The 62,666-nt window shown below is 40.1% G+C and overlaps 1 protein-coding gene and 1 pseudogene across 8 annotated transcripts; one reads left to right on the forward strand and one right to left on the reverse strand.

Annotated features, from left to right (window-relative positions):
• Positions 1-8,846: 8,846 nt before the first annotated feature.
• Positions 8,847-50,636, reverse strand: PTTG1IP2 (PTTG1IP family member 2). 7 transcript variants are annotated; one of them, XM_084785787.1, is made up of 8 exons: positions 50,393-50,636; positions 44,199-44,245; positions 33,062-33,155; positions 31,709-31,802; positions 27,197-27,258; positions 26,025-26,089; positions 10,514-10,581; positions 8,850-9,165 (listed from the first exon to the last, which is right to left on the reverse strand). In XM_084785787.1, the coding sequence occupies exons 1-6, from the start codon at positions 50,541-50,543 to the stop codon at positions 26,076-26,078; spliced, it is 462 nt and encodes a 153-aa protein (XP_084641913.1). In that variant the 5' UTR covers positions 50,544-50,636; the 3' UTR covers positions 8,850-9,165; positions 10,514-10,581; positions 26,025-26,075. The 7 variants fall into 7 exon arrangements, with proteins under 7 accessions (XP_084641917.1, XP_084641916.1, XP_084641913.1 ...); XM_084785790.1 differs by lacking the exon at positions 31,709-31,802 and having other exon boundaries at positions 8,849-9,165; XM_084785793.1 differs by lacking the exons at positions 8,850-9,165; positions 10,514-10,581; positions 31,709-31,802 and adding exons at positions 22,656-22,860; positions 23,532-23,552.
• A 2,096-nt stretch (positions 50,637-52,732) lies between these two features.
• On the forward strand, positions 52,733-53,142 carry LOC311599032 (uncharacterized protein C10orf143 homolog; annotated as a pseudogene). The gene has a single exon. The product of its transcript is annotated as an uncharacterized protein C10orf143 homolog (transcript).
• Positions 53,143-62,666: the final 9,524 nt, after the last annotated feature.

Below are 62,666 nucleotides of genomic sequence, written 5' to 3' on the forward strand. Positions count from 1 at the left end.
AAGAGAATCCAGGTCACCCAGGGCTACATAGAGAAAACCTGTCTCGAAAAACAAAACAACTCTAAGAAACAAGCAATAACCTAAAATAAATAAATAAATAACAGCTTTGTGAAAATAGAAAAAATATTTTGCTGGGATTTTTTTTAACTTCTCAGAGACACTCAGGAGTAAAATAAGGCCTTTTATAAGTATGTGATCTTATATGCTAGAGGAATCCCTTCCTTTTTCTTTTAGGTTTTAGAAGTAATGTCAGTAAACTATTAAAAAGTCCATCAGTTCTAAAACTGTTATGGACCCAGACCAAGAGAAAATGTCTTTAGAACAATAGATGCTGACAAACAGTAGTAACATAATGGGGCATGAGAGGACAGGTCCCTGTTACCCTCTAGCAAAAAACAGTTCCATTTAATTGCCTTTAGTCAAAAAATTCAAAATTGTGGGTTAAGAGTACTGTGAATTTTCCCAACTTATAAAATATCTCCCCATGAGTAGACAATGGCTCCCAGAAAACTGGGTGGGGTGAGTCTATCTACACCAACCTGTCTCTCCCTTCCTTTGGTTTGATTTGTGATTGTTTGTTGTTTCTTCCTTCTTTTGTTTTTGTTTTTTGTTTGGCTGGTTTTGGTTTTTCGAGACAGGGTTTCTCTGTGTAGCCTTGGCTGTCCTGGACTTGCTTTGGAGACAGGCTGGCCTCGAACTTACAGAAACCCTCCTGCCTCTGCCTCCCAAGTGCTGGGACTATAGGCACAAGTCATTAAGCACACCCTTGTTTGTTTTTCAAGACAGGGCTTCTCTGTGTAGCTGTGGATACATAGTTGGAAACACTGAGGACTCCCCCATCTCTTCCTTTCTGCTTTGATCAATGTAAGACTAGGAACCTTGGGTCTGAGCTAAATATTGCCCATTGCAATTTATTATTATTCCTTACCCATCATTTCTCACCTTGTATCAAAACTAGACACATACCAGTTTGTGATGTTTGGAATGTTTCAGAATCTTTTAAAAGTTTGGTCCTAGGCAAGCCTAAAAACACTTGTTCTTGGAGGACACACTGAACTGTAGTATGTATTTCACGATCAGGAAGAACCCAGGAACATAAAAAAAAAATGGCCTGTAATTCTTAAAAACCACAGAAAAATGGCAGGCAGAGCACAAGGATCCTAGAGATATCAAGTGAAAACTGGCCTTCATTTCACAACTGAGGAAACTGAAGCTCAAACCAAGCCTTCAAAGCTGTATGGCTCAGTTAGGAGCAACTTTGGAGCTGGGTAAAGGCTACATTCTAATATTAATTCTGTCCCTTTTGCACACAGACTTTGCCCATAAACACAGTAGGAGAGTACCGATATTTGCTTTGGGAATCACTGGTAGGTTATTTCCTGCAGAGAAAGGCATTTTCCATGTGTCTTATTTAAGATAGGGAGAACCTTCCTGTGAGGTTTCTAGAAGATATCCCATTCCTCGATGGCCAAAAGAAGATTACGTGTGCTTTCTAAAACAATTACGGGCAGGTAAAGTGAGGTAAACCAATTATAATTGACTGGGAGTCAGGCCAGCCTCCTCCCTCCTATCCAATGGGATGTTTTGTGAACAGAATAGGATCTTTAGCATTTTGTAAAGGGCAAAAGCCCTGAGCAACAGCCAAAGATCACTGGGGGTGACATTTGAGAAGCCTACTGGGAATTTTCAGTTGTCTACTGCTCTGCTATAGCTGTGTTTTTCTTTTTCTTCCTGGTATGCCTTATCATGTCTCCCTTCCTCACTCCAAGCTGGTTGTGAAACTGTATCACTTTGAGCGTCTCCTATGTTCAAAGCCTCATACTAATGATGTTTGACTTTTGAAGAGTATCAATTTTAATTTTATAGAATTATTACTTAAATCAGCTTCTAAAGAAAACTGTAGCTCAATATCATGTACTTCTTTCTTTTTTGCCTTGATAGTTAAATTCTAAAGAAAAAAAAGGTTTTTCCACTGAGCTGTTGACCCTGAAATTCATTATATAGTCAGGATATGAATTTTTCTTGATTGTTTTTTGTTGCTCAAAATGTTATTGCATTTATTATTACTATTATTTTATTCTGATCATTTCACTCTGTGATAATTAAATGTATTTTCTCTACTAGTGGGAGGTCTTCTATCTTTTTTTTTTCCTTTGGTCTTTTCCCAAAGACCACTCTATTGTGATAATTAAAACCTTGGTTGTATTGTCACTCATAAACTGTAATTATTGATGTTACTATTATCCTTAGCTTTGAAGGACTCTAATGGTAATCACTGTGGATTATGCTCTGCATAAGGAAGGCATGTCCCTAAGGAATCAGGATGATTGTTTCTTTAACACAACTTTCATGGGCCAGTCCTTTCATTGACCTGAAAAGTCAAAGAATGCAGAGACTGGGCAGAGGGAGGCCTGAACTGAAATAGCCACTGTTGTTTCTAATCTCTCCATTGGGGGGGGGGGGAGAGGAGAGAGAGAGAGAGAGAGAGAGAGAGAGAGAGAGAGAGAGAGAGAGAGAGAGAGAGAGAGAGAGAAGAGAGAGAGAGAGAGAGAGAGAGAAAGAGACAGAGAGAGAATCTCTCAATTTATGGTGAGACTGGCCTGCTTTCTGCATGCCTTGGAAAGTAAACTTTGCCAGGTTTTATTTTGTTCTATGTTTTATTTTTGGTAGGGGTGTTCCATATTTACAGAAAAGTACATATGGGCAGGTATTTTTTTCACACTGTGTAAAACTCTGGTAACCACACCCAGGTTAAAAATCTATTAAAGCAGCATCCAAATCAAGACATAGAAGAGTTACCAACACTCAGATGTGGATACTTTGGGGGTTTTGACAGGCTGTTATTTTTTTTAATAGTCTAATTTGAATGCAGGTGACATACAATAGATTCTAAGTGTCTGAATTCTACAACTGATGCTTTGACAAATGCCCATAAAACCTCTGGCTCATTTGGATGACAAGCACGTCCTCCTGTGTCTTTGCAGGCCCACCTCCTTCCTGTTCCCAGGAAAGCACCCACCTGGCTTTATCTTTATAGACTTTTAGATAAATAGAGTCATATATGATATTTTTTTTCATTTAGCTTCACTCACATAGTTAGAGAATCTTAAATGTTTTATGTAAAAGAAAGGGTTTTTTGTTGTTGTTGTTTTGCTGTGTTTTTCCAGGACAGGGTTTTCCTCTGTGTTTCTGTGGCTGTCCTGGACTCACTATGTAGACCAAGACAGCCTCAAATTCCAAGTGATTCACCTGCCTCTGCCTCCTGAGTGCTGGGATTAAAGGTATCCACCACCATGTATAAAAGAAGTTTGTATTTCTAATTGATATTCCATTGTATGGCCATAACAGAATTTATTTGTCATTTTTTCTTATTAATACACATATGGATTTCTAGTTTATAGTTATATAGACCTAGCTGGTCTTCAACTCACAGAGATTCACCTGCCTCTTATCCCAAGTACTGGGATTAAAGGCGTGGAGTCACTATGCCTGGCTCCACCTCTTATTCTTTATGGCAATGTGAAGAGTTATAGTCATTACCAACAATTGATAGGGTTGGTGTTTTTAATGACAGCTTTTCTAGGGAATACAGTAGTAACTGGCTATGGGTTCCATTTTCCTAATGACTAGTGTATGGTGAATGTGCCTTCGTGCATTTACTTACAGTTGTAATTTCACCAAGTCAACAGGCATAAACTGAGATGTTCTGGGGGCAAAGTAGAACAAAAGAGAATGGAGGAATAAAGATATGCAGACAGGAAAAAGCCTGTTTCCCTGGGGTATAATGCTGTGACTTTTTGTTAGCAAGAGGTTACATAATATCTTATTATTGTTACTATGTAAATTAAAAACTCTAATGCAAGTTGACTTGTTTTATCCTGAGAGGAAAAATATAGCAAGAGGATGTGAGGGTTAACATTTTTATGAAAGGTAGCCAAATACATTTGAAATTAATCTATGCAAAATACATTTATCATTTAAGTGGTATATAATATAAAACTTCAAAAAGTATATGTGAAATAGTGCAACATAGCAACTGTTTGATAACATATTCAATATGACTCAGATTTAGAAAAATTAAAAGATTCCACTATCTAAGCAATTCCAGCCTCCTTTTTCTTCCCACTGCAACAAAGGAGAATGTGTGAGGTCGCAGACTGCTACCGGCTTTTTCAGAGATGCTCTGCCAGGCATGTGAGGACGTCCGGGCAATGAGACACCTGGTTGAACATTGGGAAGCACAGATGTTTTGTCCTTCTGCTCTGTTTTCATAAAAGGAAACACTGACAATTGAAGATGTTTAGTAAGAATCCATTGATTCTTTTCTATTGTAACTGTCTTTTAAAGTAAAATTGGATCAGTCTGTCTCCTGCCAGCTAGAGCAGCAAATTTAAGAAGGTATGGAAATATGCCTGTGAATTAGCCTCTGTATCCAACAACGTCCAGGTCAACACATTGTGTGCGATATAGTCATTGCAATTGATCTCAATAGCACAGCATTATATACATAGCACAGTCATTTTTAAGGATTAAACATCAGACAGAAATGTACTACCAGTGAGCCTAGAGTCTCTAGGGCTTTAATGTCTGACTTCCTGATGGCTAGGAGATAATCTTTAACATAATCAATTATGTTTGCCAGGATTTTCTATGATGAACGACAGAAACATTTGGAGACCACTGGAAGGACTTGAGTTCAAGAAAAGGCTAATAAGAAGTTAAAGCTTCCTTAACTTTAAAACCAAGCATAGATTTATCTAGTTGACCAGGCACAGCTGTGAAAGTATTTGCCTCTAGAACTGTTCCATTTCACTGACATGGGAGTGTTTTCTGTCAGGATAACCTTTTAAAAGAATGATTTTCTTTTCTTTCTTTTACTTTTTTCTTTTCTTGGTTTTTCAAGACAGCGTTTCTTTGTATAGCCTTGGCTGTCATGAATTCACTTTGCAGACCAGGCTGGCCTCAAACTCACAGTGATCCACCTGCCTCTCTGCCTTCCTGAGTGCTGGGACTACTCAGCTAGAGAATGATTCTTTTTCAAATTTAAAAAAAAAAAGGTAGTTATCTCACAAAGTAACAGAAAAAGAACTAATGTGCTTCATATCCTAGCTCATGTCTTAACTATATGACCTTGGGCAAGTAATTTTGTCTCCACTGATTTGTGTCTTTAAAATTCTGCACAAAACAGTGCTCTGTCAGTTTCTACCTCAAATGATTCATTTAGAAAATGAGAAAACCACCATTTTCTCAATGTCATTTGTCAGGCTCACCAATAAATGAGTGTCATTGCTGAGCCTGGGTGTCTCATATATGTCAGCCACTTGATCTTCTATCCCACGAACAGCACTGCATCTTTTGAGATGAGCCACTTGTGGAGTTAGTGTGCAGCTTCAGCTAGTGGCCTGAATCAAATGGTTGCTTTTGATCCCTTCCTAGCATGAAAACTGCCCAACATTGAAGTCTGTCCAAAGCTGACCGCCATCTTGGCTGAACATTATCTATGTAGCACAGAAATGCTAAGCAGGTCAACACTGCTTTGCTGTCTTCCCACCAAGAATCAGCAGAGTAGGGGTGGGGGTGACCATTCAGGAGAAACGGATTCGAGGTGGATGCCAGGGCCTTAAGAAAAAATAGTCAGACTCAGTTTTAATTTTTTCGAAGTCCCAATGTGGATTTACTTACTGGGCTTGGAAACAGAAGTGAAAGTCTATAAAATCTCAGTGTTTCCTGGGCTGCCAAGGAGTTCCCCATAAGTGCCCTTCTTTAGCCGCTGTGGAAATCCTCTACATTTTCCCAACAATCTTTGAGGCCATTTCACATTTTTCACTGCAAGTCGAGATCATAGAGCTTTCTCCCATTTCCTCCTTACCTTTTCACTTTTCCTCTCACAAACATGTGATTTAGGCTCAGTTTGACCAAAAAATGGATGATCTGAAACAAGCAATTTACCTGTTCATCTTTTATGGTGCTGAATGCCTTTTCACGTACTTGAGAAAGAAACACTCTGCCCTTGTTTCTCAACCATCCTTGAAGATTGATGGTCCACACTGCTGAATATTTATAGACTTTAAATGTTCTTCAGGTTGCTAAGGACATTTCAAAAGGCGAGATCCAAAGACATTTTAAATATCAGGAGCAATAAAATAAGTGGATAATTCCCAATAGTGAGCGCTCTCGGGGAAGAAAAGCGCTTCGGTGTTTCCTTTAAAAACCTTTGTTAAATGCTGAGTCGGGCTAAGCTGTAGCCATACTTCGTGTGTGCAGATGCTCACTGCGTGTGTTTGGGTGTTTACAATCTTAAGGTCTCTTGCACATTCTAAAAGAAAAGTTAAAGTTAAAAGACAGAGGCAGAGAAAATTAGCACATAAAATGCTATGGGACAAAAAGTTTGTTAGGAAAACAGAGAGATTTGACAGGTTTCTTATCTCAGAAAACATGTACTCAGTTAAGAAAATATTGTAAAAAGGCAGATGTATTTCAATATTTCTAACATACTTAAAGGTGTAACCAAAAGCCAAAATGTCAGGAATCTGAACATGTTCAAAAGCCTTTTTGCCTTTTAGTTTCACTCTATTATTTTAATTTACAGAAATTTTAGAATGCAGTTTCGACTTGATCAACTTTAAATTTTACCTCTTATCCAAATCCTCCTAAGACTGTATTTATGTTTCATCTGGATGATATTTTGCTATAAGCCACTGAAAAGCCAGGAATCATAAGTGCGCCAACCTTTTGCTCCTGCAGCGAGAGAGCAGGCACTCTTTAATAATTCAGTGGCTTTCGGTAATGATGAACTCATACTGATGAGCTCAACAGAAGCATTCATAATACCAAGCGAAACTCAGAGACTAGTAGGCACAATAGAGCAATGAAAAATACATTCTAACTGCTTGAAATGTTTTGCCTTTTCTTATGCTTGTGCACATTTCTTCAATTACAGTGACAGCTTTTCCTCTCTTTTGTTGGAATACATGACAGCCAGTCATATTCTGGAGCAGGTGCAAGACATAAATGCTTTCCTATTCAAGTTAAGAACGTCGGCACTACGTGTGCAGTGATGGGCAGGCCTCCATCACTTTGCATAAGCTATCTCCTGGGACGGCTACCACCGTACCCTGCAACCACGCTATCAATTTATTCTCACCTCAAACAGCTATTCTTCAAAGGCTGTCAGCTGAATGGCACTTTACCCTTTTAGGTTCACTGATAAGGAGTGAAAGAAAAAGTCAAACACTGCAGAGAATAAAGTCATTAGCAATTTTAACATAAGAAAATAAAATCCAACACTTTTAATATAGTATTTCACATTTTGAATAATGATATAGTATTATTAAATCTATATAAAACAATTTAAAAACCCCCTACTATAATCAGAATAAAATAAATGTCCCCACCAGGGTTTCATATCTTTTGTTTCTTTTGGTGTCTTCTTTCTCATATGATAATGAATGAAAAGTCAGTTTCGAGGTGGCATGGCTTACAGCAGGTAGCACAGTCATTTTAAACGAGGATCCTTACTTGGGATTTTTTAATGATGAAAGGACAATTTCCTCTAAAGACATAAATTAGTGAGATTTTGAAAGGTATGTGAAAATGATCAGATGCAGAAAATTAATTTTAAAAGGATTTACTTTTAACATCCTAAAAGTTAACAAACACATTTTGTGATATAAATTCTTTTTTGTTTTGTTTTGTTTTGTTTCTTGAGACAGGGTTTCTCTGTGTAACAACTCTGGATGTCCTGGAACTCACTTTGTAGACCAGGCTGGCCTCAAACTCACAGAGATCCACCTGCCTTTGCCTCCCTAGTGCTAGGATTAAAGGGTGCACTACCACCGCCCAGCACATGATATGAATTCTTTAAAAAATTATATACATATATCTGGTCATTAAAATCTTATAAATGGTCAAAGAAAATATGCTTTCAGTTATTCTTCATTGTCTACATTTTAATAGCCTTGCCTGTGCCTAGGACTTAGAATAAAGTACTCATTTGTGGCAAACTGAATGAAGCCAGACTAATCTGGATTCCACTTACACTTCCAAGTGTGGAGTGAGGCCAGTCAGTTTATACAGCTGACACCAACCCCAAGGAAGCAACTAGAAGAATCCTCAACACCCCCTCCCCCGCCACCCCTTCCCCGCACTGCCCCCCAAGGAAACTAAGACTAACCAAGAGCCCTGTAATATTCTTCCCTGACAGCAGGGGTCAGGATACATCCTGTGACGTCAGACACCAGCACTAAAGAGCAAAGGAAAGAAGGCAGTGGGGAGGCTGCATCGGCTGACTGGATGGCTTCCTACTCAATGGGACAGAGAAAGTCCGAGGATTCTGGCTGAACAAACAAGTTTACTTATGTCCACGTTGCTGTTTCAGTCCAGCAACCAGTGCCAACGTTTCTGCCTGTGCCTGCTATAATCTGGATCTTGAATACGTAAAGTGGGGTCACCAGTGCATACAGCTACTGGGAAGTGGTGGGATCTACAGGCAGGGGGTCCTCACTCAAGGTCTTTGTAGAAGTCTCTTCTTAGATATTGGGACATCACACCTTATCCAATAGGGAGCAGCTTTCCTCCAACACATACTTCCCACTGTGATGTCCCAAAGTAATGAAGTGACATAACCATTGGCTAATGGTTCTAAAACCATGAGCTAAAATAAACCTTTTCTCCGGTTCAGTCCATTTCTTTTTAGATAACTAGAAAGTGGATGCACAAGAAAGCTAGTAAAGCAAGGCTCGTGGTGCACACATTTAATCCCAGCCCTCAGAAGGCAGAGGCAGGTGGGATCTCTGTGAGTTCGAGGCCAGCCTGGTCTAGACAGTGAGTTCCAGGACAGCCAGGGCGACATAGAGAAACCCCATCTCAAAAGAAAAACAAATAAACAAACAAGAAAGAAAAGAAATTACTAAAAGAATTATGCACGATAAGGAAATCAGCCCTTGATCCAGTGTAAGACACATCTTGTTTCAGATGCTCACATTTATTTATTCCTAGCTTAAGAAGGCTAGCTATGTCATGTTGGGTAACAATTTTAGTTATACACAGACTGAAGCTTCATTCGCCCTTTTATTACAGTGGATGATCTTCTTTTCAGTTTTTGATGCTCCATTCTCTCCATCGTGAAGCTCAGCTGAATCCTTTGAGTTTTATATCGAGGTAATACTGCAAGTAGAAAGAATTTCAAATCTTTGAACATTCTGCCTAACAAGTGAACATTTTAAAAAACAAAACCAACCAACCAACCAACCAAAAACAAAACAAAACACATTTGTTGCTTTCAGTCACAGATTTGCTCTTCTTTTGTCACAGGCATCCAGGACCCAAAGAATAATACGCCACGAGGGACATGGAAATTTTGGCACCATAATGTTGACTCCCAAGGCATGAGAATATGAGGTGTTGTGATGACGGGCCACGACACTCTCCCCAATTATGTCTGTGGCATGGCCACCTTGCTCAATAGGGCCTGAGTCAAGCATCTCTCAGCCAACGGGAAGGCTCTAGAGGAAAAAGAGAGGGCCTCCAAAGCAGCTTATCAAGGCATGAGAGTGGGGCTCAGTGCAAGGGTCATGTGGATAACATGGCATCCTGGACTAGCAGTAGATTGTCAGCACAGCCATGCTCTTTGAGGGGCTCACTTCCCAGATGTGATCTGGAAGAAGCTCCGCCCACACATATTAACAAAGGGTAGGTGTCCGGGAAGAGGAAGATGATATGTGATGAGGTCAGCTATTATCTCAGGTTCTCTGTCCAGTGCGACTAAGGGAAGAAGGAGAAGCAGGAGAAAGAGGTGCTGCTCATTCAGCTGTCACTTCAGAGAACTCAGTGCATTTACTGGAAACCATCATGTCCAATACTACACAAGCTAATAAGTAACCAGCTGTGTGGGAAAAGTTCATGAAGCAATTGTTATCGGATAAACTGAGCATTATCAAATGTTAATGAAGAAACTAGTTAGTATTGACATTAACCTGGCATGCTTTTATTCTACTAAAAATGCTCTAATACACTAAACTATAAAGAATCTTCACATCTTGTATTTTGGGAAAAAAATGTGTATGTTTTAAAAATCTATCATTAATTTAATCAAAATTTCATCAAATTCTAATAATATTAATGATTTCAAATTTACTATTGGAGGGAATTGTTGAATAGTGGAGCCCTTTTATAAAAGTGAATGTGAACAAAATTAGAAATAGAGTATTGTCACTATAATGATAAAAATAGTATCTGACATGATCATGAAGTAAGCTGACAAAGATGAAGCTATATGGAAATTGATGTGTCAAATGTATGAATATATAATATCTACAACACTTTTTGTCCAAAAGCTTATCAAACTATTTAGGATGAAGATTATTCAAAAATTAAAAATGAAAAAGAAAACCCAAAATTTAAAATAATAACAAAATCTCATTCACCACATACAATCTGAAATTAATAGACAAGTCATAATGTCTAATTAATAAAATACTCTACAAAAATGTTCAAGAGAATTAAAAATTTTAACTTATAGAAATGTTGATGTTCAATCATTCTCAAAGAGTTTGTAGACATCCTTAAAATCCCAGTGGAATCCTGAAAGGAGAAGGACACAGTAATTACTGAGCACATAAAACAATGATAAGCTGCATGTTCTGACCAGAAGACTTAAACGTTCACAGCAACACATCAAGTTTTGTAGAAATGTATTATTTTCCAAGCCAGAGTTTATCACTGGAGAAGCTTGTACATGGTCACAATAATTAGGCATGCACACTGGAGTAAGTTGAGAATGAAAAGACTCTTCATCTACCCAAGTGAACATTTCTTTTTGTTGTGCCGGCATGAAAGACAGCAACTTAAATGATTGTGAACAATGGCATTTACCCAGCCCATTCTGAAGTCTGCGTGCACACTCAGCATAAAGATTCCAGGAAAAAGTTCAACATGGCAGAGGAGAAGCCATCTATTTCAAGTGAGTGCAATGAGAATTCAGGAATAGGGAGTGGTGGTGCACATCTTTAATCTCCGGAGGCAGAGGCAGGTGATCAGGTGATCGCTGTGAGTTCGAGGCCAGCCTGGTCTATAAAGCAAGTCCAGGACAGCCAAGGCTACATGGAGAAACCCTGTCTCGAAAAACCAAACCAAACCAAAACAAAACAAACCAAAACAAACAAACAACAAAAAAAAACTCAACAGCAACAAAAGTAAGCTTTATAAGGGCTGGAGCGATGCCTCAGCCATGAAAGGCTAGGCTCACAATCAAACACATAAGAGAATTCAGGAATGGGCCCACATCAGGAAAGCAGCACAATTCTCCCTTTCCCAGTACAGCTCCTCAGTTTAACTTTCTTCTCATCTCTCCACAACTGTTCTAAACCACAATCCTGTGGCCTTGCTTTTCCACCTGAAGTGTCTGCTTCCAAAAAATCCTCAGTGTAAGTCCGGCTGAAAAACCACTCCCCTGTTGTACCTAGGGTAATGACCTGTAAACTCCAACACAGGCAGCCTGCTTGTCTAGGGTGCCTCACCTTGCCAGCTTTTCAGAACCACACCACCTGCTGGGCCCTTCCCCCCTCCCTCTTCTCCTGTCTGACCCCCCATATCATACTTTGGAGTGTTTTCATTTTTGTATGTTGTTGACACATAACAATGTGTTTGATTATGAGATTTTTTTCATACACATATACAGCAATCTTTGATCACATTTACCCCTTTCACTGTACCCTCTTTTCTTCCACTGTTGCCCAAATAGTCCCATTTCTCTACACACACACACACACACACACACACACACACACACACACACACACACAGACTCTGTACATGCAAGAAAACACACTAGCATGTGTTTCTGAATCCCTGGTTTCTGTCCCATTTTATAATCCAGTGGTGTCACAGTTTACATGCATTTTTCTTTGCACCTTACTCTCCGTATCCCCACTAGAACACACTAGAACTGAGGTGAGCTGTGCCTGCCTTGTCAAAGATGTATTCCCAATGCTTGACACACAGCATAAAAATCAATAGTTATTCAATCAATTCCATTCCACTCTGATCCAGCCCATTCCATCTCCCTTTATTCTTATCAATTCCAAAGCAAAAAGAAACTCACTATCTAGTCAGTTTTATCACTGATACACAGAGATACAGGCCAGGGCCTTTGAGGTGCAGCTCTCACAGCTATTGTGTGCTTAGAGCCGCTGGTGTGCGAGGCAGTTATCGGTGCCTTATATGTTACCAGATTCTCACCTCAACCGTGTGGATGTGCAATTATTTTAATCCCTATTTCACAAGCAAGGAAGTGGAGATACAGAAAGGTTAAAAAATGAGGCCAAGACAGCAGAAGCAGTGAGAATTCTACACCCCTTGGGCTAAAATGCAGGTCTACTCTCCTGTGAGTACAAGGAGAGAGGAGAATAACGTGAGTTGGGCATTCAAGAGAGAAGAAAGGAAGCATGCACCAGTGAGGCCAGGGCCATCTATATGAAGATGAAAGTTGAGCTGAGCTTTGAGGGAAAAGAGAGTTAACTAATGAACACCAGGGACTGGTAAAAGGGCCCGTCAGAAAGTAAATAGTGAGAACAAACCTGCACAGGAAGAGATAATAGAAGAGCACAAGAAAAATTTAAAAATAAGCCAGGCGGTGGTGATGCAAGCCTTTAATCCCAGCACTTGGGAGGCGGAGGCTGGCAGATCGCTGGGAGTTCAAGGCCAGCCTGGTCTACAAAGTGAGTCCAGGACAACCCTGTCTCAAAAAAAAAAAAAAAAAAAAGAGAGAGAGAGAGAGAGAGAGAGATTGTTTGAAGTTTATTGTTATAATTACTGTTGATCCATTTCCTAGTAATACTTCTTGGTTCCTCTGAGCTTCTGGTGACTGCCCTCAGCTATTTTAAGTTTTCTGATGACAGGCACCATCAAAATCTTACACTGCCATAAGTAGGGCTGTGAAAGAAAACTCCAACAATGTCAACAGGCAAAAGAAAAGAAAAAAGAGAAGCCAAGAAACTCAAGAGAGGCCAAGACCAGGACCACTCAATGCCAATGGTACAGAGATAGACTAGAGCCCTTGCCTTTAGGGGCCTTATATGCTGACACAAGGTTGAGAGCCGTATCAGAATAAATACAAAAGGTCGCTGCTCCCAAATTCTGAAAAAACACAAGTGTTTAAAAATTAATTCTGGGGAGCTGGATGTGGTGGTGCATGCTTTTAATCCCAGCAATCAAGGAGGCAGAGGCAGGCGGATATGCTGTGAGTTTGAGGCCAGTCTAGTCTACAAAGCAAGTCCAGGACAGCCAAGGCTACACAGAGAAACCCTGTCTCTAAAAATAAAAAACAAAACAAAACAAAAAAATTAATACTGGGGCTACAGAGATGGCTTGGCTCAGTGTGCTGCTTCTTGTGCAAGTATGAGGAGTGGGTTTAGAGTTCACAGCACCCACAGAAACAGTGGCACTGCCACTTAACCCCAGTTCTGGTGGTTGGGAGGGACAGGGAGATAGCAAATTCCTTGAGATTCCAAAAGGCGGGGCCACTCTAACTGAACAGTGAACTCCAGGTTCAGTGGGCAGGTGGCAACCAATAGAGGAAGACACAAAGACACCCAACATTGACCTCTGGCCTCCACATGTGCACACATGCTCATACACGACATAAACTCTCTCCTCTCTCCTCTCTCCTCTCCTCTCCTCTCCTCTTCCCTCCCCTCCCCTCCCCTCCCCTCCTCTCCTCTTCTCTCTCTCTCTCTCTCTCTCTCTCTCTCTCTCTCATTTGGAATGTATGAAAGTGCTAATAATAATCATACAACTGTGGAGTGCTAACAAGACCTTAGGAAGCATCAGAGGGTGGAGGGGGTGGGATTTGGTGGTGTGCCCCCCATTCTACCACCCCTGGGCACATATTGACAAATGGCAACCTAGGCGTTGCTTAGATTCCTTTACTGTCCGATGCTTCAGGCAGCCAATAGATCTTAAGATAAAACATTTATTGTGTATGGCTGACCATTCCCTTAGCACACAGGATGGATCCTGTAACTCGAGGCACTCTAGGAAGCTGCGGTCTATTTTCAGCTGTCATAGAACCTATTATTTGGCAAAGGACTTCATATTAGCTTGAAACACTAATATTTTAAAAAGCATTGCTGCAGTTTGTAGAACACTGTATGAGCAGCAGCATTTGCCTGTGCCATGTGCTCTTCAGCACTGTGGCTCACTCCCTCTAGGAGTCCCCCACCATCCCCCGACTTCTGGTTCCCCATCCCACAGCTTTGGACTCTACAACCTTTATCTAAACTTATAGGTCAGGGGCCTTAAAGGACCCACTGCCATCCCCTGCTCCCTCTGCACAGTCCACAGACATTCCCACATATATCGAGGCCTTTACACACTATTTCTTCACTTAAGTCCACAGCCTAAACATCTCCAGCTCCAAACCCACCACCCCAACTCTCAATTTGCACATCTTTCTGTTACTACAATTTCAATGTAAGAATATCCTCCTTTTGTCTTTTTTTTTTTAAACCAGGACCCTCCAGCATGGGCCATGGGAATGTGAAGGCGACTGCCCAGATCACTATTGTGAAGTACTATGCATGCCTGCATCATGACTTCCACACAGACAAGCATGTATGTGAGGAGATCATGTTATGCCCAGCAAGAAGCTCCCTAACAGGATTGGTGAAGCCGAGTTAGGGAGGTCCTATGAGTGGTTCTCTATTAAGCTGCAGGAAGAGGTAATTATGTTCCTGGAGTTTCAGCCCTTGATCAGATCACTGAGGCAGACGCGGAAACCACGGAAGTGCTGAAGCCCCTGGACTTTGGCAAGCTCTCCAGTCTGCATGCCACTCGGTCTATACCTGGAATGAATTTCAAAACACCACAAGAAGCTGTTTGGATCTGTTCTGTAATACTTTTAATAAACCTGGGCACACCTTTAAAAAATAAAAAATAAAAAACCCATCTTTTCATGGACTCTTCTTCATATTCCCTGTCTTTTCCTCATATTAACATCAGCAATCGCGCCACCTAGAAACAGTTTTTCTCTGGCAGTTCCCCCTCCCCTCACTTCTATATGATTGATCATTGAGGCTTGTCTATTGTGACCTCAAACAGTATTCATGGCTTTCCCCACCTCCAAATTTCTAACACCCTTATTTGGGCTTTTCCCTGTGCTCATTTTATTGTCTGACAGACTCCTTTTCATTATTCTTCCTGGCTCAATCTCTCCGCTTTACTCACAACCTAAAAATTCCATGCCTACCCTCATCCTGCCATAGCACCAGCAAAGCACTCCTCTCACAAATGGGATTTGTCCTTTACACATTTGAACCTTCATGTGCTTTCAAATTACCGATTGTGTACTGCCATCGCCTTGAAAACAATGCCTAAGTCCCCAGGTGTAGACTTAGGTTTACTAGTGCCTTTCCCTGTGCACAGACCCATGAGTGCCAGCATAGGCACGGGAACAGAGTGGCCAGCTGTGTGACAAGGAGCAGGGCCTCCATGCCCTAGGGTGCTGGCTGAGGTGTCCTCCCTGGTTGAGAGGTAGGCATATGCAAGCATGTCCCTGACCCATGGCCATGTTGTGTCCCCCAGGAGAGCACTGCAGACTCAGAAGGCAGCGACACCATTTTCTCTTTCACAACATAGACGAGGGCTTCCCTGTATGTACAGTATGGATGACACCAGGTTTACTCTCTGACTGTTGTGAGTGCTTGATAGATTAATAGGCACAGAGCCCTTTGAACAGTGCCTCAAACACAAATACACCTTGGGTGTCAGCCTGTATGCACCTATGATTTAAGTGAATAGGATAATTGATTTATAATTGCTCATGTATAATCTGTATTTTCCAACGTTCTTTCAGAGCTCATTCTGCTTCCCTAAAAAATAAAACAAGACAAACAAACAAACAACCAAAAAAAAAATAAAACAAAAAAGCAAAACCAAAACCCCCACAAGCCTTCTGCCACAGATGTAATTTCTGCCTGTTGATATGCTATACCCTTCCTTGCCTAGCTAGGATGCCATGATTGACTACTATAAGCCCTACCTGATCCCAGGAATATATTCTCTCCCTCTTAAATTAACCCTTGGGTGCCCACAAACCTCAGTCATGAAACTTGCCAGAATATATTTGGTACTGTATAAATTTGTAAGTTTTATTTTCCTTGAAGGATTTTAAATCTTTTAATGTTTCTTCTGCATGTTCTCACAGAATCACATGGCACAATAGGTTCAAATAGTTAAGATGGGGTTCTTTCTAAGAGAACTGGCTGTGTATTAGTTACTAAAACAATACTTTACATATACCATTCCTTTCTCAGACAACTTTTAAAATATTTCCTCCTCTAATTCAGGGAGGATTCAATAATTTAAGCAATTCTCTTAAATAGCAAACCAACTAACCAACCAACCAAACAAACAAACAAAAACAAAACAAAGCAAAGGCAATCTGAGATCTTTGTGGCTCAGACTGACTTCTTCCTGTACCTTGGTAGTTAGCACTATGCCTGGCTCTTCCTCTGACCTGGAGCTACCCTTTATTGATTTTGAGTATATTCCAGGAGTTTTCTTATATTGCTCCCCACTTTTCTAGCAAATCTGTTCTTATTACACCGTCATTGGCCCAGAGATGTCGAACAGTTGCCTTATATTTCTCAGAATTAGTAAATTACACAGGTAACTTATAAAACTGAGTCTAGAATTCTCCTACTCACCCCTCAGACAGCTCTTGTCACATTCTGGGAGGCATCCTTTTGGGACAAAAAAAGTTATTCCTTCATAGTTATAATTCTTGCATATGTAGTTCTATTTCACGTAGGCCCTATTTCTTTAAAACTAATATCACATTACATAATTTTCCCATACAATATGTATATTCCATTTTATGTGTTCCATTTTAAATAACATGGCTAGTTGCTGTTCTCACAAGAATTTGATGGTTTCTTGGAGAGATGGTTCAGAGGTAAGAGTGCTGGCAGAAAGCCAATTTTGGTTTTCAACACCTAAGATGGCTTACCTGCTCTTGTAACTACAGCTCTATGGACTCTACGTCCTCTTCTGTCCTCTATAATTCCTGCATATATATTGTATGACACATTCTTTCTTCTCTTCTCTCTCTCTCTCTCTCTCTCTCTCTCTCTCTCTCTCTCTCTTTCCTCTTTCTTCTCTCTCTCTCAATACATGTCTCTTCTCAAAAAAAAAGAAAGAAAGAAAGAAAGAAAACTGAAAGGATTTTTACATAAAAACAAGCTTAACCTTAATAGGGCAAAATTGATTATATAAATATGTTAATATATAAACAACTGATTAAAAACACGAGAGATTTATAGTTAATATTAATCACTAACTTCACTAAACCATTAACTTTTATTTTATACTTTACTATATTCAAGTGACTTGGAAAAGTCAGTATAAAATGGAACCTACCAAAAACAATAACTTGGCACCAGTCTTCTATCCCAAAGGAACCCTGAACTAAACACACTCACAGAGAGTAGCGGGGAAAGAAAGATGCAGAATCGGAACTAACCACCAGGTGTTTCTTTTTATAAGAATTTCAGTGAAGAAAAAAATTGCAAAAAGGTTTAATAGGAATTGGTATGGCTGACTGCTGAGAAAGATCGCGTTCTGTACTTAACTGACATATAAGGAACTATCAAGGCAATAAAAAAAGTCCTTAAAATATACACATAATTTAATCTCACATGGCTTGAATAAAGCTATTCAATTTTTTCAATGCTCATTAACTTGATTATAAAAGGCCTATTGCATTTAAAGATTACACACACACACACACACACACACACACACACACACACGTACAGATGAAAAAAATGAGCAAATTATTTACAAATAAATGACTCTAAACCTGTACTGTGGGTTATGACAGTCTTAGTTTCTAGAGCTCCCAGAGTGAGCAGAGCTAGCCTGCAATGCATTATAAATGGGTAATTAACATTCACATGGAGGAAGAAAGCTGGTGAGTGAAGTAAGGAAAATCATTTTATTATAGCTAACCATAAAGCTAGCATTTCAGACAATAATAATCCACTTTGCAGAACCCTGTTAACAGAGCTATCGTTATTCTGCTGCTCAGCCCGCATCTTTAACCGGCACCATCTACCAGAGAAAACAATAGCTTAGGTCTTTCCTCATGATTTTCAATCACAATTTGCTCATTAGGCTCTGGCATGCTCCATATGTAATTTCATGGTGTTTGTTTATTAAAAGACAAGGAATGGAAAGATTTCTCTTTAATTCTACTTTTAAGTAAAAATATTAAGTTAAAAGCTTACATTTAAATGATCTTTTTGATCATCTAAACAAGGTTTCTACAAATTATGGCTTATGCACCAAAAACATGCACCTTGCATGTGTCACACGTCCATTTGTGAATTGAGTACATGTGTTGTTACACTACAACAGCAAAGCAATCGTATCAGGGATAAGCAAGTCCCAAAGCCCACAATGCTTCTTGCCCCTTTAATGGAAGCAGTCTGCCAGTGTCATCTCTTATTTTTTTAGATTAGGCTCTGGCATGTGCAAGTATATATTTTCATAGTATTTGTTTATCAAAAGTCAGCCAAAGAACACCTTCTGGACATGGTCTTCTGTTTTCCGTTTTGATTCATGTTTTTAATCTACTTTACCCAAAATATTCCATTTTAAAAAGTCATTTCCTGGTAAATCTCCGATCTGATATTGGTATATATTTCCTTTCCAGGAACTATCACAATTAATTTCATTCTAAAATTTATTAAACTTGGATATTAAAAAGATCAAATGTGGCCCAGTTTGTCCATGGGATCAATTCAAAGAAATATCAACTCAGTAATGATGAAAAGATTCAATTGAAATTTAAAGCTTTACTTAGTGTAAAGGTTTAGCTAAGGTTTCTATTGCTGTGATGAAACACTGTGGCTAAAGCAACTTGAAAGTGTTTATTTGGCTCTACACTTCCACATCAGTGTTGATTATCACAGGAAGTCTGGACAGAAACCCAAGCAGGGCAGGAACCTGAAGGCAGGAGCTGACGCAGAGGCCATGGAGGAGTGCTGCTTGATGGCTTGCTCCCCATGGCTTGCTTAGCCTGCTTTCTTATAGAACCCAGGGCCACCTACAGGGATGACACCACTCTCAATGTGCTTGGCCCCCTATCACTAATTATGAAAATGCTTTACAGGTTTGCCTACAACCCAATCTTGTGGAGGCATTTTCTCAATTGCTTCCTCTCCAGTGACTTTAGCTTATGCCACATTGACATAAAACCAGCCAGCACACTTGGGCCTTAAAGAAAATACAACTCCTCATGTTATGGTGACCTCAAACCATGCAGTTATTTTCATTGCTACCTCATGACTGTAATTTTGCTACTGTTATTAGTCATAATGTAAATATCTGTGTTTTCTAATAGTCTTAGGTGACCCCTATGAAAGGGTCATTTGACTCTCGCAGAGCGGTTGAGACACAGGTTGAGAAGAACTGCTCTAGATCAGTGCCAGCTGCTGTTGTGGGAATCATGGTACACAGCTCATATTTCTCCTTCAGGGGCAAGACATTCATTCCTCCAGATACCAGGCCCTTTCTGGAAACTGACCTCAGTCTATGTCTTGCATCCTACATCTAATGACTGACACTGCCGCCTCTCTGTGGGTCAGTCCCCACTCTCTCTCTCTCCCTCCTTCCCTTCCTCCCTGCTACTCCTCTCTCTCTGGTGTCTATGTGGCAGTTCAACTCCTTCCTCTGCCCAAGCGTGTTGCTGTCTGCCCTTTACATATGTTACTCCTGATGACACCTCTTTTGGAGGAACAGCACTTAACATGGCTGTTCTCTTCCAGCTCTACTTCTCTCTTCCTGTTCACCACTCCACCTTGCCTTTCTTTACTCCCCCCTCCTTCTAACGCTGATTCCTATATTGCTAGATCAATACATTTTTCTTCACTAGAGTTCATTATCTTTACTTTACATTTACCAAAACAAAACAAAACCCAAAACCCAAAAACAAAACAAAACAAAAACCCCCAAACAAACAAACAAATAAAAAAACATGGCTAGCCAAGGACAATACAGGTGGTAAGGCGGTAAACCTTAAACCCCTACCCAGATCTAGCCAATGGTCAGAACAGTCTCCACAGTAGAGTGAAGAGTAGGATATGACTTTCTCATGTACTCTGGTGCCTCACTTTTGACCATGTCCCCTGGAGGGGGAGACCTGGTGGCACTCAGAGGAAGGACAGCAGGTTACCAAGAAGAGACTTGATGCCCTATGATCATATACAGGGGGAGGAGGTCCCCTTCAGTCACAGTCATAGGGGAGGGGAGTAAGGGGAAAATGGGAGGGAGGGAAGAATGGGAGGATACAAGGGATGGGATAACCATTGAGATGTAACAAGAATAAATTAATAAAATAATAATAAAATAAAAGAACTTCTGGAGTGAGCACAAAAAAAAAAAAAAAAAAAAAAAAAAAAAGCTACTTCTTAAGTTGTAATAGTCTGCCTCAAAAGACAGTTTAGAAATACAGGGTATACTTTTTAAGCTTTTCATCGATTCTTTGTGAGTTTCTCATCATGCAGCCCAATGCCAGTCATCTCCCATCCCTTCATATCTGTCTGCCCTCTGCCCTTGCAATTTTCCCCACCTAAAAGAAAATAAAAACGAAACAACACAAAGCATGCAAAACATCTTGTCATGGAAGCTGTAGTATGTCACAGTATGTCCCACAGTATACCCTTGGTCCACACATTTTCACTTGAAAATGTTCATTGCAACGAGTCACTGCTCTGGTCCGAAGCCTCTGGTTTCTGCTCCAGTAGCAACACTGGATTCTCACCATGACTCCTCTCGGAAATCTGTTCTGGTCCGTGTCATGGAGATCCTGCAGCTTTGGATCTGCAGGACTGGCCCTTTCACATGCTCTAGCAGTTCATAGATGGAGTAGATTTTGGAGTAGGCAAGCTCAAAGCCCTGGATCTGGACCTGGTTGGTAGCTGAGCTGGTCAGCTCACCAGCTCTCCCACAGCCATAGAACCAGGGCCAACTCTCTAGCACTGCCCCAGCTGGCTCACTCAATCTGCAGCCAGCAAGGACCATGGCCAGCTCTGCCCTTGTCCAGTTCTCCCAACTGCCCTAGGTAGTGACGGACAAGGGGTCAGAGGATATCACCCTCACTCCCATGTCACCCTCATGGAACGAGTAGTGGGGCCAGCTCTCCTGTGCTCATGCCCTCCAGGCACTCATTTGCACCCATCCCCCACCCTGCCATCAGGGCCAGCTCCACTGTGCTGCCCATGCTAGGTACAGGGCCTGCTCTCCCAAGTGCTGCAGCCTATGAGAACTGGGACCAGCTCTCCAGAGTGCCACAGCCACTGTTGGGGTAGCTCGGCACAAGCTTGGATATCTATGTGGTCCCAGAGCAGGGATGCCCACATGGTCTTTAGTGGTAACATGAGCCACAGATATTAACACAGACCCCTGCTGCTACATGGCCCTCAGCGGCAGCTCAGGCTGGGACCTCACCATGGCCTCAGGCAGTGGGGCTGCCTACTCACAACAGGCTATTCCTCTCCACCCTTGCATCTTCAGTTCCACCTCCCTTCATAATGGTCAAATTGTTCTGCTTCTCTTTCTCTCCCATGTGTTTGACACATGCTTGCAAATAGTAGAGGCTCCCCGCTGTGGGCAAGCCACACTGCTGGGCTGGAAGGCATCTGTGTGTCCACACCCTGCACACAGGCCTGGGGTGTGGCTGTGGACGGGCCCCTGTGTGTCTATAGACCAGGGGCGGGATGTGGTGAGGGACTGGCCACCGGGTATCTTCTGCTCACTCCACATAGTGTGGCAGGCTGGCCTTTGGGTATCTTCTGCCATCTTCACTGTGTGGTGTAGCTCTAGGTGTTATTTTTAACAGTGATTTAATTTCGACCAAATACTTATTTAAATTATTCCTTTTACATTACACATTTATAAGTCTTTACATGACGGTTTAGGGGCAACTGTAAAGTGAAAACTTTTCTGCCAAGCATTGTTCTCCTGTAATGGTATTTTAAAATTATTTATTATTTTTTTAATTGGTGATATGTTTCGTAAGGACAATTTCAATATATCTTGTGCTTTGACATATTCATCTTTTCCCCACATTTGTCTCTTCCTTTTCTCTTTTAATTTCCTTCTCCCAGTCTACTGCTTTCATCCTACATGTTCATCTGTAAGTAGATTTATGTATCTATATACAATTCAGGATCCACAAAATGTAGGAAAACATGCGGTAATGGTTGCCTTGTTGAATCTGCCTCATTTTGATTAATATGAAGATCTTCAGTTCCACACACTTTCCAGAAAATGATCTAATTTTCTAGCATATGGTTGAGTACAGCTCCATTGTACCTCTATTCCACATTTTAGTTTTTGGACTATTTCATACATGTATGAATATACCTAGATCATAGCCACTCCTCCTTGACTCAGACTGCATCTGGATCTTCCCAATACACTTCCCCCCAAAATTTATCTCATATATAAATATGATCCAAATAGTGCTGTGCATATGCACATGGGTGTGGGTGTCACCCACTGATGCATGAGCAACCCACCAGTGGCTAGGCCCTCAAAGAAAAATGAACTCTTTCCCAGGGAGCCATTAATTAATAAGAGACCCTCAGCTGGAGATGGGATGCTGGGAAGCCCTCCCTTCTTCATGCCAGAATGTTTAACTGGCTTGCTCTTGTTCAGGTCTTGTGTGGGTAACCACAGCTACTTCTGGCTCAGGTGTGCAACAGTTATGCCGTGTCCAGAAGACGTTCTTTCACATCAGTAGTTGCCATCCTCCAGCTGTTACATGGCATGGCCTCCTAGTCCACGATGTTCCTAGAGCTTGTAAGGTGTTTGATATAAATACTCATTTAGAGCTGAGTGTTCATGGTCACTTATCCTCAGCAGTTGGAAAGGTATGCCTCTGCTTTAACCACTACCCTCTGGGAGAAGAGCTTGTCTGACCAAGGTTGGGAGCAGCATGCATCTATTGGTGACAGGAGATAGGGGAGCCTATTCCATATTTTCTTTATTCATTTGTTAGGGGAGGGAGTGGAGAGTGGATATGACCAAGATATGTTTGGGTATATTTTCAGAATGGTACAGTTGGATCATATGGTAGTTCTATTTGTAGTTTTTCAGGAACTACCATACTGATTTCCATAATGGTTGGTCCAGTTTAAAGTCCCACAAGCATCCTTCCTACATTTATTATTGTTTGTTTACTTGAGGATATCTGTTCTGACTGGATCAATCTCATTAATTTTAATTTGTATTTCTTTGATGGCTAGTAAGATTGAACACATTTTCCTATGTTTATTGGGCATTTGTAGTTCATCTTTTGGAAACTTTATTTTGTAAGTCTATGTCTTAGATTGGGTGGGGGCTTTTGGTATTTAGTTGGTTATTTTTTAGTTATTTATATATTATAATTATCAATTTTCTGTCATCCAATAGCATCTTGTTTTGAATAACAAACAGGAAGGATGAGAAATATATTTTTAAACTTTTACCATTGAGTTTGTTTGGCAAACCTGTGGGGAGGATATGGTGGAAGAGAGAGGGATGGAAGAAAATGGGGATGCAAAGAAGAAGAAAAGGGGAAAGTAAAAAAGAATGGAAGTGAGAATGAAACCAAAGTGAAACAAGGCTTAAAAAAAGACACTGTTAATTCATGACTTGCTTTGTATGCAATATCTCCTAAAGTTCTTGAATGATGGTTTCCAGAGACCATATATTTTAATTTTGTGAAATATCAAGCATTGGAAGAATTTAAAATATTTATTCTACTTGAAATTAAGGTTAGTAAAAAATAGACACAAGAAGAATAATGTAAGGTAGGGAAGCATTCAGTTCCATTAATATCTTTAAATTATTTAGTGGACTTCACAATGAAACTATTATGGTACTAGGAAATGATCAGATAGACAGACCAATGGCTGTGAATAGATGTGCAAAGTTATGTTTGACAGGCTGTGGAGATGACTCAGTAGAAAAAGGCCTGCTGCACAAGCATAAAGTCCTTAGTGTGGGTCCTCAGCACCCACATAAAATCAAGGTGTGGCAATGCTTAATTGTACCTCCTGTACTGGGCAGAGACAGGCGGAGCCTAGGAACTCCCAGGCCAGCCAGTTTGGCTAAAACCGCAAGTTCCTGATTATGTGAGAGGGCTTGTCTGAAAAGATAAAACGGAAAGTGATGGAGAAAAACACTATTGCTCACCTATACTTTTGCAGAGAGTGCACAGGAACACACTCGAGAGCACACACACATCACACACACTCACCACACACCACAGGGGTTCAATTCCCAGCAACCACATGGCAGCTCACAACTGCCTGTAACTCCTGTTCCAAAGGATCTGGCACTCCTGCACAGACATGCAGGCAAAACACCAATGCACATAAAAATAAATCTAAAAAGAAAAAGAAAAAATCCATCTCATATCACTGATATAAAAATGGACTTTTGAAATAAATCATAGGAGCATCATTATCATTATATTTTTTAAAACTTTGTCTCTTCTTACAGTGTTTTATTTTGGGGGGGGGTAAAACAGGGCTTTCTGTATCTTATATTGTTTGTGAACTCACTATGTAGCTAAGGATGACCTTGAACTTTTGCTCCTCCTACCTCTATTCTCCAAGTACTGGGGTTATAGATGTGTGCCCCCACACTCAGTTGATTCAATGCTAGGACTGCCTTAGGGTTTTATGCATGCTAATCAAGACTGCTACCAAGTGAGCTCCAATATCAATTTCATCTTTTTTAGATTTTTTAATTAAATTCTATTTTGTATTGTTTCAACTTCTATTTGCATGGAATATCTTTCACCACATCTTCTTGTATGTCTTTAAAGAAGAAATGGGTGAGCATACAGCTGGGATTGTTTTTAAATCCATTCAATGCCTTTTGATTGGAGAATTTATTACATTTATTTCATGATAATTGATGTTAATCTTTATTAATGTCACTTTCTGGTAACTATACAGTGACAAAAGAGTCAATTCACTAAGAAAACGTAATAACTATAAATACCTACATTGAACATAAGAATTATAAATACATATACACCCAACACTGGCACATCTAAAAATAAAACAAATATTAAATAGATATGAAGTGATAGAAAATAAGAGGGAATTTCATATCCCAGATTCAACAATGTATTGATTGTGTATACAGAAAATAACAAGGAAATTTAGGATTTGAGCAATATTTTAGATCATGCAAATATATACAGAACAGGTAGCAACAGAACACACATGGTCAAGAACCCATGAAACGTTTGCCAGGATAGATTATGTGTGGGCACTAAACACATCTTACCAAATTAAAAAAAATTAAATCAAAATTAGTATCTGTTTTGATCACAATATTATAAAACTAAAAATCAGAAAAGGAAAAAAAACTTAGAAAATTCACAAGTTTGTAAAAATTAAGCAACTTGTTCCTGAACAACAACAGATTGAAAAAGTAAAAGGAAAATCAGGAAATTTACCAAGATGGAAAAACACAGAAATGTATAGGGTCAGCAAAGTTAGTCCTAGGAGACAAGTTAATAGAAGTGAGAAACCATTCAATATAAAAAAGAACCATCTAGAATAAACCACTAAAGTTACACATGAGGAACTTGAAACAGAAGAATGATCTAAGCATGGAGTTAATAGGAAATAATAAAGACTAAGGCACAAGTAAATTAAATACAAGCCAGGAGAAAATAAAAAAGAAAAAGAAATGCACAAAGTAAGAGCTGCTTTTGTGGCATGATAACCTTTGTCAGCAACGCCTTAGCTTCTCTGGGTCGACATTAAAACAGAAGCCTGACTCAGAAACCCCACAGTCCCATCCTCTGTTGCATTCTGTGTTCAGAGATTGAAATTTGCCTACAAATGTTTACAGATTCTGTGTTTCTTTTTCAATAGTTGTGATTGTAAATTCCTGACAATCTATTTTATACAAGGTGGGGGTCCAGACAGTTCCTGCAGGATTCCTGAGTCCCTTACCATGCGAGAGCGCTCTCCTTCTCTCTCCGGAAGATCTGTCTTTTCCGCTATTTATTCATAATAGGCTATGGGAAAAAAATAAATTCACCTTTTCAAATACTGTTAACAAAATTTAATAAGTGCATTAAAGTTTTAATCATTAAAAACATTAACCATACAGTATCCACAGATGCCAGAAACACACTAAGGACTTGTATGCTGTGATTGTAATGCTACTGATATTTTACTATTTAGGGGTCAAGGAGGAACATAAGTTGGCAGGAGCCCGTGTGGGAATTTGACAACGAGGAAAAGGCTAAAACATTTGAGAAAACCACGAGTGGCAGAAAATAATCCATGAGCATTCAGTGACTCCCTAAACCAGGAAAGCATGCGGATTCGTTTTCTGAGAAAACAGTGTGGGCCAGAAGTGCTCTCTCTCCCACTCCCTTTGTGAGAAGCACTGTGGTTAAATAGCACTGTATACGATAAATATTTTCCTACTGCACAAACCAGAAACCTGCTTATTCCCTGTCTTATATAAACAAAAATCACCAACCAGGAAAGCCACACTTTGAGTCCTGTATAAGGGAGCAACTAAGGGAAAGCTTGAAGAGCCCAGAAAGAGTTGGACACTGGACGGCCCAGAGTCCTAAGCGAGATGAAGGGAAATGCTCACAGGGCCCTTAAGACAAAGGTCTCCTTGGGTTTCCTCAGTTAAGTAGGAAAGAAGGGAAAGGGGAAGTAACAAATCTCCAAGTGAGTTGAAAAAATATTTCTTTTTCGGCTTTTCGAGACAGGGTTTCTCTGTGTAGCCTTGGCTGTCCTAGACCTGCTTTGTAGACCAGGCTGGCCTCGAACTCACAGTGATTCTCCTGCCTCTGCTTCCTGAGAGCTGGGATTAAAGGCATGTGCCACCACGCCCGGCCGTGAGTGGAAAAATTTTAACAATCCCCTCCAGTATTTATTTTCCTCACTTCATTTATTATTATTGTTACCGTTATTGTTACTGTTATTTATTCACATTGCATCCTGATTGTAATTGGGCTTATCTTCCTGTTCTCACCTCTTTCTCTCTATTCCCCTCCCATAGACCTCTGATAGGTGAGTTCCTCCTCGCCACATGAGTGACTTCCAGCTATCAATCACTGAAAAAGCTTAGGGGCGCCTACCAAAGAAATGAAAGCACTTGCCTGGAGCATTCCAGTTATAACCAGGAATTGGTCCACCTCTTTCCTGATAAAAGGCCTGCCGCCTGTTCAAAGTGACGGTGAATTTAGAGTAAGTTTAAGAAGAGTAGGTTATAGTAGAAATTATCTTAATTCCTTATATATAGTATAGTTCATTAATACTTTAGCATCTATGCTTTCTTAACTTGGGTTCTTCTTTTATCTGCTCATCAGGAGAATTAGTATATTTTATTAACAAAAACACAAATGAATTAAATGGGATACCATCTAAAAATCAATTAACAATAAAAACAATTTTTTTAAACAATAGTTGCTTCTTTGCTCATCTCTGTGCCACATAAAGGCAAAGTATGGCAAACTTCCTCGTTATATCTCTAGTGACAGAGACACATGGTGCATAACAAATAGTTATTCTGATAAAGAATAGATGCACTCAAGAAAACATCAAGTATATCAAATATCCATATTTTATTAATGTTTAAAACTTAAAGTGCTTTAATTTTCATATGCTAACAAAACTATATCAAATGAAATAATAAACAGTTTAAAAAATAAAGACTGAAGTTTCTTTTCTGTGCTGTGTCTTGAACCCAGGGCCCCATGCATGCTAGGCAAGCGCTTTACCACTGAGCCACATCTCCAGTGATGCACTAGAACCCAAGGAGTTTGGCTGGACGATCACAGACATCTCCTTGATAGAATAAATTCCTCTCATAAACACCATGCCCACTCAATTAGCAGAGGTATAGAATGTCTATAAAAGAAGTTTAAAATGGAGACGGATAGCTAAGTTAAGTCAGAGCTAAATGCAACTGTTGGATCATATTTATTTTTTATAAACCGTCAATAAAAGAAACTTCAGCAAGGGTTTTTGCTAAGGTCTCCACTCTAATGAGTGTCATTTGCTATTTTGCTAATAAGCACTGTGCAAAAATATAATGACATTATAGACCATAACCTTTTAAAGAAAATATAAAAAATAGCCTCTTGCCACGCATGTACTGGGCCCCATTACTTCTCTTCTCTTAATTGTTTTGTTGTTGTCTGAGGGGAAAGGAATATGGAGGTCTTACTCTGTCTTGTACTGATAAGTTAAAAAGGAAAGGACACAATCCCTGAGACCAGAAAAACATAAATTTCCAGACAAAGTTAAAATGCTAAACTAGAAAACTGTATTTTGGCCAACCTTTATCTATTTATGTATTTTTATAAAACATTTTACATGCAGATAAGCCTATCCATGTGCATCTATTTATATTTCTTTCTGCCTAGCTTATCGAAGGGTTCTTCTAATAAATGGCATACAATCTGACCAAAGAAACACCCTGCTAAGCTATAAAAGAGTGGAGAAAGGACAGGACAGTGGGACCAGGAGGAGACAAGGGAGGGGGCTGCAATCGGCATGTAAAGTGAATAAATTAAAAATAAAAATAAATAAATTTAAAATTAAGATAAAGAAGAGAGGTAGGGAGGAAGGAAGGAAGTAGACACTCTGTTCTCCAGGAGTGGGAACAAAAGAAAAACAAAACCTCTGCAAAGAGGAAGACAGGAAATCAAAACCACAGTGGAGACCTATGGGATGGGTGGAAGAAGGGCATGTGTGTGGGGGGAGGGGAAGCAGCAGGGTAAGGAAATGGAGGAGGACAGTGGGGGCGGAAACAGTAGGAAGAAAGTATAGTAGCATATACTTAAGGAAAATGTAATGAAACTGTGTATGCACCGAATTAAAAATCAGGATAGGATGTCAGGAGAGCTTCAGAAGAATGACTGCAGAAATTTCTTATGTTAAATAATAAGAGAAAAACACAGAATTAAATAAATGAACAGAACTAAGCCAAGTCCAAAAGATAAGCAATATATAAATATTAGTAACCTCAAGGTTACTAGTGAAACATGAAAAGTTGTTAAAAAAAATATCAAAATAACATGTAAAATAGCAAACTGACAGACACAAAAGATTATAAGAAAATTATAGAATTTTCAGGTTTCTCAAGTGACAGCACATGCTGGTGAGGATGTGGAGAAAGGGGAACACTCATCCATTGCTGATGGGAGTGCAAACTTGTACAACCACTTTGGAAGTCAATCTGGCGCTTTCTCAGAAAACTGGGAATAGGGCTACCTCAAGACCTAGCTATTCCACTCCTTGGAATATACGCAAAAGATGCTCCACCACACAAGAACATATGGTCAACCATGTTCATAGCAGCCTTATTCATAATAGCCAGAACCTGGAAACCACCTAAAGGCCCCTCAAAGAATGGATAAAGAAACTGTGGTACATTTACACTATGGAATACTACTCAGCTATTAATAACAAGGAAATTCTGAAATTTGCAGGCAAATGAATGGAACTAGAAATCATCATCCTGAGGTAACCCAGTCCCAGAAAGACTCACATAGTATATACTCACTTATAACTGGACCCTAGCCCAAAAGGGATATCCCATGAAAGTCATCACTTACTAGGAGATTGAGATAGATGCAGGGACTTCCTATTGGGACTCTAGGTGAAAGAAGTATGGGAAAATGGGGAAATAGAAGGATCCAGAGGGTCCTAGAAACCTACAAGAAGAACATCATGATGGGTGGATCTGGACTCAGGGGGGGTCTGCTCAACCTACTGCACCAACCAAGGACAATACATGCAGTAAACATTGAACCCCTATTCAGATCTAGCCAGTGGACAGGACATTCTCCACACCTGTGTGGAGAGGGGAACAGACTCTGACATAAACTCTGGTGTCCCATATTTGACCACTTCCCCTTGGTAGGGAGGCCTGGTGGCACTGAGAGAAAGGATAAGCAAGCTACCAGGATGAGACTTGATGCGCTGTGACCATATGGTGAGGGAGGACGTCCCCTTCTGACATAGAATTAGGGGGGGGAATAGGGTGAAAGTGGGATGGAGGGAGAAATGAGAGGAAACAAGTGAGGAGATAACAATTGAGATGTACTCTGAATAAATTAAATTTTAAAAAAAGAAATGAAGTGAGAAAAACTAAAGGAAAAAACGTTCAGGTTTCCTGGCGGGGAGCTAAGGGTCCCATGAGAGTATGTGTGGCATGAAGTGTTCAGTCATCTAGCTGAGTTATGAGGATAACCAGCAGAGCCACAAACACTGAGGGATGGGGTCAGCAAAAGACATGCTAGAGGTGGAGTTGGGACCAGAAAGTCAGTTATTTCTTCTTTTCGTCTTGTAATGTTGTATGTACCTTTCACTGTTTCTTTACCATGTGGATGCACTATTTCCTTTTTCCCCCAGTATAATGTTTTTATTGATTATTTGTTATTTTTACATCATCTACTCCAATCACACTTACTTCTCAGTCCTCCCAGGTCCACATTCCCACCCTTATAACCCCATGCACTAAAAGGAGGAGGAGGAGGAGGAGGAGGAGGAAGGGGAGGAGGAGGAGGAAGAATAGGAAGAGGAGGAGGAGGAGGAGAAGGAGAAGGAGGAAGGGGAGGAAGAGGAGGAAGAGGAGGAAGAGGAGGAGGAGGAAGAGGAGGAGGAGGAGGAGGAGGAGGAGGAGGAAGAAGAAGAAGAAGAAGAAGAAGGAGGAGGAGGAGGAGGAGGAGGAGGAGGAGGAGGAGGAGGAGGAGAAGAGAAAGGCCCAATCTATGTTACTCATATTCTCACAGGAGCATGGCCAGCCCTTTAATGAAACCTTAGTCCTTTCCCACCTGCACCCCAACCAGAAGCCACCAATTGGGGAGAGCTACACTCAGCATCCTTACCATATTTTTTTCACCTTAATGAATTTTATTGAGGTTACTTACAGACATATAGGTGAGAGGTTACTTACGGGAGCAGAAATGACTCAGAGACAGCTGCTTCACCAAGAGCCCACCCCAGCATGGGTGAAAAGTCACAAAAGCTAGATGCCTGGAGCACACTGCACAGGCTGCAGGCAGCTCAACAAGCCTGGACAGTGCCCAGGCAGCTCAGCTAATTTAGGCAGTTAGGCTCGTCTCTGCTGCTTTTCAGTTGTTTGGTTGCTTTGTTCTTTTTCCAGGCCACTCTCTCTGACCCTCTTCTAAACAACTCAGTGCATCTTCGTTGCAGCTTGTCTCGTCTGAGAATGACTCTTAGCAGTCTTTGCTACTTGGACACTTTTGGGGATGGAGGAACTGAGTGAATCTGCTCAGTCTTGGGGATATCCTGAAGCCGTTTAGACTTCCGGGATTACTTCATCAGTTTACTTCTTGTCTTAAGACGCTTCCTTACAGGATGGAGTGCTTCACCTTCCCTTAGAGCACTGGCTCTCAGCCTTCCTAATGCTGTGGCCCTTTAATACAGATCCTCCGGTTGCCTTACCATGGTTTTTAGGAGTTCTCTACCATGGCTTCCTGTCTAGGCTCTTACTTTGGGGGCGGGACTGGAAGTGGTGGAGGTAGGGGTTGTCACAGAAGCCTTCTGTGTCCCTCTTAGACACTTCTTATTAATTATCTTAGTATTTTTCAATGCTATCATCCCCACAGTGAATTCTTAGGAAGAATAAAATGACGTACTCCTCCATGTATAAGTAATAGGAGAGGCAATACGACAAGAATCCTATCGCTAATATCGCAACCAGTATCAGCATCATGATTCCAAACATATCAACTGAAATGAATGAAAAAGAGATATATTTTAATAGCAGGTCAAAATTCTTCTCATGCTTTTAATTTCTCTAGTATCGTGTAAGCTGGATTCTTGGATATACTTTCACAAGTCATTGCTGGGATGAGACTACAACAATACGTTTCAGTAAGGCTACCACTAAGACAACAGTCACCACTGTGGACTCCATCTGACTGCAGCACTTCCCGCTTCATTGTGCCTTCTACTTCCTTTCTCGTACTTTCTTATGAGGTCAGACAGCAGATGTCTCCTGCTGCCGTTTCCATGTTGGTGCATGTAGACAACATGGGGTGATGTGTTGTATGAGTGACACTTTCATTATCAGAGTCAGCCCACACTTGCAGGGAAAGCAAATTTCTAAGTCTGGTGTATTTTCCCCTCCCTCAGACTATATAACTTATTAGCCCAGTATCCAGTGAAATAAACTAGAAGGGCACAAACCTGAACAGAGTTTCTGTTCATCCTGAATACAAAGTGTTTAAGGTACAAATATAGATTATTTAAACAGACCTACAGAACTTGAAGCAACAGAGATTTAGGGAAAAAATTATCATTTTCATTTCAATGAAGAAAAAAAAAGCCCAGACAACTGGGATTTGCTCATAAAAGCAAAGTTCACCTGGAAAATCAACTATTTTTGGCTTTTCTGGAAATTTCATTGAAAAATATTAATATATTTTTCCTACTTTGTTAACTATCCTATAACATGCCCAAATTTGACATTATGAATTTAAATTTTTTTTGTTAAATTATATTTGAGGAATCACCATTCTTAATGGTAACTCTCAATATAGATTACATTAGCTGAGGAAATATACTATAATAACACCACTGGATTCAGTACATCTGCATTTCAGTTCTAGCATATACCTACACACACACACACAGAGAGAGAGAGAGAGAGAGAGAGAGAGAGAGAGAGAGAGAGAGAGAGAGAGAGAGAGACATACACTCTGTGCAAGTTCCTACAACATCACAACACAAACATCCCTTAACTAAGTCATGAATAGCATCCTACAGAGATTTCTACAGATGAATCTAAACTAGCAAGTATTCTGGCAAAGTTTCTACTTGACTCAACTCAAACCAATGCTACTGAATCAATGAGCTTAGATCAGAGAGCAACCCTGAAGAACAGCCCTGGACTAGGGAGTTTTACTAAAGCAAATCTAGTCATGTAAGTTTCTTCTATTTCTAAGTCGATTGAAATGAGGTCACTGAATATTTAAATGAGAACTTACCTCTACAGTTTGCCCAAAATATGGAATTGAAGCTACAGTCAGAATATGGAAAACAGTACTTTTTGCAAACCCTTTCTTCTCGGCACCAAATACACTGTATGTAGAAGATACAAATAAAAGCAGTGTCAAAATATAATAACACCTACAGTGAGGTTTTAGAACTAGTTAGTATATATTCAATAAATAACACCCATTATCACCACTGGTTTTGGTTATAGTAGAAGCCATTGGTGGCCTGTGAAGAGCTTATCACCAGAACAATGTTCTCATATCACAGCAGCAGTGAATACTGGTTGCCAAAGGCTCACATACTCTCTTCGGGAATATTCACCCTTGGAAGACCACCTTGCCCTCGAGGCTCCTATCCTCATGGGCCAGTAACTGACTAATATGGAGTTCCAAGCAGTGACCCACTGAACATCTTTGCTTTTAGTTAAAGGAGACAACTTTGCTATGTGCTATTTTCTTTTACCCACAGGTGACCCATCGGTCAGGGAAAATTTAGATGCTAAAACCTCATTGTTTCCTGGGTCTTGACCCCTATCTTCTTGGAATCCGTTTCTTCATGGGATGTTTGCTACAACTCAGTTACACAGATGTCCCATATACTGCAATCCCTGTCTCAGATGCTGCATTTGGAGCATTCGACCCAAAACCTAGGTCCGGAAGTAATGTTGAGAACTACATGAGTTAGTATTTTAAATGTCTCTAACATCTTTCTCAAGTCCCTTTTCTGTAGCATCTACTCTCTCTTCTGGAGGAGGCTTTCTCTGTGACATATGGTACTGGTGGTGATGTCAATCAGCCTTTTGTCAGTTCCATACACCTTCTGCTCACTGATGATAAGACAATCGCATTGAAGCAAGAAACAATGAGGAAAATTACTGTTACTATTTTCTGAACTATTTACTGTTACTATATTCTGTACTATTGGGCACTTCAGGTCCCAGTGCCCAAATCAGATGGCTAACAACCACCTGTAACTCCAGCTCTGAGTGTCTAACTCTTCTGGCTTATGAGGGCTCTAGGCAAGCAAGTGGTACACATACATATATGCAAGCAAATACTCAAACACATAAGATAAAAAGAAATTTTTTTTATGTCAAGACTGATAAACTGGCTGTCACACAGTGCTTAGTGTGTGACAGGCAGTGTTCTAAGTCTTTCATAAGCATTAATTCATTTCATTCTCGTGGCAATCCTGTAAACTAGCCACTGTATAGCTGAGAACAATAATGCACAGAACAGGCCAATGACTTGCCCAATATGACCACACAGCTACTAAAGATGGCAGCCCAGTTTTGAACTTGGAAACCATTATAGGGGGACTGATCCTAGACACAGTCACATCCCTCCTTGCTGCAGAATCCCAGAACTAGCAGAGGTAATGATTCAACCAGTGTAAAGAATCATCTTAAGCACCACCTGAGAACAGGAGGCATATCACAGACCAGCTTTTGTTTCATGCTTGTCAAGACCAAAGGTAAAGTAAAGATGGTAAAGCAAATTGAAGACTAATGCCACTTAGGCCAGTGGACCTGTTATCTGAGGCTATGGCTTAAAGACTGGAACCACAAAGGCAAGGGCTAGACTCAATGATAAGGGCCTTCCTACAGACAGCCTCAGCAATTACTCAGAGCACCTAAGAGTCAAGCTCATGGCATATAGCAGAGTGTTTTTCCCAACATGGACTTTATTTATTTATAATAAACTACATATAGTAAGAACAGTTATGAAACAATCAGGAAAGCTATATGTAAAAGTTACTTTCACAATGTTTAGCTCATTTTTATTTGGCATCCTTGAAGAAAATACTATTTATTCCATCTAGATGAGTCTAAAGCTTTGTACCTAAATCATTTTCTGTCGTATCTTGTATGTATCAATTTAAAAAACAACTTTCTAGACCTTAAAGCATTTTCTTAAATCCTAAACAACTTAAGCCTGAGTAAAACTGTAACTGTGGCTCAGCTGTTAAAGAATAGGCTCATAACCAAAAACATAACAGTGTTCTAAGAGAAAGAGCTGACAGAATAATATGAACCTAGCTAATGTGAACCTAGCAGAGATACACATGTTATTCAAGTGCTAGACAGACTGACAAGACCCAGTAGCCATGGCAGTCCACCAGTCAACTCCTAAGATAGAGCTGTTCCCTCCTCTGCCTCTCTTCCTAGAAAATGGCCATCTTTAGGAAGCCTAGCCTGGGTATTCAAAGAGTCAGGGAGCAAAGAACTCACTGCTTGGCCTAGGAAACTTGAAATGAGAGTCCAGCATAGACTCAGCTTGTTACAACAACACTAACCACTTTCTTCTTTTTCTGAATAGGGGTTTACACTATTATTACCTTGATTTGTGTGTGTGTGTGTGTGTGTGTGTGTGTGTGTGTGTGTGTGTGTGTGTGTTGGTTAGTAGGTTCTGGGGAGTTTGTTATATTGATTGTGAGATGATTTGATGGAACATACAACATGAGGAGCCAAATCAAAACACAAGATTCGTCCATGACTCTATAAGACTCAGAAGCTGGGAGCAGAGTTCACAGTGACTGTGAGTAAATGTAATGTTTAGTGAGGACTGGCAGCATTATGTTACTTGGGACACTTTTTTTATAGTAAGAGGAGGTGTAAAATGAAATGTGTGTCCTGAGCAGGCAGTGTCTAAAATGCAGTCGGGGGAAGCAGTTTGGTTGATTTGTTTTTGTTTTTTAACGTTTGCTCATCTTGTGCACGCTTACATTCTCAGTCCTTGTGAATAACTTCAATCATTGCTTCTTTCTCTGCTTCTTTCTCTGCTTCTTTCTCTGCTTCTTTCTTACAACTAGAGTGGTCATTTGACCCAGACAATGACACTCAAGGTAGTTCATCCCTGTGGCCAGCCCATGGTGCTGCTTTGATTCTAAGACCTAAATAGGCGCAATTAGAACTTTTTTTTTTTTTTTTTTTTTTTAGTTACAGACATTGCAAGAGATCAGCTAGCAATGAGCCCAGCCCTTGGCTGTTTAGAGAATACCCACGTCCCGTGGGAGAAAATGAGGTCAGTATACGGGGTATAAGGGCTGGGAGATAAAAAGGAGGAGAAAAGTAGTAGTGTGGCACCCTATGACATTTAGCTGAGCACAAAGCCATGCCCAGCCAATCTTGTGAAGGAGAGAATTCCCCCTTCTATTAAATTAGTTTGAGTTGAGTTTCTACCCCTTACCACAAAAAAGATATGATACCTTAAGTACTGTAACTATGTCTAAGAAGTCTTCAAAGCACAGAGCTTTATATTCATTGCCTAGAGGAACACTATAATATATTGAGCATCCCTAAAATGTTACTGTATAATTTAAGACAAATTACATGGGATTTTCCTTATAGCTAAGGAGGGCGAACCATGTAGCTATGAGAGCTTTACCCCCTCAACCTCTTAAGTATGTGACAGCTGAGAATGCAGCTCAAGGCCTTAGGGTGACAGTTACTGCTGCTTCACAAGAACACTGGAATCTTCATTTTGGAATAGAAGCTTATTTTCATAACTTTATGTAGATATAGAAATTTCTATTTTTATATGGAAATGTCATTAAAATGAAAAAATACAGGAAGGGGAGAGGTACATATGGTGATTAGTGGGTTGTTAACATTGTACTTAAAGGGGCCTGATGTTATGCTACCTGACAGATAGAAGATGAGACTGAGACAGAGGGGAGGACATTCTAGTGGGACTCTAGATGAGAGAATCATGGGAGAACGGCAAAGTAGAAGGATCCAGAGGGTCCTAGAAGCCTACAAGTAGAACATTATGATAGGCAGATTTGGGCACAGGGGTCTTGCTCAAACTAAGGCACCAGACAAGGACAATACAGGCAGTAAACCTTAAACCCCTACCCAGATCTAGCCAATGGACAGAACACTCTCCACAGTAGAGTGGAGAGTGGGATATTACTTTCTCACATACTCTGGTGCCTCACCTTTGACCATGTCCCCTGGAGGGGGAGACCTGGTGGCACTCAGAGGAAGGACAGCAGGTTACCAAGAAGAGACTTGATACCCTATGAGCATATACAGGGGGAGGTAATCCCCCTCAGGAACAGTCATAGGGGAGGGGAATAAGGGGAAATTGGGAGGGAGGGAAGAATGGGAGGATACAAGGGATGGGATAACCATTGAGATGTAACAAGAATAAATTAATAAAGGAGAAAAAAAGGGAAAAAAAAGAAAAAAGAGAAATAAATAAATAAGCATTTAATTTAAGATGCTATGATCCTAAATTTTCCCAAATTATATAAGTAAACCAACTGAAATAATTATGTTAATGAAAAAAAAGAAGATGAGTGTTAGGATGCAAAGAACAAAAGCTTTACAAGCAGGTGCTAGATGCAGCAGCGATTACACAGATGAAGAAAGCATTGCTTCTGCTTCCTGGAAGATACAGTGCGCACACTTTAGCTATAAACAAATTTACCATTTGCTTATCTCTGAATCCATTCTCGATTCATTTCTGAATGGATAAATATAATTCAAAATGATCACTATTTAAAATGTGGTTGTCAACAAGAGACAGTACTCACTTCTATTAAAATGACTGGATAATATTTTTCCTATCACTATAGGGAAGGTAGCATAGGTCTCCAGGCACAAGCATATATAGAGAGGGAAAGAAATGCAGGAGACATAGCAGAACCTATGACAAATACATTGGTGGAAAAGTGAAAATCAGTTTTTGTAATGCCATTCAGAAAGATAGATGTCTCTTGGACTGTGATGGATTGTGACTGTCAGACTAAGGAGTATATATATTGTGTTTTACTTAATTGGATTATTTGGAATTCAACAGTGGCTTGATTATAAAATAGAATTATAATGATCAAGGCATGAGAAAAGACCGAAAGGACAGGGTTGGGGATGGGAGAGGGTGTAGCAGTAAGATGTCTAGGATTGCCTCATTTTAAATAAAAGAATGAACAGATGTTGTATGGAAAGCAGAGGAGCCAAAAATTTAAAATTAGATTTCTTGAGGAATAATGCCCAGAATATGTAAGAAAGTATAAAAGTTTAGCTTCTTTGGGGAAGACAAAATGATAAATTTAGTTTGAGATATTGTAAGTTTGAGGTGATTAAACAAATACCAAGAAGGAAATGTTAATCAAGCAATTGTGAACATGACTGGTAGAGATTCCGTAGGAGTAAGGATTTCTGGTAGAAGCCATGACTGCAGACAGGACAGCACAGGACAAGCATGCAGACTTAAAGTGTTCTTCTTGCAGTAGATGGTAATTATCACAGGCAACCACAACTGGACAATGTGTAGAGAGTGGGAGACTTTGGAGTGCTCTGTCCTGAACGGATGTGTTGATTATATCCTTCCCCTCAAGGCTCAGAGGTCTAGGCAAAAGAAGCAGAAAATTTATAAAGTCTGGAGGTGGTTGGTGACTCCAAGCAAACAGGGTTTTCCAGATTCAGCAAGGCTGATGCACATATGAATGCAGAGGCTATGCCAGCATGCACAGATTCAAGGCAGACAAAATTCTACATGAAGAGGAGGAAGTAGGCACAAAGTCTCACCTCTAAACAAGAAACTATTTGCAATTGATACATGCTGAGAGAGAAAAGCAGGTTTCTTCAATGGAGTAAATGACTAATCAGCGATATTCAAGCACAGGCCTCATGGGCTCAGGAAGAGTTAGCCAACAGAAAATAGCCGCCATGTTTCATTTGATTTTTTTAAATGTTGGCTTTATGGTTTGTTGTCATGGTGGTGATGGTGGTGGTGGTGGTAGTGGTGGTGGTTTGATCTTTTAAGGGAGAAAGAACATTAAGTTGGGTGGGAAGGGAAGAGGCTCTGTAAGGAGTTGAGGGAAGGGAAGGAATATGATCAAAATATGTTGTATGAATTTTTTAATGAAAATTTTTAAAGTAGCTTATGTTACAAAAACAAAGACTAATCTATTAATTAAATTTTTATCTTGTTTAGGAATATGAAATGAGGCATTGATAAGGGAAGCAGAGGTGAGTGAGACAGGAGGCCCTGGAGAAGGGCAATATCAAAGAGCCAGCATCTTGCAGAATGGCTACCTGGTTTGCCAGCATCTTGCAGGATGGCTACCTGGTTTGCCAGAGTCTTGCAGGATGGCTAGCTGGTTTGCCAGAGTCTTGTAGGATGGCTAGCTGGTTTGCCAGAGTCTTGTAGGATGGCTACCTGGTTTGCCAGAGTCTTGTAGGATGGCTACCTGGTTTGCCAGAGTCTTGCAGGATGGCTAGCTCGTTTGCCAGCATCTTGCAGGATTGCTAGCTGGTTTGCCAGCATCTTGCAGGATTGCTAGCTGGTTTGCCAGAGTCTTGCAGGATTGCTAGCTGGTTTGCCAGAGTCTTGCAGGATGGCTAGCTCGTTTGCCAGCATCTTGCAGGATGGCTAGCTGGTTTGCCGGCATCTTACAGGATGGCTAGCTGGTTTGCCAGAGTCTTGCAGGATTGCTAGCTGGTTTGCCAGAGTCTTGCAGGATGGCTAGCTGGTTTGCCAGAGTCTTGCAGGATGGCTAGCTGGTTTTCAAGGTCATAGCATTTGGTTATGGAGAGGCTTTTGTAACCTTCAAGTCAGTTTGCTAAAGATGATATAACAAGCAGTAGTAAAATATCTACATTACCTACTAGAAAGAAACAAAAAGAACTTAGATTTTTCTCCATTTTATCTGAACTACAAAGGAAGAAAGCAATGCAGAGAAAGAGATCTCAGCTCTAAGAGAGCAAAGAAATGACTACAGCTCCTACCTTTAAAGGTTTTTAAAATTGCATTTATTTTATTACCATGTATATACACACATGAGTGTGCCTGCCATGGTGTGCATGTGAGGGTCAGAGGACAGCTTGCAGGAATCAGCTCTCTCCTTCCATCCTGGGAGTCCTAGGGATCTACCTTAGGTCTCTGGGATTCATGGAAAGCACTTTTACCCACTAAGCCATCTCACTGGCCCTATTTCAGATTTGACCGATGGATAGAGGCAGAGACTAATGCACATTGAAATGAAGACAGGTTTCTAAAAGAAAGTTTATGAGAAGAACAGAGAACATAATGAACAGCCTTAAATATCTCAAGGAAAAGCATCATCCACAAGAAAGGTCATGTCAAGAACCTGTAAGGTATCAGGAATACTTGCCATGAAAAACAATCTGTAGTACTGGTCCTTGTTTATTTACGACTGGGGAACTTTTGATAGCTGATACATATATGTGCAATGCCATACACGCATCGGCATATGTTCATATCAGAAAAATGAGTATTAAAATGGATCTCTTGATGTGGTGTGGCTTACAGCATTTATACATGTATTTGACAGTCATATGATAATCACCCTTTTATGTGAACTAATCAAATAAGTTTTAGTCCTTGAGAGATTTACAAGTCCCCTTTAGCTCTCTCTAACTTCATTCCTTTTTATCCTGAATAATAATCCATATCAGAGTGCAATGGATGAGAAAGACTTGATTGTAGATACAACCTATAATCTTCTCTGAGTTAGCTTTTAATCCACTGAAAAATTTGCCCTTCTAACTCTCATTTTTGAAGAACTAAACTTACTTAGACGATCTCTGTGGCATCATGATTGAGAACTATCATTTCAAAAACTCAACAGTGATACACAAAATTTTAAATGGCAACAAAAGACCAGCAAAGAATGCTTAACCTGTTTTAGTTGGCATGGTTCTTGACATTTTACTTTTAATGGGGTGACTGTATCAATATTTTGGTGCTTGTGTGTATGTGTGTTCATATATGGGTGTGCATGTAAATGAGTGTGTATACATGTATGTGAAGGCCAGGGATTTGCTTGTCTTGGCCTCCCCAGCCTTGGGAGTATAGATCACGCCACTGTGTCTGGCTATTTTGCTGGGTCCTACGGATCCTTCCTCAGTCCCTCATGCTTCCCTGCAGGCACTTTACTCACTCAGCCAGCTGCCTGGTCCCAAAATTTTTCTTTTCATACACTGTGTAGGTAACGGTAAGGTTTTAAATGTTTCTTTGTATGGATTTGTTTTGGGCAAAAATATTTTTTAATTCTAGGAAGGCTGGTTCTTTGCTATTGGACTACAAAGAAAAAATTTACACAGAATCTAAAATGCTCTTTCACCTAAAAAGAATGAACACATACTATACCAACCCAAACTATAATGTTCATGGAAATTTAGGTGCTGCTGTGAAAATCTTCTTGATGTAAGTGAAGCACTGAACATAAAGTAGGACACTTCAGACATGCCAGACACCTGCTTACCCTGTTTCATCCAAGGAAAACTCAGATACTCTCAATTACTTTAAGAACAGCTACTAATAATAAACCTGGTCTTTTGTGTAGGAAGTGATAAATAATTATGAGTAAGAGTCACCATCCTTCTAGTTTCTTGGAGGACAGAGAGTCTACAATAGTCAGAGAGTAGACAATAATCTACTTCTACATTGACCATGTATAGTTATCCTCTCATTAATTCCTATGAGATAGTGGATATAGTTTTCACATTATCCTCTAATAAACTTCTCTCAGACATGTCATAATGGTTTATGTGTGGAGATGTTTCAAGATAAAATTCTCTACCTTGTTATATTACAAAGTGTATTGAATGTAATTTAAGCTCTCTCTAGTAACTCAATAGTTAATTTAATAGTTATTGAATGTTTTTCATTTGGTAACGGGAAATGTATGAGGAGTATTGACACAAAGGTGAATAAGACAGCTACTTTGTCCATGGGGGACTGAGAACAGAAGAAGCATGACAGAAAAAAAAAAAGAAGATGTATATTGTATGACAGAAAATTTAAAGATGTATAGGTGTAAGTCCAAAGGCAATATGGCAGAACTGCAGGAAGCACTAATCCTTTAAGGAAAAATGATAAGGACATGCAATTCTGAATTTCTCTGCTTCTGAATTCCACAAACTGGACTGCACCGAACTGCATGTGCTGTACCGAACTCAACTCTACTGTACTGTCTTTACTTCTGAGCTCTCTACTGTACGCAACTCTACTCCTTCCTCTGTTGCGTTGTATTCTCTACTGAACTCTCTACTCAACTCTATTGTCTTGTCTTCTCTACTCTCTCTCTACTCTATCGTACTCTATGGTCTCAACTCTACTGAACTACCCTTAAGTAGCTTATTTTTCCTATCCTCTTAAGAGATGGGCATATCTTATCTTTGACTCATTCTGTCAAATCTTTCTCTGATTCATTTTGTCTGCCCCTCAATTAAATGCCACTTTCAAACATGGTGCTTCCTTCTACAAACTAGCTTTATCTTCATAGTTTGGGGTTAGAGATGAATTTGAGCCAAAAACACATGTGTTGGACCAGTCAGCAACTGTTCAGAATGAGCTAGAAAAGGGACAGCATTCAGCAGTAAGCCTCTGAGGCAACAATTACATCAGGTGAATAAAAGATACTTTTACACCTCATTTTCTGCAAACATCACCAAAGGCTAGACCAGAGTCTAAATGCCCTTCTAATGAGGCTTTATCATGCAATAATGCTGCCAAAAATTTCTAAAGAATCAGATCAGTCCCTTATGACTAGTTTCAAACTTATAAGAAGTGGGGCGGGGGGGAACACAATAAAACTATCTTAGTAATGAGGATGTGACCAACAAAATCCAGCCTATAGGAAACTCAATAGGACAACAATCTATTCTGTAATGCATACACTGCAAAAAGAAAAGGAGAGAGGAGAAAGAATATACAGACTCGAAGAGACTTAAGGTATGCACCAACCAGTTACAGCATGTGAATCTGATTTAAACAAATACAAATATGAAACAAATTAACTGGGTAAATAGTTATTAATTTTTAGATGTGATTGTAGATGCAATACTTTAAAGTCTTTATCTATTAAGGGCATATGTAGAAGGTAAAATATTTACAAATAAAATATTACATCCATATAATTATTAATTTCAAAATAATCTACTTGGAAAGAGAGGACATTCATGAGACAAAGTTAGACAAGATGATCCTTAGTGGTTTTAAGTTTTATTATACTATCCGATGTATTATCTTTTAAACATGGGGTTCTTTTAGTAGCCTAGGCTAGCCTTTAACTCCTAGGCTCAAGGACTCCACCCACCTCAGCTTCCTAAATAGGAAAGGCACGGAGCTCATGCCATAGTCCCCAGGCATGTTTTCTTTACTTTTATATGTTTGAAATTTTACACTGAAAATGACAAAAAAGTTGGGAGATGAACTCAGGTGAATAGCACTAGACTTCACAAGAAGGAGGTGAATCCATTGGGGTAAGCACCTGAAGGAAAGTGAGGGGACTGAAGGACGGGATGGGAGGGCAGTTAGATAGTCTTATCTTGTTGAGGCATAAGAATAGGTACAGTATCAGGAAAAAGGGAAAGAGAGGCACCATGGGTAGTTCAGGGCCCAGACTGAGCTGCATTATCCACAAGACAGAAGCTCGTTAAAACAGAAAAGTGACCTGGAAAGGGAGAGCAGGCAGGTGATACTTGTCCAGATCGCTATGACTGTTACCATCACAGATTGTGTCCCTTTATGATCAGCATTTGCACTTGTCTTTGTTCTGGTCAGGTTTCCAGGAGAGGTTATAAGAACCATTCTCCAAGAATGATTTTTCAAGTGTTGCTGTAAAGATGTCAACAAAGCAATACTATTTGCTTCATCACGTTTTTTTTTTGTACGTTTGTTTGTTGCTTCTTCAAATTTGTAAGGGAAAAAAAACAATAATAAGAGACATTTAATCATCAGAGAAAGAGTCCTTAGTTACACTGAGGTTAAGATCAGTGTGTCACTCTTTCTAGTATTTAGAGATTAGAAATAGCAAAAAAAAAAATTCCATATTTCAAAAGATATATCTTTCCTTTGCTTACAAAAATTCTTCCAACATTTTGGTGTGATTTCTTTTTTCAAGCAAAAACATCTTTTTGATGTGTACTCTTCCAGGTGGAAGTACATGTTTGTACTAAATTATACCCATTATTTATTCTAAACCCACAAAGAACAGTTTGCAACAAAGGAACATATCTTCACAGCTGTCGTTATTGATTTTTTCTATAAAAAGTGTAGAAAACAAAACTTAGCATATCTTTCAGATGACAACCATAAATGTGTGAGTTTATAACATTTCCAGTACAATTTCTTCATAAGAAAATTAACTTACTCTCTTATCTTGTGTACACAATGGACAAGTTTGCTTTTGAGCACATTCTACAAGAAAAAAAAGGCATTAAAATTAGACTCAAGGCACTTTATTTTATTTTTCAGTTTTATATAAGAGTACATTACATTTAGTCATTCTTGTTTCAAGCTATATTTATCCATATTAAAACATTTTGGTTTTTTATTTTCATACATCTAGATACTTTTCTCATGTGATAGTTTTAGAACAGCCCCCATATGCTCATGTATTTGAATGCTTTTTCAGAGTTGGTGGAACTGTTTTGGGAAGGATTAGAAAGGGTAGTCTTGCTGGGTAAGTATGGCTTTGTTGAAGGAGGTGTGTCACTGGGAGTGACCTCTCTCTCCTCTCTCTCTCTCTCTCTCTCTCCCTCTCCCCTGACCCACCCCCCCCCTCTCTCTCTCTGCCTCCTGCTTGTGGATCAGATGTAAGCTGTTAGCTACTGCTCCAGTGCCATACCTGCCCGCCTTATGCCATGATTCCCACCATGGTGGTCATAGTCTCACCCTCTGTGGTCATAGACTCACCCTCTGAAATTGTAAGCATGTCCCCCAACTAAATGCTTTCTTTTATAAGTTGCCTTGGTCATTCTGCCTTTTCAAAGCAATAGAAAAGAAAAACATCCAACTAGTACAATTTAATTCTTGTCTCATTTCCTCTAATTTCTTGATAAAACAAAATATAGCATTATCCAACATTGATTAGCCAACTTCTAAAAACCAACTTCCTGAAGGTAATCAAAATAAGCACATTGTCAGAGTTACCATACATTTGATACTTTAAAAACAGTTTAGTAACTCCTTTGCTGTCAGAACAGTTTTGCCAACACATTCCTGGCTAATTAATTAATCCTTTAACTATTAAAAAATAAACTGCAATCCTCCATTCTATCTTGCCACAAAACTTAAAAAAAACACAACTTTTTTCAGATGAAGATTTTTCTTTTATTTTGTAGAAAAGAAAAAATAATATCACTTATATTTGAAAGTTCTAGAATTAAAACTGTGAGTTCAGAGCCAGACATGGTGGTGCATGCCTTTAATCCCAGCACTCAGGAAGAAAAGGCAGGCAGATTGATGTGAATTTGAAGCCAGCCTGGTCTACAAAGTGAGTCCAAGACAACCAAGGCTACACAGAGAAACCCGGTCTTGAACAACAACAACAAAAACCAAACAAACAACAAACAACAACAAAAAGATAGAAAGAAAAAAAACAAAAACCCCATGAGTTCAAATTTAAAAACTCATTTTGACGGCTTATTTTGTTACTCTGATATTTTCTGGAAAATTATATCTGATACTCTTGTTTTATGATAGAGGAAAAATAAAGTCATTCTAACTATTATTTTGTGGCAGAATGTACAGGTGCTGCTAGAAAATCTATTTAACTTCAGATTGCTTAACTTCAGATTGGATGCAGATCTCATCTGGCTAGGAAAAAATTTACAGCTTAGTTTCCAAATTAAATTCTATTAACCATTAATTCCTTTCCTATACTCTGAGAATGTTAAAATTCCCGCAGGAACATGATGACAATGAAAAAGCAAAGTAAACAGAAAAGATTCTACAGCTTCAAGAACGCCCAAGATGCTGCTCCAGGCTTAGTTAGAAGAGATAACCTGGCCACCATTATCCAAACTCCAATCCTTCTTAATCTTGTTTTGTTAATTAATGTCATTCTGTGGAATAATTTCAGATTTCAAGAACACTGGGAAGACAATATAGGAGTTCCTGTTACTCTGGAGCCATTTTCTCCATTGCTGACATCTGATACTACATATCGCACAAAGAAACTAGGGCCAGCAAATTGGGCTCAGTGAGTAAAAGCACATGCCTTGTAAGCCTGAAGATATGAGCTCAGGCCACACAAATGTGGATTGAGAGAGAGTTAACTACGCAAGATTATTTTTTGACTTGCACATATATACTATGACAGGGATAGACCTGTAGATAAACATCATACTCACAACAATAATAAATTAAATTAAGTAAACATCAAAAACTAAGACACCAAAGTTAATGTGTTGCTTTGAACTCCAGATCTGCTCAGGGTTTTTGCTAGATTTTTACACTAATATCTTGTTTGTACTCCAAGATCTTGTGGGGTTTCATAATGCCTTTAGTCATCTTATGTCCTTAATCTGCATCAGGCCTTCATGTCTGTACTTGTTTGTCATGACCTTGGCATTTTTGATGAGGGCTGATCAGCATCTTATGGGAAACCTCTAAATTTGTGTTTGTATTTGTGTGTGTGTGCGCGCGCATGTGCATGTAGGAGGGAGGGAGGGAGACAGAGAGACAGAGGCAGAGACAGAGACAGAGATCAGGTTCTCACACACCACAGACATGTATGGATCTCAAAGGACAGCCTCCAGTGTCCTCTCTTGTTTACCTCTGCATATGCCAGACTACTTAGTTATGAGCTTCCAGGAATGAACTTCTGTCTGTTTCCCATCTTGTTATACATATATGCTACCACATCTGGCTCCACACGGGTCCTAGAATGTGATCCTCGTCCTCATGCTTGTGGGTCAGGTGCTTTATCCACTTCACCATCTTTCAAACCCCAGCCTGGCTTTTATATTTATTTCCTGTTTGTCTCCTTCCATGAGGTTACATTTTTTCATGAGTCCTAATGCACCAGTGTCTCCTAGATTTTGTGGAATATTTTTGGTCACTCTCTCAAGTCCTGGGCCAGTTCCACGTACTCTACAGTATCCATAATACTGCTGATACATCAGATCTCATCTTTTTCCATGAGGGATACAATTACAAATGTCTAGAGACACCTGGCTTCAATATTCATATCTAATTAATTATATAACATATATACCAAATCAAAACTTCCTTTTATTGCTATTGCAATAAATAAATTATTCAACAAATAAAGTTACTTAGGGAAGAATATTTTCCAAGAACAGCTCAGAGAAAGAATAAACATGTTTCTATTTTTCAAATTTAGCTACTAAGAACCTGACACTCTGATGCCTCACTTAAAAGTTAAGGGCATTCTCAGAGCTTACTGCTGTAGCCACTCTGGAACATGTGGGCATCTAGTGGGCTTATGAGCTACATCTGCTGTCACAATGCTGATTGGTCAACCTCTCTAGGATAGGCTTATCTTCTATCATTTCCTGATTCTTTCTCAGAAGACATAAGACCTTTCCTATCCAGACTTAAAGGACTCAAGGAGTTATCCACTATGATAATTCTCCCTACCCTCTCTCCTGAAAACTTTAAGATAAGGATGTTTAGAGTTGTGAACTACTAAGACTTAAACATTCTCAAGAAAAAAAAGAGGTTATAATTTATAGCCTCATGTTTTTATGTTTTTCTTTTAATATATATCAAGAATGAATTACTTCATAGAAATCTTTTATGTTTTCCTCGTGTGTGTGTGTGTGTGTGTGTGTGTGTGTGTGTGTGTGTATGTGTGTCTCTGTGTGTGTGTGTGTGTGTAATAACACCATCAGAGAATCTTACTCCTAGGCTTAGAAGCTAAAATGAGGACAACTGTACTATAATATTTGATGGCTCCAGACATTCTAACAGCAGCTCAAGGGACCTGCCAAATGTTCACAGAAAATGTTTTTGTGTTTTCTAGAACATAGCAATTCCAGACTAGTTTTTTTTTTGGGGGGGGGGGGATGCAGGGAATTCAGCCAACTCCTACCACAGGCTAGGCAGACCTATTCTGAGAGAGTGTTCTCAATGAACCAGCTTGCCTCCATCTTATGCTTAAAAACCATCATATAGTAAAGACAAACTGAGTTCATCCATGATTGTGATTAAATCTCCATTTCTCAAGGGCTAAGGGCTAAACCCCACCTATAACCTTAACCACTGCCTGTTCCATGAAATGGCAAAAATGCCTTTGTTTCAGTAGGTTATAATGACCACTTGTTGTTATGACTACTTTGTTATGCCCACCTTGCAACCTTGTCTTTGTTTCAGGAGGTCGTTATGACAAACTTATTATGCTTATGTTCTGCTTCTATAACCCGTCTTTTTCCCTTGCCAAACTCCCCATTTGGAACCTCCCTACTTCTGAGCTATAAAAACCTTGTTTTCTTCACATTGAATGCTGACCTCTTGAGTCCTACCTTAGGTGGAGGCAGCTCATGTACACATATAAAAATTTTTCTTTATTTATATGTTTGCTTTAATTAATCTGGTCATAATGAGTTGGGTCTTTCTCCTCCCACCTTTGGGATTAACATTATAGCCCTCATTGGCAGGGGTCATGTAGAGTATATAGAAGTAGTTATATAAATCAAGTCATCATTTTTCAGCTCCCCAAAAAGATTTTTGAGACCATAGATCTCAGGGGTGATATGAGGCAGGAGAATGGGACAGTGTGATTCAGAAGGCCTTTGCAAAAGCTACAAAATCAGCACATGAAAAGAACAAGTTGGCAAAAATGAAGGCCAGAAGAGGCCTATAATTCTCCCACTTGCCCTCAGGCCAGAGACCAAGGTCAACTAGATTGGCACAGGTGGAGAAGCACTCTAGAGGGTCTAGGTCACTATAATACTAAAGCACAGTCCCCTGCATGGGGATTTAAGAAGCTACTGAGACATGAAGCACATGAAGTTGTGCATAAAATACAGCAAAAGAGCGTTTGTAGAAAACTTCATGCTGTGCAGATGACCCCAAAGCATGTGCTAGGTGATACAAACACCCCAATTCTTTTGAGCTTTAAATACAACTTTTTTGAATAAGCTAACTGTCCCTGCTTCAGCTGGAAAACATTTTCCCTACCTCAGTTCTGTACTTGATCTGTTACAAAAATGTGCAATCTGCCAGATACTCTTTTAAAAAAAAAAAAAAAAAATATATATATATATATATATATATATATATAGCTCTTGCTGTATCAATTTAAAAAATTACATTAGGTAAATAAAAGTTAAATAATATGTCATCCTGGTATGTTGTACTGCATATAAATATAACACCACCAGCTCTTCTACTTGCTTTTTAACTTGAAATTTCTCTTATTTAATATTAATATTGCTGCCAGGTATGGTGGTGCACGTCTTTAATCCCAGCATTTGGGAGGCAGAGGTAGGTGGATTGCTGTGAGTTCAAAGCCAGCCTGGTCTACAAAGTGAGTCCAGGACAGCCAAGACTACACAGAGAAACCCTGTTTCGAAAAACCAAAATTTTAAAAAAAATTAATATTGCTACCCTTGACTCCTTCAGTACCATTTACAATATTTTTTTGTTTGAGCTCAAGAACAATTTTATTCATGTTTAAAAGAAAAAGAACAAAACAAAACAAACCCCAAGGCAGGCAAGATGTAACTTGCCCAGTAGTTGTCCAAAGAAGAGCAATGGAAGAAAGTAGGAAAAAGCCATGGTGTTTGAGCCAGCATGGAGGTCAGAGACATGGATAGCAAACAGCCTCATGGTGGGAATGGGGGAGGGCTTTAGAGAAAGAGTAAGTAGGCCCAAAATGTGGGGAAGGCCAAAGTGTTAGGGAAAGCATGCTTAGAAAAAAAAGAGAAGAAAAAAGTTAGCTAATGGTAAGACTTAAACTTCATGGTTGCAGTTGGGTGAGCTACTGCAGCAGGGGCAGGTGTTCAGGAAAATCAAAATACATCTTAGGAAAGGACTACGCATTCCATCTATCTCTTTCCCTTGGTTTCCTAGGCATAGCTCTTTGGCCTGGTGGTTGACCTTTCAAGTGGAATGCTAGGTCTCCACCCAAGCCAGAAATTCCAGTCTCTCCATCAGAAGGAATTTTATCTTAACTTTGCTTTATCTTTCCTACTGCTCTAACATGGCTCCCTCTGAAGGGGGTATTCCTAAAATCATTTAAGAACCAGATCAGGCATGAGAGAGAGGCCCCAAGACACTATGGTATCTTGGCCTCTGGCAGCAAAGAGGCTGCCAAGACACAGAATCTGGTCATTTTTCTTGGGGTCTTTTTATACTAAACGTTATAGTCAGTTTCTACCTCCAGTTCTCATCAATACAATTTAGGAAGTGGAAGGAAAATAAGTTCAATTTTAATTAAATATCTTCAAGACACCAAGAACCTTTAAAAATGTTTTACCACCACCACCAAATGGCAAGTTTTGAAGTGGACAACTGAACCAGCCAGGATGCCCCAACCAAAAAGCCAGTGGGGGCACTGCCATAGGCCCCTCCCTGCTGTCACAGGTCACTTACCCTTTTCTACATATTTTCCTTCTAGTTTCTGTCTCCAGTGATGGTGGGTTTCAGTAAACTTATGGTCAGAGAAGCTGTTGATCAGCTGGATGAGAGCTAGGGAGAGGAACACGGGCAGGAGGATCTGGCTCCAAGCCCTCAGCCAGCACATGGCTTCTCTCTCCCTCTGGGCGCTGGACTGGATAGGATGATCCTGCTCAGGGACCCAGCCCAGCCCTGGGCCCTAGGCCCTCCTGTTCTGACCCTTGCATGCCAGCATAATTAGCAGAATCTTAGAATGTTCTGAGTAGAATGAGAACCTTGAGATTTCACTCCTGGTGCGCACTAGTCTCAAGCCCTGAACACCACATGCGGTTTGCCCACCAGACTAGATCAAGGGCTCTTTCTCTGCCCTCAAAGCCTACTGCTGTTTTTTTGTTTTGTTTTCTGCTATGCTATTAACTTTTTATGAAAGGACTAAATCCTAATTTTTAGTGTCCATAGTATACAAAGTCCTTGGCCCTTCAGGAGCTCACGCCTCAGATATAAATGAATCTCCACTCTCTCATCCCTTGTTCGGGATGATACACAGAGTGCAGCAAAACTGTCTGAAAATTCCCAGTCCTACCCTTGACCTGGCTCGGGCATTTGGTGTACTCTAATGCAGTTGCTTCATGAATGGTTTGGTTTAGGTAATATATAGATGAACTCTCTTATTTTCATTTAGTACTTACAATATATAATGGCAGCAATATAAACTCTCTTAATGTAAATCTATGTTTTAAAAAATCAACTTTCGGAAATGCAATAGTTGTACACAGAGGGCATGGCAAGGATTTCCGGGAAGACAGATCCAGAGTGACTGAAATGGGAGCACTGTTGATTCCACGTGAGTGTAGAGAATTGTAGGTGGATGGGAGAGTAATGGAAATGTGCCCTTAAGCAAAGACCATTTTGTTTTGCTCCTAAAAAATGGATGATGGAGTGATTTCCCATATTACTGGCATGCTGGTCTACATTGTAACTTGCTAATGAAATATCTAACACTGACCATAAATAAGGAGGAAAGACGTGACGAAGAGTTCAGGGTCCTCTTCCATCGTCTATTTGTTAGGCACACATCAAACAGGAATACATGCTATAATATGAAATGTGCTTTTACACACAAGAGAAGCACAAAGGCAAAATGGGAAGGTGAGAAGAGATATGAGGAGCCCATTTATAGAGAAGTAAGTCTAAGTAGGGAAGAAGTGCTAAGACTAAAATCATCATTAGAACAAGAAAACTGTAAGTCACAGTAGTAATGAGTTATAATGTGGTATCAATCGGCAAACATTTATAAAAGAAGCTAACACTGCTGGGGAAGACATGATGAAGGTTATCTTTGGCACAGTTGTGAACTGCTAGAGCCTTTGGAAAGCAACCTGGAGGAAGCTACAAAAAAAGTACTTAAAAATAAATATATTCTGGGGATTTATATATATCATCTCAGTGAATGTGCTTCTTGCTGTTCACTATCTCTTAAGACATAACTCATGACATGAAAGTGAAGCATGAAATATTAGACCTGAGAGAATCAAGGCATGGAGTTCTTTCTGGCTCAGGGGGTAGGGGTGGGGGCAAATAATCTAAGTGTATCCAATCCAAGATGCTCTTAGAGCTTTTACAGAAGGCTGGAGCAAGGGTGCATGTTTTCTCTGGTTTTAGACTTGGAAGGATTTGGTCTCCATGGCTACTAAAAAGCCATCTTGATATATAGTATGGCTATGAAACGCCCATATCAAAGCACCAGTGCCTGATGACCTCAGCTGTTGTGGCTCAGACACCTCTACTGTATTCATCCCAGTGCTATGCTTCCTACAGATTGCTTAGTCAAGACTGAACATGATAGAGATGCTAATACCGAATGTCTTCAGTGGGGGGTTTCGCCTTACAGATCCGCCATAAATCTATTTGAAACTTTCTTGGAACTCTGAGGTATTCTGAACCACTGCCAGCCAACACTGCTTTCTTCTCCCCTTCACAGGTGTTAGAACTGTATGCGTGTTGGAAGCTTCTCCTTCCCTTCTGGAGCTTTTTCTCTTTATCTTTCCCAACATTTCCCTAATAAAGAGCGTGCATGTATAATCCTATCTTGGCAGATGATTCTTGAAAGACCCAAACTAACACAAACACTGATGGTTTCTGAGTTCTGGGAAAGGCTATTATGTTAGCCAACATCATTTAGCCTCACTCTGATTTATGGTTAGCTGGTAACTGTACTTTGCTATGGGTACTACAAGGAGACTACCACAGGTTGATTGACTTGAACACAATTTGTCATGGTTCTGGAGGTTATAAATCTAAGATCAAGACATTGGCACAGGTGGTCCCGCCTCCGGGAAGCCTGAGAGGCCTCATGCGAAGCCGCATGGACAGCTTGGCACTGGGCCGATGGAGACAACCAAGGACGGAGATGCTGCCAGTGGTAGGGGACGCAAGACAGGCATGCAAGAGATCAGAAGCTGGTGGGCATGCGTGCAGTGGCCAGATACTCTGCCCTGTACCTGTGTACCTGTGCCCTGGTGTCCTGGAGCACAGAGGACCAGGAGCCCTGGCCATTAGGCCCTCCTGCACCATGGCCAGAGTGTAGCCAGGTAAGGCTGAGTGCAGTCATTCTGCAAAACGGTGGAAGAAGTTCAGCCCAGCCTTGCCTGAGATGTACCGCGGGGGATTCTGGCCATTTTAACCATATCAGGAATGGGAAGGAGGAAAACTCCAGTCGAGTTTAGATCCTTGTGGGATGGCCAGTACAAATCCTTACAGCTGGCCTGGGTGCCCACCTATTCTAATGACAGTCAGGGCTCCCTACAGGGGCTGTTTGCCTCTCAGGTAATCCCACTATCCTCTGTAGAAGGCCAGGAACATCCTGAGTGTGATGGCTCATTGCAGTCTCTTCTCTAATGTCCTCTCCTCGACAGGAAATTAGAAGTCAACAAATTATCTAACCGCCTAGAGGTTCTAGACTCATGTAATCATAAGTCTCAGCTGGAGATCTCCCTCCCCGTGACTTTGGGTTGTTTCTGGACATAACCAGGGCTGCTCACACACTCTTTTTAGTTAAAAGACATATTTTTATATTTAAAATGCTCTATACTCCTGAAGCAAATTTTACTAAATGCTGTTGTCCAATCAAGTTATGTAATTCTCCAGATGAAGTTATCATGGACAGAACCCTACTCATATTAAAATGGAAATTGTGGACAGGTCGGGCTTCATTGTGTTGTGTAACTCTGGAGACTTGGCCTTGTTTTCACCAGATCAGAAAGCTTCCTGAGCAGAGGTCCTAAAGAAATGGCTGGATTAGAGAACTGATTCACATTCTTTACCCGGAGGCTGGAGGCAGGCCTAACCTTGTCTTCCACGTATCCAGCATGTTCTTTACAGGACATCTGTTTCCTGACAGGAACACATGGAAGAGCTCAGGCCATATGAACCCTGATGTGTGGTCATGGTGCCACCCACACCGTGACTGCAGAACTGGGACAGGGGAAACCACGCTGCCAGAACTAGTGTCATAGTGTCTGTGAGGGAGATGCTCCAACATCACAGGACATGGTTGCTAAGCCAAGGAAGAAGCCAGCACTGCAGGCTCAGAGATGACAGCCAAGCCCAAACAGCCAAGACTGTGAGAGACAGCTTGTGGCTTGTGGCCTTAAAATGATGGAGGCAGGTTGTTGTTCTTGCCTGCTTGTTTGCTTGTTTTTGAAGAGCTTTGGTTTTGTTTTGCTTTTTTGAAAATGACGTTATACGTACATACATACATACATACATACATACATACACGCACGCACACACACACACACACACAATTGGAAAGCTTTAAAAAAAAAAAAAAACCTTGGCAAGGTTGGCCTTCACTGAGCAGAACCTTCCATGTTCTCACATCTCATGTGTGCTTTTCTCTGTGCACATAAACCCCTGGTAACTTCTCTTCCCTTTAGGACAGAAGTATTCTTAGCTTAGGACTCCACTTTTATGACCTAATTTAACCATAATTAGCTCCTCAAAGTCCTTGTGTCTAAATTGTCATACTGGGGGGCTAGAACTTCAACACATGAATATGGAGAGATATTACAGTTTGATATATATATACCAAATATATTATCTCTAATATATTAGAGATATAATAGACATAATATATTAATGCAAACCAAAATAGTTTGCCACAGTTTTATGGATTTCTCTGTTCTTATTCAGTTTACTGTTTTATTCAGTGTATTCTTTGTCTTTCAAAATTATTCCTGGTCCCCTCCCCTGCAAAATCTTCCTCATACATATACAAATCCTTTTCTCCCCTCTTCTTCCCTGCTTCTCACATACTCTCTGTTCTTGCCTTAGTCATAAGCAAATTGTGCCTATTAAGATGGCTTCCAAGCACTCTCTTAGATTTTTGCATTCATCAGGTACAGAGTTAATATTTAAAGCATTTTCAGAAGATGAAAATGGCCAGCAAACTGAAGAAATCCTGTCCATAAATTTCTAAGTGTGGCTACTAACGCCACCTGTTGGTAGCAAAAACAATGGCATGACTTTAGTTTAAATAGGTTTGTTGTGTTCCAGGGAGTGGATGTTGCTGCAAGGGTAAAGGTAACATCTCTGTTACTCTCTTGTTGCTCCTTACCCTTCTGCATCAGTGAGTAGCCACCTTGGAGAGTTCATTAAAATGCTTAAATGGAGGGACAAAGCAGAGAGGCGTGGCTGGAGTTACAAGAACAAAGGACAGTGGTGCTCTTAGAAGGAAGAGTGAAAGCAAGATGATATCATTAGCAGGGACTACAGGGGAGGCTGGATCAGAAACAGCTGCTGCTCCTCTGAATTGGAGCTGTGGGCTTAAGGCTGCAGAAATCAGTTTGTCTGACAGAGTAGGAGAAATTCATATCACAGTTTCTTTGTCTCTCTCCTCCTGCTATCTTTCCAAAGCCAGAGGGCACAGAAACTGAGGCAGTACCTCCTGTAAAGCGTAAGGCATATACCTGAGAGAGATGAAACATGCATTTGAAGGGTTAACCAGCGATGCCAGCATAACCAGAGCCATCTCCCTCCTACATACACATAAAGATTACTTTGCATTATGCATATTTGTTTTACATGCTTGATACTCATGTCATCCTATGGTTAAGTTATCAAATGTCTCCTCTGTGATGGCAATACTCCTGTACCCCATTATAGCAGAACACATAGGTATTTTTAACTAAATGAAAGAATGAATGCATTTTCATTTTCTATCTTCAGTTTAACATGTCGCTGGAGGGAAAGGGTTAATATAACCCAGTTTATGTTATGTCTCAATGCTCAGTGAATTTCTATCCCAAGTTCAACAAGTCAGCATTTCAATTTTGAACAATGCATGTATCAACAAGGGAAACAAGATAAATTCTCTTGGTTCCTGCTGGTCAGTTTATGTGAGGAGCACATTTGAATACTGTTTTCTATGACTCCTTCCCCCACAGTTTGGCTTTTAAACATAAAGTATAAAGCATATTTTAAAAACAGCTCACTATATTTACCTCTAATCTGTCTAAGCATCCATACAAAGGCTTTAAATGGAAGTGAAGAGTCACATTTATCTCCGAAGGCAGCACTAAGATCAACTCCAAATGCATTCAAATGCAGCCTGACAGCTGAACTTTTAGATAAATAGCCTGTCGGAGGCCCCCAGATAAACAGTACCCCATCTGCTACAGGTTACATTGCGTGCCTACACCTCTTCTCCTAAAGACACAGGAAAAACTGTGCTTATGATGACTGAAGTCCATCTCTTCCCTCTGACTACTGTAAAAGTACTCATTGAACTGAAGACATTTAAGACACACAGACCTCATCGTGGCTGTCTAATTACCATGTTGACAGGATGGCAGGGCCATATCAATATTTTAGTAGTACTATCAATCTCCAAACCTTGGAGCGGTTAGCTCTTCAAATGTCACAGTCCTTGTGCATTCCCAATAAGGGTGTGGGGAGCATAGTGAAAACTGTCGGTATTCTGTTGTTACAGAAAAAGGAATGCTTATAATCTACAAGTCATTTCTGAGGGCACATATATAGCATGAAAAGGCATGTCAATGGAAAACACATACAGTCTGGCTGGTGAGTGTTGCTAAGTGCACCATTCAGCAAATGTTCCACTATATTGAGTTTCAGGCATCGGCTGAATTATATTATGGGGAGATTTGTGATTAACGTATGCTAACTGAAAATGACAAGCCAAGGGCATTTAAAGCCCACATTTCAATGAGACCTGGCAGCACAAAAACAGCTGCCCTAAGTCTGCTGCTCTAGTATTTCAAAGGAAGAATATCAATGTATTTCTGATACCATATGTGCCAACTGCAGAAATTCTAGAACAGCATGAGAGACTGTGGGTGAAAGGTCACACTGCCTTATACAGATGGCATATTCAATTATTAAAGAGCAATTTTCATCATTTAATCATTTCAGGCCTTGAAATAAAAGATCTTCTTAGGTACCCCGATGTTTGTGGCAACCTAAACTCCACTATCCGACTTGTCTGAAGCCAGTAAGTAGCATATGTTATTTCATACCCTAATGTGATTTACATTCTCATGTGAGTTGAATTTGTTTTGCAGGCAGGCTCTAAAAGGCATCTCATGGAGAAAAATGGAGGTCATGGCATCAGCAAGGAATTTTTAAATTAAATCTGAGTCTTTGCTTCAGTTTTAAGTCTTGCTCAGATCCCTCAGGAGAATGGCGTCTTCTTTCATCAAAATTACTTGTACTTCCACTGGGCAATTTCTCATCTAGCTTCAAATTTTTCTGAAAAATAGTCACTTTAAATTGTGTCTACATACATACTTAGAAAAATCATATAATACCGTTAAATGGCTTGGTATAGGACTGTTTTACTCTATCTGCTGCTGCAATAAAAAGCCCTGACAAAAGCAACTTCACCAGACAAAGTGAATTTCGGTTCATGGATCAAGATTCCAGCTCATCGTGCTGGGGCAGTCACAGCAGCATGAGCATGAAGCAGTTGTGGTCATCTGCCCTCGAGCAGCAGAGAATGATGAAAGTTTGTGCACCACTCACTTTCTCCTTCTTTCCCTGTCCAGATCCCTGGGAATGGCGCTACCCACAGTAGGTGAGTTTGTCCACCTCAATTAACCTAGTAAAATAATCTACCATTCTCATGCGAAGAGGTCCATCTCCCAAGTGATTCCAGATCTCATCACCTTGACAACTGAGGTTAACCATCACACATTCAGTAATATGCTAGGTTCTCTCCTCATCTCATCAAATGCACTCACATTTGCATGCACATGCTGGGTTTCACACTGAGGTAATTTAAACAGGAACGTGTAGAATAATATATATTATTCCTTAAAATCACATTCCAATGGGGAATTTCTGCCATGCAAAACTGGTTAGAAAGCATTCCTTAAAGGAAATGGCAGCACCCCTTGGATGGTGCTGAGCAGGAATGAGCTCACAGAGCTGACCCCACCCCCATGAAATGAACGCCCGATCAATCAGTATACTTCGTGAAAGTCTAACTCATGCTCTATTGCTGGTAAGTGGTGGGAACACTGACTTTACCGTCTACTCACATTTAATGCCCCAAATTGTTTCCAATACTCTTGGGCCAAAGACTACCAGGATCTCACCTGTAGTTAAACAGTGGAATTTATTCTTTTCTACAGAGGGAAAGAATTCACAGCATGAAAAAAAATGTGAGTTGTCTTAGTAAGAAGAGGTTGGGAAGCTGTACCACAGAACGTGGACTTGCGTTAGAGACTGGAGAGGAGTCTTAAGTCCTGAATTGATTTTTATCATGGAGTGGGGTTAGTCTTATCTAGAAGAAGACTCGGGGGCATCTGACACTGTAAGGGGTACACAGCAGTCACTCTTACTAGCTGGAATAGGGCAGATAATGTCAACCAGAAAGGAGGTAGTAGAATAAGGACTTGAACTGGGGGCCTAACAGTAGCCTGAGCATTTATATGGTTTCTAGGCACTGGCAACAGAAGCAGCAATGAAGAAGCAAAACAAAGCAGGAAAGATGTTCTAAGAAGCCTGTTTCACAGTCAAGCAGAGGAAGAAAGGCAGGAGCTCAGTGACCAGATTCCCATCAAGTTTGCAAAGGCATGGCTCTGTGTAATGCAAGCATGAGACAAGATGCTTTAGAGGGAACTGACATCCGCGATGCTAGCCCGATGCCTCCTTGGAGTTTGTTTCTTCTTTGGCCATCTCCTTCAGGGTTCCTAGATCTTTTTAGTACTGTGTGAGGAAGTTCTGTCAGGAGATAGCTACATTAACTCGTGATAAAGTGCACCCCAGGAGGGGTGAGCCCAGGCTATGTCCTCAACAGCTGATCTTTCTCCTCTTGAACAGGAAAGCCCTGCTTTCTCCTCGCCTAGCTTGCCTTTTCTGACTACACACAGTCCAGGAAGGACCCAAAAGTGAAACTTTCTTCCCTGTTTCCTTCCTTTAGCCATCAGCACACATACAAGGAGGGGCCACTTGGCAAAAATCAGCAAGTCAAGTGGGACAAAGTGTCACACACCTGTAATACCAGTACTGGCGAGGTGGAGACCGGAGGATCAGGAGATCAACATCATCGTGGCTTCATAGTAAGCCCAAGGCCCCCTAAGCTACATGAGACTTTGTCCCAAAACAGTATCACACACACTCCCCTTGGAAATAGTGTGTCCCTACCCTGAGCCTAGTGCAAGTGATAGATAAGGATATTAGTGTTGACAGAAGGCTATTTGTTGTCTGAGGAGACTGTCTACCCATTTCCTTCATCAAGATCCCTAACAGCGCTCTTTCTTGGGGTTTAATTGTTCAGTGTTTTGTTTTGTTTTGTTTTTTGTTTTTTCAAAGTCCTTTGAGCTTCTCAGAATATTTCCAGCAAGTTAGCCAGGCTTTGTTGTTTGCATCCAAAGAACCCCATGCGACACAGATTTATTTGGTAATGTTTTCTATTTTGTTGAGTTTGGGAGCAATGTCCTTCAACAATGTAGGCTCAAAAGGAGGAAGGAGACACTGAAAGCTGTGGCTTTCCAGTTCTTAGGGAAGCTGGATGACACTCTCCCAGGGTCTCCTGCTTAATGACGATTATGCATTCTCCCCCCAGCATGGAAAGGTGGTCAGAACAAATGCTGCAAAGACAACGAGTCTTTGACTTCCATTTTCGTTATGTTACTCTCTTCAGTGGGAGCAGATGCAGTTGAACTCATAGTGCTGACTCAGAATGTGTTGTTGATGAACAAAAAGAGAACACCTCTATTCCCATCTGTTCATGCAGAAATCTGAATAAAAGCCTTCTCAATCCAAACACATCTCTCCAGAAATTCACTGGCATATGAAATTACAGCTATTCCCAAGCAAGGTAATATGTTTGTCTTAAAACAAAGTCAAGCATGTGCTTCCAGTTACATGGCTTTATAGTGTGCCATTTGAAGTTGCACCAAGCAATTTTTGGGAAAGGATATGTTCAGATGACAGAGAGGGGTGGGGAAAGGCACAATTATAACTATATCCCTTGAGAAAAAAATCAGGATGGAGAAGAAAATGAATCTGCACTGGAAGATAGATACCGGAGAGCAGTTTTAGAAATCAGATGTCCTGTGAGCTTTTCATTCTGTAAAGAGCAAGTCATGGAGAAACATGGTCATTCTAAAAATGCTTGTCTTGTTTTTCCAGTTAATTACCCACATAGCAAATAATAATAATAATTTTAAAAACTGCAAAGAGTTCAGACTAACAAGTCCAGAAAGTTTCCTCGAGTACAAGTCATTAGGGAATCCTGTGTATTAGCCGTGACAATTACAAAAGGTACTTGGGACTGTATGCTTTGATTTTTAAAAAACCTATATTATTTGGGGTTCCATAATGCCTCCACCTCCCTTCCAACCCACTGACCTTAGGTAAGAGAGGAAGGTTAGTAGAGACAGGGGATGTAGATCTTTTTAGACCCAGTTCCTTGTGGGATTCTACTCTTTTTCATCAGGATTCCAGTAGTCCAGTTAAATAGCAAACAGCAGCAGCCTTCTTCAAGTGTTCTCCCAAGCAGCATTTCTCTCTAGGAGTGTCTTGAAGTGGTTCATTCTCTCTGTCTCTCTGTCTCTGTGCCTGTGTCTGTGTCTGTGTCTGTGTCTGTGTCTGTCTGTCTGTCTGTCTGTCTGTCTGTCTGTCTCTCTCTCTCTCTCTCTCTCTCTCTCTCTCTGTGTGTGTGTGTGTGTGTGTGTGTGTGTGTGTGTGTGTCCTATTTATACCCTATCAGATGGCACATGGATGTTTTCCACCTGGTAAAGACCATGGCACAAAGCACTTCCCAGCTGACAAAGATCACATGCCTCTCGGCTGTTATCAGCTGTGAATAAGTTAAAGGCACTTTAACATCCCACACTTGGGATCAAAACAAAAACATGTTTATATAACATAACCAAAACTTCCACTACATGGGACAAAATCCTATTTGCAGTATCACAGAGTTAAACATATGTAGCTACTGCCTCTAAACAACATAAATCTCAAAATAACACTGGATGGAAAATACATGTGGAATAATACATGTAAGATACACAAAGGATAAATTCATCATTTAAAATAAGCCTAAGTTTTTCCTTTATGCCATATGCACACACGTGGGTGCGCACAAGTGCATGTAACATATTCATGGAGATCAGAAGGCAATTTTCTGGACTTAGTTTTCTCCTTCTACCACACTGGTTACATGTATCAAACTCAGGTTGGTAGGCTTGGTGGAAAGTGCCTTTATCTTGTGAGTCATTTCACCAGCCCAGTGCAAAGTCTTGTGCTTAAAATTAAGCTAAATTCAAAGGTATTATGTAAATACTTATGGGTTAATACACAGAATGCAGATTACTGGTTATCTCTGGCTAATGCAATGAGAGAATGGGATTTGAGACATAGTTCTATTGCTTAGACCTTTTAATATATATATATATTATATATGTTAAGGTGTATTATATAACAGGAAGATGGAGTCATTATTATCCATTTCTTTATTCTTTATAAGTTTATTTATATTTTACCATAAAATGTTTTTGAGTCTTACAGTATATACAAGGACCAGGAAAAAAAGTCCCCACTGTCCCTTATTTTAGTTAGAAAAATCATAAGATAAAAATAACATCAGTTTGTACATGTGGGTGATTTTGTTGTTTTGCGGAAACTTCATTAGCACATTGGCCAGTAGATAAAGTCATGCTTGAAACAAGCCATAGCCACACATTTAGAGCTGGTGTTGTTTGTATAAATGTTTCCTCTTAGGAGAAACTTGTCATTCAAGTTTTTACTAAATAGAGACTGTTGTAGTGACCTTGGGCTCAGGAGAAAAATGTCACAAGTCCAGGCTCCAATTTTGCCACCCTAAAGAAGTTACTCTCCTGTCCTGTCAAGTTTATTACATAAGCCACTGAAGCAACATTACAAGATTCATCGATTTCCAAGTTGAACTTCATGAAAGCCAAACATGATTTAAAATGTCAGAGGATGAAAAAAGGTGCATTTAGGGTGAAAAACAGAAGTATCTGTATAAAAGTGAAGGTTCCAAGACAGGCAATGTGAATGGGATTTAGCCCCCAGGAGCCTCTTTAGAAAGAATAGAAGGTATTCTTTCTTTATTTACCACAGGACTTTATTTGAAAGATTCACCAGGAGATGCAATAGAAATTACAATTCTTTGGGAAATTTGTGGCAGGACCAAGCATATCCTCCAGCTTTACTTCAAATTTAGAGTAACAGCTCTTTTTTCTGATTTTGACCACAGATGTAGAAAGGCAGTGGCTAAAAGCTCAACCCCAGTCACATTGGCTCTGAGCCCATACTCCACCACCAGTAACTACGCAATGAACTCGCAATGATGCTACCACCCACCTTTCAGCCATTAGAGTTTCAGTGAAGGGGACCATACCTCTCTCTATGGGTCGACATAGGTTTGTGGGGCCTGAAGTTTATGACAGACAGAGAACCCAGGCACTAAAACAGCCACACTTAGCTCATGGGAAATGGAGGCAGGAGAATTGTGAGTTTGATTGAGTTACATAGGGGGATCTTATCATAAAATAAGATAACCAAACATTTCTTATGTGAAATTTAAAAAGAAACAAGAGTGGGAAATGCCCATTAAAACTCACTATGTGTTCAGGTGTGGTGGTGCATGATTTGAACTCCAGCACTCAGGAGACAGAAGCAGGAAGATGTCTGTGAGTTCTGAGTTCCAGACCAGCCTGGTCTACATACTGAGTTTTAAGACAGCTAGGGCTAT

The sequence above is a fragment of the Acomys minous genome, assembly GCF_964271855.1.
Source record: "Acomys minous genome assembly, chromosome: 6".
In the NCBI taxonomy this organism is placed as follows: Eukaryota; Metazoa; Chordata; class Mammalia; order Rodentia; family Muridae; genus Acomys; species Acomys minous.

Excerpts from the sequence above, each read along its gene's own strand:
- PTTG1IP2 (XM_084785787.1), bottom strand. The coding sequence starts at position 50,543 with ATGTGCTGGCTGAGGGCTTGGAGCCAGATCCTCCTGCCCGTGTTCCTC. Across the intron at positions 33,156-44,198 it reads TGTGTACACAAGATAAGAGA|TGTATTTGGTGCCGAGAAGA; the intron begins GTAAGTTAATTT and ends TTCTACATACAG. Across the intron at positions 27,259-31,708 it reads TATTACTTATACATGGAGGA|GCGGCAGGCCTTTTATCAGG; the intron begins GTACGTCATTTT and ends CACTTTGAACAG.